The sequence below is a fragment of the Stomoxys calcitrans genome, chromosome 3 (assembly GCF_963082655.1).
Source record: "Stomoxys calcitrans chromosome 3, idStoCalc2.1, whole genome shotgun sequence".
NCBI classification, from domain to species: Eukaryota; Metazoa; Arthropoda; class Insecta; order Diptera; family Muscidae; genus Stomoxys; species Stomoxys calcitrans.
Window position 1 is genome coordinate 140,337,710 of NC_081554.1, and position 70,095 is coordinate 140,407,804.

The following is a 70,095-nucleotide window of genomic DNA, read 5'->3' on the forward strand; positions in this document are numbered from 1 at the left end:
TCATTGCTCGTCACCCGTGCTGGGGAGATGTACTGGTGAGTAGACGTGGTAAGCCTTTATTTGATTTCCTCCTCGCCTGCCCGGAAATGATTGCGTGCGGACCTGTATGATTTTTCAAGGATGAATGTTGATTGGTTCAGATCCAAGCAACGTAATGGTCTTCGAGAGTATAATTTACCGGTGGACAGGAATGTGGGTGTTCCGGAGATTGACAGAAGTGTGGACGGCCTGAGCGGTGTTTTCCGACAGGCCATTGAATCCTCAACGCCGAGGCTTCGTGTTGGAAATGGAGTTTTAGGGGACCTACCCTTTTGGATCCTAGGTTTCATGGCAAAAAGGAAGCGGGAATGCCGGAGGCTCTACAGATGCCGCGACCCCACGAGGATTTCACTGTTGAAGGCCATTATCAGGAACATTGACGTTATAATCCGGAATGCTGTGGTGACACATGAAAGAAGGCGGATGAGGAACTATCTTGCTGGAGTAGGGTTAACTGCAAGACATATGGTAAGGTGAAGAGGATGGCCGGAATTGATCGGAGGAACGTGATCGGAGTTTTGGTACGCGAGAATGGGGCCATAGTCTCAAATGAGGCGGAGAAGGCTGGGCTGTTTGCGGAACATCTGAGGTTGGCGAGTGCGGCGGATAACAGCATAGATGACTCCTTTCGCTCTGTGGTTACAAGAGTGATTGGATTCGCTGCAGCCAAAGGTCCGATTCGTCTTTCAGAGCGGATGGGAGAAGGACGGACGATACGAAGCCTTGGGAATGACTCAGGTTTTTTGAGGAAAGCCTGCATAGCTGTGCACTAAAGAGCAGGCCGGCGAAAAGGTCCATTCCTGTTGATGGGGTTCCCGACGTGGCCCCAAGAGAGCGGGTGAGGAGACCCATGAGTTCTTGGCGATATCATACAACCATTGCATGAATCTTGGTTACTTCCCTTCTGAGTGGAAGAAGGCCATTGTTTTAGCCATTGTTAAACGTGGTTCCGAACCTGCTGGGCTGGAGAATTATAGGCCAATTTCCCTGCTTTCCCCATTTGGAAAGCTCCTTGGATTTTTCTTGCTGGAGAGAGTGAGAGAGTTCGCAGAGGAGCGAGATCTGTTCAAGGAATGTCAATTTGGGTTCCAGAGAGGACTCTCGACGGAGCATGCCCTAGTCGCGGTTACGGAATATACTGCGAAAGCCATAAGGAGTAGAGATGGAGTGGTTGCTGTAGGGCTCGACTTCGCAAAGGCCTTTGACTCTGTATGGTAGGATGGAGTCGTATGTAAGTTCTGGAACTTTGGTTTCGATCTGAACACGGTTAGGATGATAGACAGCTTCCTGAGAGGTAGATACTTCAGTGTGAAGGTTGGAGTGAGCAGCTTGGAGTGGTAGGCGATCAGGTCTGGCGTGCCACAGGGGTCCCTCTTGGGTCCGGTGCAGTTCAATTTGTACATGAACGATATTCCGGACCGTCCCCCGGATGGTCTGTTGTTGATGTATGCGGACGATGTGCTGGTAGCCCAGGCTGCTCCCAGGATCAGAACCCTGGAGTTGACCGTGAACACATATCTGGAGGGGCTGAATGTCTTTTTTAGGACCTGGGGCCTTAGACTGAACATTAGGAAATGCTCCGCTACTGTTTTCACTAGAGGGCAGGAGCACACGAGGCGCAATTTCTCGACCTACACACCGGTGGTCAAGGAGGACGGAGGATGGAGGCTTTAGGAGACCCTCGAATAGGCAGATTTATCGAAGGGCCGCGATCGAGAGGATGGATGTGCACCTTATGGACAAGACCTTTGCCTTCCTGGAGCGAAGCCGTATGCTATCCAATAGGAAAGTGTCGGATTCGCTGCGCGGTGGGCTGCGGCTTGACCAGATTGATGGCAGTAGCGTTTTATCCCCCTCTGTTATTCCCCTCCTTGACGGGAATGATTTGATTTACAATGACGGAAGACTTGTGTTTTACAACAGCAGATATAATTTCTTGGATGTAACGAATACCGTATATGATATAACGCAGTGAGGTGGTTTTTCCTCCTTGCCTTTTTATTTTCTTGTATATAGTTGTACATATGTAAATCGACAGTACTTTTAGGTTTTACTTTTAGTTTTTCTTGGTTTTTAGTATTGGTATTTTTAGTTTTGAAGTAGACCCCCTTTTTGGATTCCGGATTTTTCAGGGCTTTAAATGAATTGATAGTATATTTTATTTTTTGTTTTGAGAGATTCTTTGGCATTGTTGATTTGCGGCGACTTAAATTGTTTTCTAATTTTGGTAAATTTTTTATTCGAATTAAAAAATATGTTTATTTATAGAATAAGTTTTAAGAGTAAGCACCCTCTTTAATATAAGAATTAATTGTACGGAGAATAGAAAAAACGGCAAATAAATGAAAAAATTAAAATGAATTTAATTTAAAAAAGTGAAAAAAAATTACTGGTGGCAAAGGCTTTGGAAAAGATGGCGCTAAACGTCATCGTAAAGTGTTGCGTGATAATATCCAAGGTATCACCAAGCCTGCAATCAGACATTTAGCTCGTCGTGGCGGTGTAAAGCGTATCTCTGGATTGATTTACGAAGAAACCCGTGGTGTCCTAAAAGTATTTTTGGAAAACGTTATTCGTGATGCTGTCAACTACACTGAACACGCTAAGCGTAAAACCATCACCGCTATGGATGTCGTCTACGCTTTGAAGAGACAAGGCCGAACATTATCTTGACGCTATTTTAGAGAAAATTTTAAAAACTCTAAAACTAAAAAATCGGTTCTTTCCAGGACCACAAATCATATTTAAAAAGAGATATTTCTTGTAACCAATTCCTAATAAAAAAAAATATATTAAATTTACTTGAAAATAAATATTACCATTTTTCAATTTGCCGCCGGCAAAATGTAGCTTCTATAATATACATACATTAGTATTGTAGCCGTTGAGTGAAGCGGATTCGTTTTTATTTCGCTCCTCAAAGAAAAAATAAATATATGTTTGTATCTCGGAATAGGTACTACCTATTACGACAAAATTTTAAAGCCTTTTAGAGTAGGCTAACTCCAAAGACTAACATCTGCGGTGGTGTCGTCAGACCACAGCATGTTGTCCTCCTAGTCTAGAGTAATGCTTCAAGCGCACAACTAGTCGTCAGACTAATAAATGGGGAGGAGACGGATAAACCAGAGGGATGCACAGTTCGTCCCGAGCCTTTAAGTAAAGGTGGAGTTTCTTACTCGGATTCAGACAGCGACTGTGCCAATGAAACAGTCATCGCAGCCGAATCGAGATGACAGTAGAAGTTAGCGATGACTTTCCTAAGCTCACAAGCAGACCGAGAAAGCGATTCGGTGCACGACGAAGGAGACAGCAACGTAATCGGGCAAAAGTGCAGGATGCTGGAAGGAAGCTGGAAAAAGAATCAGATCTCCCGAAGAGCATAACACTGCTAAAACACTGAAAAAGAGCTCCCCGCTTTTAAGTACTCTGGGAAAACCAAGCCAGCCATCCCGCAATGGAGACTCCAGACTGTGACCTGCGGAGGTGGACAAAGTCGGAACAGGAACGAAGGAAGCGCGCACGGCCCGTGAGTCTTCATGGAGGACTGTAATTTCCAAAAGGCCGTAGCCATCACGGAAGGGGAAGATGGTCGCTGAGAATGATTAGGAGTCGCCCTCTTACGCCAGAGTGGCAAGGAAGCCCAACAGAGATAAGCTGACTTATGCAGTCATCAATATCGGCTGTGCATCCGGTAGGATTCCACCAGATCATCGGTCCCAAGTGGAAGATCTGGGTAACGATCGGATTTTTGAACATGTGTGGAACTCTGTAGAGGTTCCACCTCTACAAATGATGAGCTGCGAGTTTAGAGGGGACATCTTTACGCTGCGTTTTACGTCGGCGGAACATATTGATACCGTCAAACAGCTCGTCAGCTCTGGGAGGGCGCAAAGCTCGACCTTGTGAGAAAGGTGGATATCCCTCCCGCACAAAGGCTACGGTGCGATGATTAAATCCCTTCATAGCTCTATCCACAAGTATCATTAGGGCGTGCGTTGTGGAGGTAGCCCTCCTGAATCCAAATTGGAATTTCCTCAACTTCCTCCTCCTCAATATGTTCGTTTATCTCCTGTAGAATGAATACCTCGAAGAGCTTAGAAATCACCGACAGCAGTGAAATCGGCCTATAGCTCATGGGCATCGTCGGGTCCTTACCCGGTTTCAGAATGGGAATAACCTTCGCCGTTTTCCAAACATTTGGAAAATATTTTATGCTAAGGCAGTGTTTGAATACGACATCAAGGAACTGCCACATCCTTGCATCAACCCTGCGAAGCACGCAATTAGGTATTCCATCCTCACCTGAGCTCTTCTTGCTATTCATTCTACGAAGAATTGCAATGATCTCGACAGGCCTTATTACACATCACGCTCCTGTAGATCCAGTGGAATATCCTAGGATTCAGGCCCCATTTCGAGCCTTTGGCCCGTCTACATAGTGCCCAACATCTGTGAGCCTTCTCAGTACGCTCCTGAATGTGACACTTCCAATTCAGTTTCCTGCCCAAGATCACACCTAAGTATTTTTTTTTTTTTTTTGGTCTCGTCTATTTGTATTTGTATTTATTTTTATTGTGATAATACCCATACAAAAGACTAGGTCTTATATAAAGTATGGGTCAGGTAATCGTACAGTTTTGATTTGCAACTTAGTTATAAAGTAAAAATTAAGTAATATATTTTAATTTAAATTTTGAAGGCAGCAATTTGACCTTGTCAGATCTGATTGAGGAAACGTGGTGCGTTAAATTGGCCCACCTTCGTCTTCCTCGTGAACAGGCATATTCCAGTCTTCTCTGGGTAAACATTGAGACCATATGCAATACCCTTTCGGCCCTTCCGCATAGCTCGTTCGGATCCTTACCTCTTAGAAGTATTATAACATCGTCTGCGTTGCAATCAGCATCCGTAATAGGTCATTTATGGTGGTCACCCATAGGAGTGGCCATAAAATGCCTCCTTGTGGCGTGCCCTGTGCCACTTTCTCCCTTACATTTATGCCATTGGACACACAATTTATCCACCTATTTCTTAGCATGTGGTTTATCCAGTCTCTAAGGATACGGACCCCCCAGCACTGGTCTAAGGATTGGATCAGTGTGTCGGTCTACACATTGGTAAAAGCACCCTCGATGTCAATGCATACCGCCAGTGTGTACGTTTTGACATCGAAGAATTCTTCTATTTTATGCACAATCTCGTGCAGAGCAGTCTCCACCGACCTTCCCTTGACATAAGCATGCTATCTGCATTTGAGCAGTTCGCTGGATGTCCTACTCTTTATCATGGTGTCTACAATACGTTCCATGGTTTTGAGTAGAAAGGACGTAAGGCTTATGGGTCTGTAGGCCTTTGGTGTAGCATAACTTGCCTTGCCAGGCTTGGGTATAAACACCACCCTTGCCTCCTGCGAGGCTTTCGGAGTATATGAAAGTCCTAGACACGCTGTGAAAATTTTGGCCAGACGAGGCGCCAGATAGTCTGTCTCTTTCTGTAGTAACGCCGGAAATGTCCCATAAGGTCATGGTGACTTAAATGGTTTGAAGCTCCTCAAGGATTTCTTCACCATAAATTCCATTGTTATTAACCTTCGATCATCGTCATTATTCCAAGATTCCGGTATCTCCGTGAGTCCCGTCGTATCCTGTGGAAAATGGGGTTTCATCAAAAGCCTCAACGTTTTCTCTGCTCTCACTTCCATATCGTCTACTAAAGTTTCAGTTTGGACATGGGTTTTTGAGAGAAACTTTTTTATCTTGGCGGCGTCATTAACGCTATCGACCTGTTCGCAGAAAAGCTTCCAGGAGGCACGTTTTGCCGCTCTGGTAATCTTATTGTAGTCCTTGAGCCGTGTGTAATACACATCCCAATAAACTTCCGCTTTTTTACGACGTGCTCTGTTAAAAAGTCTGCGGACCTCTTTCCCAATATTGCGAATCTCCCCGGTCATCCAGGGTTTTCTTAGGCTGATTTTCTTTCCCGAAAAGGACAACTATCTTCGAAAGACCACACCAGTGCAGTTGTAATCCTGTTGACATTGTCGTCAATGTCTTCTATGCTTGGACAATCTTAATTATCTTGCCCAAGTCTACTTCTGAATAGCCTTCCGAATTTTGTTCAGTTGGTTTTCAACTTATTCTGGAAGCTTATCGGATTCGGCGCTCGCCGTGCTATTCGAAACTTAATGTAGCGATGGTCAGAGAAAGAGTGTTCCATGGCGACCATCCAATTCTAAACCTCATCGATTAGATTTTCCGAACATATCTTCACATCTAATACCTCCTTCCTAATCCTATTAACTAAGCTAGCCGTGTTACCAATATTAAGTGTTATTAGGTCGTTAATATTGAAGAACTCTGCCAGGGCTTTGCCCCGCTTATTAGTGTTGGTACTACTCCACGAAATGTGGTAAGAGTTCGCATCGCACCCTATTAGTAGCTGGTTTCCTGTCTGTTTTGCTTTCCTCACCAGGCGGTGTCGGAGAGTCGAAATGCAGATAAAGTGATGCCAAGTATGCTCCACCGTCTCCCTATCTCACCACTATTGCATCCGACGTTGACAACTCTGGGGAAAATATATAATTCAAATTTCTATGACAAATAACGCAGGTCCTCGGCCGAGTACCAGTGATAGCATAGAATAATTGGTACATACATAGTTGATATGGTTCTGTCTAGAAACTTTGTTGCGGGTCGTCCATGGTTCCTGAATTAAGGCAATATGAATCTTTCCCTTGCTGATTTTCTCCATCAGAGCGTGTGTAGCAGTCTCGCTCCGGTGGAGGTTTATCTGGATTACCTCAATCATTGGACCTCCAGTAAATGGGCATCTTGGGAGTAGGTGATGATCTCATCGTCTGCTCCCTGTTCTTTAGACTGCGTTGAATTTCCTGTCACTGCACTGCCTGATGTCATCGTTATAGGTTCTTTGCCCAGTCTAGTCTTCCGACTCTTTATAAAGTCGGTAATGGTTCCATCGTCAGGTCCCTGTTCGTTAAGCTGTATTGGGTTTGTATGGGTGGACCCCCTACAGAGTTCCACACTTGTTCGAAAATCCGATCGTTAACCACATCCTCCAGTTGAGACCGATGATCTGGTGGAATCCTACCGTATGCTCAGCCGGTATTGATGAATGCCTAAGTCAGGTCATCTCTGTTGTGCTTCCTCGCCGCTCTGGCGCAAGAAGGCGGCTCCTTACCATTCTCAGCGACCATCTTCCATTTCCGTGATGGCAGTGGCCTTTTGGAAGTCACAGTCCTTCATGATGACTCAGGGGGCATACGCGCTTTCTGCGTTCCTGTTCCGACTTTGTCCCCCTCCGCACGATACTGTATGGAGTCGCCAATGCGGGATGGCTGGCTTGGTTTTCCCAGAGTGCTTGAAAGCAGGAAGCTCTTTTCCTTCTTCAGCATTTTAGCAGTGTTATGATCTTCGGGAGATCTGATTCTTTTCCCAGCCTCCGTAAAAGTGCTTGGAATGTCAGTTATATCCCTTCCAGCATCCCGCACTTTCGCCCCGATTGCGTTGCCAGTACATACTCCTCTGTCTCCTCGTCGTGCACCGCATCGCTGCTGCTTGTGAGCTTAGGAAAGCCATCGCTAACTTCTGCCGTCATCCCGATGCCCTCATCTCTAGATTGGGCAGCGATGACTGTTTCATTGACACCGTCGCTGTCTGAATCCGAGTCAGAAACACCACACTTATACAAAGGCTGGGTACGAACTGTGCATCCCTCTGGTTTATCAGTCTCTTTCTCATTAATTAGTCTGCCGACCAGTTGTGCGCTTGATGCATTACTCTCGACTACAGGTGCCAAGGCACCCACATATATAGGAGGGGAGGACAACACGCTACGGTCTGACGCCACCACTGCAGATGTTGAGTCTTTGGAGTCCTTTTCTAGCCTACTCCAAAAGGTTTTAAAATTTTGTCGTAGTAGGTAGTACCTATTCCGGGGTACGGATATATTTTTCTTTGAAGAACGAAATAAAAACACGTCCGCTCCACTCAACGGCTACATCTTTTTTAAGATCGGGATTACATTCCCTTAGTCAGTCAGGATCTGAGGGAATCCTTGGTATCCAAACATGCGCCATTGGTCCAGAAGGAATTCCTTCCGAAGGCAATTAGTCTGTATCGGCCTCGATACCAGCCTGCATCGTCACAAACTGGAGGAGACCCAGGAAAATCCGAAAGGAGTATACTGATGACAGTCCATTGACTATCTCACCTCAATTATTCCTAGGTATGCAGCCCTGTTCTTCTCCCTTGTCGACAACTGCCATCACCAAACGGTGCCTAGCGACATTAGCAAAGGTTCTTAGTTCGCCCTAGTTCTTTAAGGCATGGAATGCCCTCCAGGTGACCGCAGGCTTTTGGCTGACTGCGGTGCAGTTTCCGAATCTAGAAGTGTAGTCTTTGGGGTAGCCAAAGAGTCTCTCTCCCTATTAGTGAGAGTCTTATAATCATTCGCCCCAAGCCTCACAATAAACACGAGAACGATGCGTCTTCTATTATTCAAACCTCTATAAGAACGTCTTGGTTTGCCGGGGAAGGCCGATGACGTAGGCTAATTACAGGCATGTGACGAAAGAATAGGTTCGGCCTTGTTCTTGAGACTTGAACCAGGTGTCTTCGTCAAAGGTCCCTGCTGACCGTCTGTCGGCTAGTGGAGCCTGGAGCTGCCGCTCCACCAATCGAGGTTTCAGTAGCAGACAACTTGCTACAGCCTGATACCACCACCGCAGCTGTTGGGTCTTTGGAGTCCATTCTAAGCCTACTCCCGGGCTCTAGAACTGCTGCTCCGCTAGAAACAGACTCAGATCATTAACCGCCTAATGGAAACCTCTATCGCAGCTATCCTTGAGTGGCTTAAATTTTTCTTCCAAAAATAATGACCTATTACGAGTAACAGGAAAATTCTTGAGGAGTGAAATAACAATAGGACCGTAACCGTTACTCAACGCAAAAAAAAATATGAAGCCGGCGATAAGTCTGGCATTAAAATCAGCAATGCGTATTGTATTGAAATCATATAGGGTATCCGGAACAATCGTCTCCAGCGCCTCCGCCTCCATCTTAACCTCGATCATCACAGCCAAATGATCTGAATCAAAATCCAGAATTCGGAGACCACCCTCATCTCTCTCCGCCTCTGTCTTTCTCGGCCCTTTCGTAGTAAGGAAGAAGTCGGTAAAACTGGCCGAGTCGATCATAATCCTTGAAGGTGCCGTCTCGCTTTCAAGTCCGCCCCTATTATGGACTCCTCAACAACAATAACCGACGTCAAAGCCTCAATGTCTGCACATCTCAACACATCGTGTGGCCTCAGATACAAGGATGCAATAAAAACTCTTTGCCTCTCATCGAACGTCATGACTCTTACCACAGTGCTCTCAATCATTCCTTAATTCACCGAGACCCTCCCTCCCTTCAAATCCCACTTCAAAAATATAGCAGTGCCCCCTCTGCGCTCTCCTCTCCCATCCTGTATGAATAACGTATAACCTTCTAAATCTACCCTTTGTCTACTTAAAAGTTTGTGCTCCGCAATCAGGAGCGCATCAGGTCCGTGTCTCTCCACTAACAGCCGCAAATAGTGCTTCTTAAACCTGGACACCAACAAGTTCGCATTTATGAAAATACATCTGAGGCCCATTATCTACCCACCGTCAGGGTGGCCAACAGCCCTACGATAGCGCGTGTCCTCTCGAGGTAATCGCCAACTTTCTTGAAGGGCGTCAGAAAATTTCCCAATAGTCTCTCACATTCCCCATCAAAGAATCTCATCGTCTGTTTCATAGACTCAGTCACTGTCGCTCCACCGGAAGTAGTCGTGTTAGCGGCCCTCCCAGGAGTTCTCATCACGCCTGCATAGGAGGCGGTGATCCTTAAAGACCTAACATAAATCCCCGGACGATGCGCTGCTTCACTTGCCGGTGGAATATCCACCACCTCTCTCTTCCTCCCACGTGGCCCTCCTTGTTGCAATTGACGCACCTAACGGGGTGCTCCACCATTCTCACTACCTGCCCAATTGCCGGATCCGTTCTCATAACCTCCTTTTCCTGGTCTTTTCCCGGCACCGAGCATTTCCCCATGGCATGATCGCCGGCACACTCCATGCATCGATATGGCATCCTACAATTCATCGACGTATGGCCAAACCTTTGGCAGTTCCTGCACTTTGCGATGACCCTCTTCCTATACCTTCCAATTGAAATTTTACTGTTCAACAGGTACCTTCTTGATTGCCAGCCTTGATTATACCGACCACCTTCAAGTCAAGTTGTCTACTATCAATGAATTCACGGAGGTAACCCACATCATACGTGTCGGACAGACCTCTTACGACCAATGAATATGGTCTTAAACTCCTCGGTTTAAAAGTAAACAAGTAAAAGCGTGCTAAGTTCGGCTGGGCCGAATCTTATATACCCTCCACCATGGATCGCATTTGTCGAGTTCTTTTCCCGGCATCTCTACTTAGGCAAAAAAGGATATAAGAAAAGATTTGCTCTGCTATTAGAACGATATCAAGATATGATCCGGTTTGGACCACAATTAAATTATGTGTTGGAGACCTGTGTAAAATGTCAGCCAATTCGAATAAGAATTGCGCCCTTTGCGGGCTCAAGAAGTAAAATAGAGAGATCGATTTATATAGGAGCTGTATCAGGCTATAGACCGATTCAGACCATAATAAACACGTATGTTGATGGTCATGAGAGGATCCGTCGTACAAAATTTCAGGCAAATCGGATAATAATTGCGACCTCTAGAGTCTCAAGAAGTCAAGATCCCAGATCGGTTTATATAGCAGCTATATCAGGTTATGAACCGATTTAAACCTTATTTGACACAGTTGTTGAAAGTAAGGATAAAATACGTCATGCAAAATTTCAGCCAAATCGGATAGGAATTGCGCCCTCTAGAGGCTCAAGAAGTCAAGTCCCCAGATCTGTTTATATGACAGCTATATCAGGTTATGAACCGATTTGAACCATACTTAGCACAGTTGTTGGATATCATTACAAAATTCTTCGTGCAAATTCTTTCAAATCCGATAAGAATTGCGCATTTAGAGGGTCAAGATGTCAAGTCCCAAGATCGGTTTATATGGCAGCTATATCAGGTTATTTATCGATTTAAACCATACTTGGCAAAGTTGTTGGATATCATAACAAAACAAGTAGTGCAAAATTTCATTTCCAATCGGATAAGAATTGCGCCCTCTAGTGGCTAAAGAAGTCAAGACCTAAGATCGGTTTATATGGCAGCTATATCAAAACATGGACCGATATGGCCCATTTACAATACCAACCGACCTACACTAATAAGAAGTATTTGTGAAAAATTTCAAGCGGCTAGCTTTACTCTTTCGGAAGTTAGCGTGCTCATTCTTGCGGACCATGTTCGAGTCATGAGGTCCCAAAGGGTCGTGTTGAATTTAGGGTATTTTCCTTCAGCCTGGAGTAGTTGTTACGATACCGAAACCGGGGTCTGATTGGCGGGATCGTTCTGGTTATAGACCTATTTCTACTCTGTCGGGGTTTGCGAAAATTTTCGAGTCATTAATTTTGAGGAGGATTGCCAGGGTCGTTGAGGACAGAGAGATTCTGCCGGATGGTCAGTTTAGGTTCGGGCCGGGCTATTCCACTACACATGCTTTGGGCGTTTTCTCGGGCTTTGTGGCTAAGGGATTCGATAGGAAGTACGGGAAGATTGCGGTGAGCTTTGACATTTTCAAGGCCTTCGATTCCGTTTGGCACGACGGCCTGCTTTTTAAGCTTAGTGACCTTGGATTTGGCAGGCAGGTGTGCAGGTTGATCGAAAGTTTTCTGCATGGTCGGAATTATTGTGTAATGTTCGGTGAGCATTCTTCTGCAGGGCGGCCAGTTCGATCAGGCGTCCCCCAAGGCTCCATCCTCGGGCCGATGCTATATAATTTGTTTGTCCATGACATTCCAACCCCTCCTTCAGGTGGCATGCTACTGGTGTATGCAGATGACGTCATGTTGGCCTTCTCTGACCCAGGGCATCTATTGTTAACATGAGTGTGAACATGTTTTTGGATGAGTTGTATGGTTACTTTGCTAGATGGAGGCTTAGGCAGAATCCGCCGAAATGCTGGCACCACTTACCCTAATTTTTGACAGCATGTTCCCGTGATCCGCATCGGGGTTAGTGACGTGTCGGTTGCTGGTACATTTAAGTATCTGGGGGTCTAGAGTCAAAACTCTAGACTGGAGTTCCATGAACACGTCGATTACGCTCTGGACAGGGCGATGAGGGTTTATCACCGCCTGTTTCGGATGAGGAGGGGTCTATCGTCCAGAATAGTTATGCACCTCATTAGGACAGATGGAGAAGGTCAGGGCTTGGGATATGTAATTATTTAGAATGACTCAAATATTAAGATTATACTTATTCTCTTTGTATATAATTATTTAACATTAGAATTTAGATTTAAGTACTACACCTCTATTTTTGGATCTATGGAATATTTCTTTTGATTTTTTTACTCGATGTTAATTTTGATTTTTGACCGTCAAGAGAGCCGGCTACCGCATTGTAATGATTTGAAGGGATTAGTAAAATAACAATTGCGCAACACTTGCGACTACTATCAATTCCTAAAAATGGTATTTAGGAAAATTTAAAAGTCACTTGAAACGAGATTAAATTTGTTTTCAAACACTTATTCATTTCTAGAAAAAGTTTGGCGGGCTACAGCTTTGAAAATGGGTGTTTGCTGCGTATATGCTTCAACATTTGTATTTGTATACACGAAGTGTATACGAATAAGCCGAAGATAGACCGTAGCGTATGTGTATGTAGAAAATTTGTAGCGGATTTTGTATAAAAAGGGGTATCGCTTCATGGTAAGTATTAGTTCTTGTAAAGCGAATTTAATTTAAAAAAGTGAAAAAATGACTGGTCGTGGTAAAGGTGGCAAAGGCTTGGGAAATGGTGGCGTTAAACCATACGCCGGTTTAACATTATCTTGACGGTATTTTGGAGAATATTTTATAAACTAAAAAAATCGGTCCTTTTCAGGACCACAAAATATATTTAAAAGAGATATTTCTTGTTACAAATTCTTATTTTTAAAAAAATATATAAAATTTACTTGAAAAAAATATTACCATTTTTCAATTTGCCGTCGGCAAAAATGTAACTTCCATTATATAAAAACATACATAACGAAACAAAAACCGATGCCATTAGAACAACACGGTGAAACGATAGTATACAACACTTAAAAGCATACATACTCACAGATACTAAAACGCCGCAACAAAATGCATATACTACCATTCAACGAGCAATGATAACAATGTGATGTAAAATAAATAGTTTTAACATTACCCTAATGGTAACATTGATGTTATTAAATGCCGATAATCTTGAGTGGGGTCGATAAAACTAAATTCTTGTTACGTTAGTGTATGCAAAAGCAAACTGATAATTATGAAATGTAATAAAAGACCTGCAACAGTATGGTCAATATGATGAAATACCATATTTGAGAATGCGAAATGGTTTAATAATAAACTGTAATGCTGTTTAACCTATAAAATACAGATGAAGGTTTTTTGTATTTACGCCTAAAACACGATCGTTATTTGCATATTTCGATAAACTAAATTGCCAGCAAATTACCAACCAATTACCAAATCCACTGGAAAAAAAATATCGACCAAAAAAGGTTTTGCAAATTTTTTAAGTTTAACTACGGTTTATTTCAGTAAACACTTATATCTAATATAATTAGGGAAAGTCTTAAGGACATGTTTCTCTATATAATAAATTAAGCGTATCTCTAGAGAACAGGTCCTGTTGCTCCAAATCCGCAGGGGCACACCAGCGGCCGATCATCCTATCGCGCACACCGGACACCGCAATCCCGGGCGATGTCAAGCAGATATTCATGTAGGAGGTAGACCCCCTACCGAATTTGGTTGGCCCGTCCGTCGGAACAACGTCCAGATCTGGACGCTTGACTATTAACTCGCGTACCAATCCCCCTCTGCCGCAAGTAGCGCGGACGCTGCACTCGACGTGCCTGGGTCAGCGCCGACCAGCACCTCACATCCACCAGCCAATGACTCCAACGCATCCAAAGAAGATACATCAAAGTCACTGGCCGATGCTCAGTTGAAGGAAACAACACAGAGTCCCCTCAAGAACCCCGAAGTCCAACTGGACCCTATCACCCCTAATGTTATTTTTGCCCAATACAGCCCCTCCACCTCAAAGCGATGCCCATCTTTCAGCTTATGCTCGGCCACAAGCATGACGTCAGGGCAGTGTCTATCCATGAATAGTCTAAGGTAATATCTCTTCAGCCGAGAAAAGACTGAATTGGCATTAAAAAATATTACTCTCAGATCTTTAGACATCGCAGAGAGAGTCAACTACCCACATCATGGGACCACAGATGTCGCCTATGTTATCTAAATCTACAAAGTGTTAAAGCAAGTCCATCTCGATACTGGTATCTCCTCAAAGGCCATGAGCATCATGAACAGTTTCGATATCTTTGAACGTATCGCCGTCGAAGTCTCCCGTTTAGCTCACTACAACAAGCATTCCACCATCATCAATCGGGAAATCGAAACTGCCGTCCGTCTACTATTTCCCAGTGAGTTGGCTAAGCACGCTGTCAGTGAAGGTACCACTTCGGCGATTGATGGCGCTATACAGAGGATAGATAGGGCCTTCAAAGTATTCGCAAGATAATGCTCCGTACGGGAACAGGAAGCTGTTACCCTCGAAGCGATCATAAGAAATTTAGGTAATATAATCGCCCAAAAGATTGCCAGATGTGAGGAAGAGGGCTTTTTAAAGATGCTGGACGACATAAGAACCGATACAGATATGTTCAGGAGGCTAAAGAACACTAGCGGCTCTCGCAGGTGCAATGTAATAGGGGATATTCACAATTCCCAGGGGTGCTGTATAGACACCGACCGGGGCAAGGAGGCAATAGCTGATGAGTTGTCAAGATTACAGGAAACCCCTCCAACTCCCAGCGCTGCTGCCATTGTTCTTGGATTTGTTGACACTGAGTATAGGCCAAGGGCATTTTTCCATGAGGGGTGCATAGCTGATGGATTCACTGGTGTGACTGGTCCATCCCGGGTAATAAGTCCTACGGAGATCAGTGCAATTCTTCGTAGAATGAATAGCAAGAGGAACGCAGGCGAGGATGGGATACCTAATTGCGTTCTTCGCAGGATTGATGCAACGATGTTGCAGTTCCTTGCTGTCTTATTCAATCACTGCCTTAACATAGGATTTTTTCCGAAGGCTTGGAAAACAACGAAGATTATTCCCATCCTGAAACCGGGCAAGGACCCGACGATGCCCACAAACTATTGGTCAATGCTGCCGGTGATTTCTAAGCTCTTCGAGGTATTCATTCTACAGGAGATAAACGAACATATTGAGGAGGAGGAAGTTGAGGAAATTCCAATTTGGATTCAGGAGGGCTACCTCCACAACGCACGCCCTGATGAAACTGGTGGATAGAGTTATGAAGGGTTTTAACAATCGCAGCACAACGACAGCTGTATGGCATGAGGGGTTGCTGTATAAAATGAGGACCATCTTTGGATTTGAGGGCGGCGTCTGCAAGATTACAGAGGACAATCTCAGGGACAGATCCTTTAGTGTGTTGGTCGGTGATTCCAGATCAGTGGAAAGAAGAATCACGGCCGGAATTCCACAGTTCTGTCCTTGGGCCAGTCCTCGTTAACAAGAGAGCTACCGCTGTTGTATGCAGACGATATCCTGGTTGCATCAACAAACCCCAGGACGAAGAGGGCCGTCCGAAATCTGTATGAATAACTCGACACTCTCCTCGGGTATCCGAAGAATTGGAAACTGCGGCTCAATGTACAGAAGTGCAGATCCATAGTACTCAGAGGATGGAAAAGCGCTCAGATCACAAATTATGGGTCCCTTACATATCTGGGCGTAACTTTTCAAAAGGATTGGGCTTTCACAAGGCATGTGGACTGTCTAATGCATAAGGGGAAGGCTGCTTTCCACGCCTACACAGGATTACTGAAGAAGAGAAACGGGTTGAACAAGACGGTTAAGCTCGCCAAGCTAATAAGCAGATTGTCAGACCTACTATGACCTATGCGTTCTCTGTCTGGTGCTCCATCAAGCGTATAAGGATGTTTGAGAGGAGGATGTTGAGGTATTCCTTGGGCCTTAGGATAGTATTTACCTCGCAGGTACAGTACAGGGTTCCGGCGAACAGAAGGGTGTATATTGAGGCAGTTGTGCCGAGGATTGACTGTTTCATGTTTGGGGTAGGTGTGAGGCACCTCTAAAAGTACGAGCCTCATTCGAACGAGATGGTTCGAGAGGCTTATCCGACACGTATGGAGTTTGATGGCCTAAGGAATTCTAATGGGGTCCTCCCGCCGACGTGCCTACTATGGTCGAGAGTGGCATGCTATTCGATGATGATGGTAGGTTGATGTACTACCACAGGGGATATAGGGATCAAGGTTTCGAAGATCATGTCTACAGCGTTGACCAGTGGCTTATCGGGTCATAGATATTTGTAAATAGTGTAAATATGTTATGTTTGGATTGATTTTGGTTTTCTTTAAGTTTGCCTTGTTTCATTGCCTTATCTTCTTCTGTTTCATTATTTATTTTGGTTTTTATTTGTTTTGGCATAAATAGTTGTGGATTTCCTTGTCTTGTTGTTTTTGGTTTTTATTTTATTTGCATTAAGTTATTGTTAGTTTTAGTATGACTTATAGATATCCGTTTTCCCCGTTTATCCAAGAGATTGATATTTGAAGATGGATTACTACTAGTTTGATAGTTAAGTGTGTGGGCTGGACTTAGGTTCAGACTTCAATTTTAAATGAATTAATTATTTAAGTCTCTAGGAAATAAGAAATAGTTAAAGGAAATAGTAATAAGTTAATTATAAGTGAACCTTAAATGAAAAGAATATGGGAAATAAAAAAATTAAATGAAAAAAATGTCTTTGCGCAGCACCTAAGATGTCTAAAAGTCACTTCCACTGAGACAGGGTCGCTGAATGGTTTGTGGATTACTCCCACAAATACGTAGGGTTACTGTTAATGGGATAGGCTTGACCAGATCAATTTAAGTATAAAATAAATATATCTCTAGAAAATATACAATAGTCTATAATTAGAGTATAAACATGAAAATAATTATAAGATGGTATCTTGTAAAAGTATTCAATAAGTTAATATGGAAAATAAAACAAACTTGAACTTTAACTTCCACTGAAATTAAAATCTTTTATCAAACTTTAACTGTGATTTGTTATCGCTGTTGGCTCACGATGTTTGCACTTCAAGTCACAGTTTAACCTATAAACAATAGATGACAGTTTTTTTTTGTATTCACGCCTAAAACAGGATCGTTATTAGCAAATTTCGAAAAACTAAATTGCCAGCCAATTTCCAAATCCACTGAAAAAATATATCCACTAAAAAAAGTTTTGCATTTTTTTTACTTAACTACAATTAATATTTTATTTATTATTCAAACTTATTTTTTAGCTAATTTTCTTGATAAAATAAAGTTTGATATAGTTTTTTCTCTTTTTAAAAATTTGTTGCCGCCCTGAAAAGGATTGTTGTTGATTTACACGTAGGTAATTTAAGCCTTTTTTCCGTCTTCTTGGGCAAGAGAACAGCTTGGATACATGGAAATACACCACATTGGGCAATGGTGACACCGGACAGCAATTTGTTCAATTCTTCGTCATTGTGGATAGCCAAGACCAGCACGGTTGGAACGGGACTTTGTCTTTTCCTTAACTCTGCCACCTTTACCACGACCAGACATTTTTAGTCATTTTTTTATTTCACTTCATTTAGGACTGAAACACAAATGATATTGGACCTAAAATTTTGATGTGATTTTGCCAAAGGTTTTTTTATTCATTAAACTCCTTATATACAAATTTATAGAACAATCTTAATAAAATAAACAATCTAGAATATTTAACACTCAGCATAAATTTTCAGGGCCTTCCAAATCAGATTCGAATGGGAGTAGCAACAATTGTCACACTCATCATTTAGAAGTTAACATACAAAAAAAAAAATTCAGGTCAGTTTACCCCAAAAATTAATAGAAGCAAAAACGGCAATTCTCTACAAACTTAAAGCTTAATAAAATAAAAATAAGAAAAGAAAAGGCACTATCCAACTTAAACTAATATGTAAATAATAAATCTAAATAATATTTACAAGGACTTAGGCTAAATGATATATACAAGGAATAGAGAACAACTAAAACAATATGAAAGCATCACTCCTACGGTGATAAAATACGAGGACATCATCTACGAACATCAGACGTGATCGTTGAATAATGGTATTTTTCGCCCTCATTAGCTTATAGATGGTGCTTGGCTGATTATGCTTCTTTCCAGGTAGTTTGAGGTTTTCAGGTATATTCTCCATCATCTGGTGTATCTCATCCTGGAGCTGAATTGGCGTGAGCAATGAAGGATTTAATTTGCCATGAAAAATATCTATCAACAATTCGATTATCCTCGCTTGGACCCTCTGGTTCTCACTTATGATTATGTGCAATTCTTTCGTCACCATGAAAAACTTGATGGACTCGCTGTACACTAAATATACTTCCTTCATCGCTTCCGTCATATAGTTCACCCGTTCTGTTATACTTTGGAAGTTGCTGTTTACCTCTTCCGTCGTTTTGCAAATGACATTCACTGACGATTCCAGAATAGATGTCTGATTTTGCACAAGGAATTTCAGGTCATGCTGATTTTCCAATAGTTTCCTCATGTTTTCTTCTACAACTTTTCTGTCCTCAGCGTCCATCGTGCCAAAGAGGATGTGCTGTAACGAGCCAATAAACTCTTAGGATGCTCTCTTGGACCTACCCACATCGTTATGAAATAAATATCGATTAGTGTATATCATCTCCTTCACTATCTACTCCATCTCGTCCAGTAAATGACCACATTGGTCTTCAAAGGTCATCAATCTTCCACATGTCTTTCTCATATCCACCAGCAATCGTTCGGATTTGCTAATTACCTCAAGCTTGAAATAAATTAGCAGATTCCATGTAGACGCTACTACATCTACTGTTCCCAAGTGGTCCAGGTAAATCGCAGTAGAATTGCTTATCTCAGAGATTGGACCTCCAGTTGTAGCCCCTGCTCCAATCTGACTTGTGGCAGCAAATAACAGCATTACCAATATACTAAAAACATGCTTGTTTGCCGACTGCGTATTCGTCAATCCTGATTTTGCTGCCTGAGGCGACACTTCTTCCACCTCTTCATCCGAAGCCCTTATTAATAAACAGAGTTTCTGGACAGGGCGTTTTAATATGCAATCTTGCAACTTCAAGGACACAACTCGAACTTTCCCATCCTTGCCCGGATGAGTCTCAATGATTCGTCCCATAGGCCATTTCGTTTTTAATGATGACCATATCTTCATTCGCCAAATTTACCTCTGGCCGGTTTATAAAGTACAAGAATAACTTAAAGTAGCTCTTTTCTCTTTCAATCTTAAGCTGAATAATCGGAATACCCCACGAAGCATAACCAAATATTCTACAACAGCAGACCCATCAGCCAAAGCCACGATCCTAAACAAACATTATATAGCGTCAGCCTAGCCATAATCCAAAACAAACATTAGATAACATTATCATGGTCTTCAAACGAGTGGAAAATTCCATTCCACAGTTTTTACTTCCTTATCACAACTCAATTTTAATTACCCTGATAATCTGTGTCTGCTCGATGCATCAATGTCTGCTATCACAAATCATAAAATACCATTGACTCTCATACATATGTAGATTTATTTTACGTTACTTTTTTAGAGAATAAACAAAAGCATGTTCCATGAACACTCAGGCTGAATCCGGCGAAATGCTCCGCTATGGTCCTCATTTTCGACAGCACGTTCCCGTTATCCGCATCGGGGTTGGGGACGTGAAGGTTGCTGGTACATTTAAGTATCTGGGGGTCGTTTTTGACTCTAGACTGGAGTTTCGTGAAAACGTCGATTACGCGCTGGACAGGGTTTATTTCGGCTATCACCGCCTATTTCGGATGAGGAAGGGTCCATCGTCGGCCGTGAAGCTCTTGACGTATCGTCAGGTGATTAGGCCTGTGGTTTCATATGCTTTTCTAGTATGGTTCGGTATCTCTTTAGCGCAGATGGAGTGGGTCAGGGCTTGGGATAGACGGGTCTTGCACTCGTGCTTTGGCCTACACACGGTAGTGAATTCCTAGGACGTGGGCAATGGACTGCTGTCTGACTTTCTTTCCTCCGATATTGACAGGAATGTACTTTTGAGCAGAACGTACCTTTCACCTGCTGCACTGACTAGATTGGATGAGGAGAAACTTTATATGATGGTGAGGTCCTTCTATTTTACCACAGAAGGCATAATAGTTTTGATATTCATGACACTGTGTACGACACAACTCAGTGATCCCTACCTTGTACACATTGTATGTACATAGTTATTTAGAATTAACATAGTACTGAGATTATATTTATTCTCTATATACAGCCACCTAAGCAGCCACCAACCCATAAGCCATACGCATCATAGAACACCCTCAATATTTCCCCTCCACCAAGCGGACACACCCCAAGCCGAGGCAGCGGAGCAGAATACCCCTTACCCACAACCTAAGTCTCTCCATCTGTGATGAGGCGATGTGATACCAGGCAGGTAAGGTATGTGAAAGAATCGGCCTATTAACCTGCCGATAAATCAAAAGCCAAACCTTGAACAACATAAGTCCTGGCAGGGACCCCGGGGGGACACCTGCTAGCACCTGTCTCCCCCAAGACCCTAAGGGTCCGGCCCCTCAGGAAATCTGCCACCATCCTACGAGACTGAAGGTCAAGACCGATCAAACCGAGCTTTAGAGCAAACCGTCGTGCCATACGCAATCAAATGAGTTAGCGAAATCAAGCCCTCCTGCTTTGGCACCTCGACCCCGACACAGACCCCTCACCACAAAGTCGCCGAAAACAGCAAGAGCATGAGTGGAAGGTTGTCCGGTCCTGAAACCGAACTGTGAATCTGCCAATATCCTTCTATCCTCTACAAATTCCGATATCCGCGACAGAATGAAGGACTCCAACAATTTACCGAACGTCGACAACATCGATATCGGTCTGTAGCTTCCACAATTGAAAGATCAGAGCCCGGCTTCAGGACCTGTACCACCATCGCCCTCTTCCAGCCAGAAGGGAAGTAACCTATATTAAGACACAGGTTAAACAGCACAGCCAGAAAATAAAACATCACATCACCCGCCCTCCGCAGAGCAATGCCAGGGACCCCGTCAAGCCCACAGGACTTTCTAGCAGGTCTTCCAGCAACAGTCACAGCAACATCGCCACCATCAACAAACCCGCCTTCGCTCCAGAGAGCCCTGTCGCAGATCATCGAACCATCAGCCGTGAAGGAAGTGGAAAACTCAACAACGGGCGCTCTATCGGCGATCCTCTCCACCTCCCCATTAACGACGCTGTGGAAAGGGTCCCCAAGTGAGTCTCCTGCGGGTTGATAAGAAGGCCCTATATGGTCAGCCAACAACTCGGCATTGTCAGCTTCATCCAGAGCAGCAACAAGTCCTAATTGGGCACCTGGCAACCAGCCCGCTTCACACGACCATATGAACTAGAATCGACCTTTATGCTCGCGCGGTGGAGACATCAGCTCTGAGTACAGCAGCACGTTCCTGATCAGGGCATCTGCAAAGGACGTTCCGAAATATTTTCCGATCCCGGATGAAGCTCAGAATATTAGGTGAGAGTTCGCCCGTTACTCTGCGCCTCGCCCTCACCCTCGCCTCGCCCTCACCTGCGCCTCGCCCTCACTTGCATCACGAAATGCCAAGTACAGCCCAAGAACACAGCAATCAATGTCTTCAACTGTTACACACCTATCAACCTGCAATGAACAATCCGCCAAACCATCCCTTAAAACCCTCCTAAATCTACGAACAATGGTCTCGTCAAAATTAAAAAAGAATGGGCCCTCAATCATCGCAACCCCATCAACAATAATCTGAACGACTATTGCCGTATGGTCCGACTCAAAGTCGATCGTCCGCCAACACCATCAGCCAAGCAAATCCCCGGTGATCTGAGAAAAAAATCAATTTAGGAACCATTGGGCCTAGACGGAATATAGGAGGACACAACAGCAATATCGGACATATCAGCAAGAAAATCAGCAATCGCTGTACCCGTACCATTCTGAGCAGAACCTCCCCAAAACGCATGACGGCAGTTGAGATCACACCCAACAACCAGTTCCCCCTGCTGCGCCAGACTAAAAATAGGATATAACTGCGACATTCCCAAGAGATCATTCGGCTTAAGATGCAGTGAAACAAATTAAATGAAGGTCCCGTCACCCCTCCAAACCCTCACGCCACAACCCTCCACATCCCCAAGATCAAGAGGAATTTAAGTAGTGCAGAAAGTATCCCGCACTAAGAAAGCAACACCGACACCCATCCCCATCGACCTATCTCGCCTTACCTTCACGTAACCCTCAAAATCTACCCTTGACGATCATTAAGCTTGTGTTATGTCAAGAGCAGAACATCAGGCCTATGATCCCTGATAAACATTTTCAAGTAATCTCTCTTGTCCAGTGAGACAAGAGAGTTCACGTTCATCATGCGCCCTCAATCTACGGTATGTCGGGCAATACTCATTCAAGAATTTAAAGATCCCGAGAAAATCGTCGCCTACAGTCAGCCAACAAACCTCCATCGGCCGGGCCGGCCTCCATGGGAGCTGCAGCATAAGAGGCCCCAACACGAATGTCCGCAATCCGAGTAGAATGAACCTGAGATCTTGCCCGAGCCTCATCCTTCCGTCTGTCCAAACGAGCCAGAAATTCAGTCCGTTTAGGACATTGGGTACTGCCGGCCGTGTGGCCGACAGCATTACAGTTTACGCAAGAAACCTTCTTTGAAGCTTTCCGCAAAACTTTACCCCTCAAAGGATCCAAAACATCCTCAGCCTTCGAAAGAATAGTGCACTCCGAATAATAGTTGGCCAGACCACACTTAACGCACCGGAGGGGCATACCACAATTGAAAGAGACGTCTCCAAAGCGCTGACACCGGAAACACTGGGTAACGATTATCAATTTATCCTTCCGAATGTTAACTCGGCACTGCAGTATACGCTTTATAGCGTAGACAGTACCTATGTCGCAAACACTTTTCAATGCGGATAACCCACTTATCACCCGCAACACAAATACCGCCAAGAACCCTTTCACCCAACTCCACCTGGTCCGCAATAAACTGAGAAAACTCCACCTGTGAACATCCAGAAGACAACCCCTCAATAACGAGAGTATGTGGAACAAGAGCCTTTGGGGTATGCGTATGAAACTTATAACCCCTTTCGGCAAGCATCGCCTTAAATCTCTGAAACCCTACCAGGACCCTAACTCGTACGGACAAAACCAACTTTCGTATCATACTAACTAAGAATTCACCAAGTCTAAATATAGAGTGTAGGAGAACACTTACCCCTTTAACCCCAGCGTCATAGATGGCTACTGCGGGCATGGAGCTGTCTCTCATCTTCTTACCATCTAATTTATTGTTATTAGGTATATAATCTACATGCGTCTTCTGTGTTCCTGAACCAGCAACCTCTTCAGCGGTAGTAGTAGCAGCAGCGGGTTGAGCCGTAGCCTTGTCAATGCCTTGCACAATCTTAACCGATACCTTACGCTTCTCCTTCGCTTTCTTGGTCTTGTTGGCGTTAGCAGCAATCAAGGCTTGAGCCGCAGCAGATGTGCTAGCTACTGGCTCAGTGTCATGCTTCACAGGGTTACGACGGCAATTGGAAACCGCTAGTGGCGCCGGCATTGTCTGCTCTTTCTTCAACTCCGCGGGCATAGGCAATTTGCTACCGAGCAGAGCCACCGGCGGCGTGGACACTATATTAATCTCAATGGAATGGGGTTCCTACCCACCCAATCCAATGTTGTAATCTTTCAACAATTTCTTCGAGTTCAAATCAAATTCAAATCCTTTAAGCAACTCTATGTCTCGTTGCAGATCTTCAATAACACGGGTGAAGCTAGCTTCCTTTTTTTGCAGCTCTCGGATTGGGTGACCAAATTCATTTAGAAACTCAATCTTCTGTCGCAAGAGATTGTCATTGCGCTGACGTTCAACCTGTAATAAAACGACCAAATCATGATGGTCGCCATCTTCTTCTTAGGCAGTCCTTAGTTGTGGCTTCTTCATCAGGCTCGCCCTCAGTACAATACACAGCCTTTGCAGCAAGGCTCCCAAAATGCAGCCTCCTATGCGCTTCTAAAAGTTAGAAGCCACCACACAGTCTTTCACCATCAAAATGCCGTCGGCAGAAAACACTCCACTCCACTTTTATGTCATAACTCACCAAAATGCCGTCGGCAATACAACAGCAACCGGTTATTTTATAATTATGAATTTATACTCTAACTATATAAAACTATGTTTCTACTAGAGCCCAAATCCACTTGATTTGAGATAATCTCCAAGACCCGTTTCCACTACGGTTTATGCGGTTTTTATTTGTCAACAGTGACAGCATTTTTATTCTGATTAACATTTTAAGTGTTCAGCATATACATTGCGGTCAGCAATTAAGTTTGTGAAACGATTTTATTAAATTACTACTAAATTTTAAAATTTCAATATGAAATTGTCAGATGTTGAAAAAAAGTGCTGCCCAAAATTCCCAATAATAGCTTGTATTCAATGCAAACGCTGTGTTGCATTTGAATTTGGAAGGAGATTTGTTGCAAATCTCCTAAATAAGTAGATTTGGTCACATTGAAAATGTATGAGAAACCTCGTTGCAAAACACGAGATTTCCGAAATCTTGTATCAAAACTAGATTTGATACAAGTGGAAACATGGTTCAACTATATTTCCTAGAGATATACATTAATACATTATAAAATTATGCCCTGAGGCTAAGCCCATTTAATTAAACTATACCTCCAGTATCCCGGAATAAAAGGGTAAAAATCGGGATTCATCATTGTAAAATTAAGACAAATTCCTACTAACTACTCCTAATTAGAACTTATAAACAATACAGTACAAAACAAGTAATCCAAAGCAAAAACTATTTACAAAGAAAAGAAAGAAAACAAGATATCCAACTCTCCTGGGTCAAATGCCAAATGGGCCGCTATTGGTCAGTATTATATACAGGTTCTTCGAAGTCCTATCTTCTACATTAGCTCACCACTATCATTAAATAGCATATTGCTGTCGGCCATATGTTCAAGGCACATAGGGGGGGAGGACCTTCCCGGCGTCCCTGAGGATGTCGAATTCCTGATGAGTGAGACATGCGTCGCGAACGATTCCGTTTGGGTGTGTAGTGTATCCCTAGTCTATCCTGGGCAGTCCCCGCTCTATTTGCGGGGCTTCTGTACTGACCCTGTTCGGTCACAATCGTTCTTAGGTCAAGAGAGTACCTAAGCATTCCCTTTTCGAATAAACTGTTCCTTTCCATCTCGAAGTTAGAGAACTCCATACAGGAAAAGAATATGTCATCGTGGGCCTGACGATCTGTTTATAAATTGTCAGTTTGACTCTATTACTTAGTCGACCATTCCTTCTCAACAATGCCGCATAAGTGTTTAATGCGGCCTTTGCCTTGTTCAAGAGGCAATCGACATATCTGGTAAATGTCATGTCTTCTTGAAATGTCACCCCTAGATATTTTTCGACCCGTAGTTTGTCTGGCCGCCGAATTTGATGCAGGGTACGTAGGACCTGGCATTCTTGTAGAGGCCCTGTTTCCTGTCCCTAAAGAACATTGTTCTGCATTTCGGAATATTCAGGCGAAGTTTCCGTCTCTCAAAGTACTCGTTGAGAGTGTCGAGGTATGCCTCAAGGTTCCTGGTGGCTCTCTTCTCTCTTGAGTGCGACAAAAAGACAAGAATATCGTGCGCACATATGAGGAGTCGGCTCCGGAAACATTGTAGAGGACTGGCCCAAGGACAGAACCCTGTGGACTCCAGCCCTAACTCTCTGTATTACAGACCGCGACTCGGCCATCACCACGCTAAATGATCTCTCAATGAGATAGTCCTCTACAATATCAACAAGGAAGCCCTCGAAGCCGAACATCCTCATCTAGCCGCTATTGTGACACTCCTATCGATAAAACCTTATACCACCCAATTAGTTAGGGCCACCAGAGCGTGTGTCGTCGAGGTAGATGCCCTGAAACCAAATTGGGATTCTCTCAGTAAAGCTTGGAGATCGATGACAATAAAGCTTGGAGAGCGATGACAGCGGATCCTTGCTCGGTGCCGTCTTCAACGCCTTGGGAAAATATCCGAGATTTAGGCAGTGATTAAAGACTATCGCCAAAAGACACCACGTCCTCATATCCGACCTGCGGAGTACATAGTTCGGTATGCCATCATCACCCGAATTTTTCTTATAGTTCATCCTGCGGAGAGTCAATCCGATCCCTGATGGCTTTATAGGTCGAAATGGGCCTTCTACTGTCGTGGAGGCGTCCGCAATATTCCCTTCATGGAAATTGGTCTTCGGGATGTATGCATCTTCTTTGGGAGCAGAGATATCACCCGTCAAATTAGGGGTACAAATATCCATCTGGATCTTCGCCAGTTCATTTGTGATAACATTCACCTTCCCTTCATCGGATGTCACGCACCATCCCTTCCGATCAACAAGGTCGCCAAATCTGTTTCGTCGTCCGGCGGCGCTTATGCGTTTGAGCCTTCCAAATTTCGTTATTCGGTCTTATGCTGTCCGTAGGTAGCTCTCCTCCTCGAAACGTGTGATGCGTTGGGCTATTATGTTGCCCAGGTTTCTAATAACCGCTCCAAGAGTTGAAGATTCTTGCTGGTCGATTACCCATTATGTCACCTGGCAATATGTCAATGTATGAACCCATCTGTCCTCAGCAGCGATAATGTCAGTGTCATCCTCAACCAAGCGTGAGGAATGCGACCATACCCAATCTATATGCCCTGCTTTGAGCTCACAGCCAATTATCGCTTTAGTAGAGCCAGTAAAATCCGCAAGTCTATCATGTGCCTGCATATCAAGAACATCCTGTCGTCTATTGTACAAGGAAGCAAATAGGACATATCCATCCGATGTAAAAGTCCTGCCCAAAGTCGCTCTATACCGCCAAGATCGCAAGAGCATCTCTCAGCCTTTATGCCGGTTTTGATAAATATCGCAGTACCACCACCTCTCCTGGAGGCCACCGTAGCGCAGAGGTTAGCATATCCGCCTATGACGCTAAAGGCCTGGGTTCGAATCCTGGCAAGACCATCAGAAAAAATGTTCAGTGATGGCTTTCCCCTTCTATTGCTGGTAACAATTTTCAGGTAATATGCCATGTAAAACTCCTCTCCAAAGAGGTGTCGCACTCGGCTATAAAAAGTAGGCACCCTATCATTGAGCTTAAACTTGAATCGCAAATATGTGTCTTCCCGTAAGTCCGTGTACGGCCACCACCGTACGAGGTAAGTGGGCTTCACTTACCTCGTATAATCCGCGATGTCGTATGCGTCTCAGTTGATTCGCCATTTCCCGTCAGGGATGTTGCACTCTTGCCATCCGCCTGTTTCAGTTCTGCTATTTGGAGGGGGCTGTTGTCTCCTTTATTGCGCCTTTACTGGTGTCTATTAGTGTTACGTTTGAAGTTGCCTTCACCCAGATTTCTCTCTTCTGTACAGTGGTATCATTGGTATACCTCTTCGCAGTGCCCAAGTCCTCAGCTACTTTAGCCGACATTTCAAAATTTTTGCTCGAGGGGATCTCAACAACGACATCCATGCTATTTTCGTCATTGTTGCCTCGGCATGCAGGATTCCCATTGCCACTGGTTACACCAGAGCTACTATTTCGTACAGTTTGCACCTCAGGAATTTTGCTTTGTATTTGCGAGCGCAGTTCCGCCAATTCGAAGGCCAATTGTTTATTTTCATTTCGCAATCTTTCGATTGTTTCCATATATTGTGGGTTAATAAATCAATTCTAAATCCTCATAGCATGATTCACTGCCGCTACCACTTTTCTGGTTCTTTTTACGTTTACGCCTTTGGTCGTCATCTATACGCATACTGCCGTCTGTATCGTTCTCCTTCCTGGCGCTTCCAGTTCCTGAAGCACCCATAGTTTTTCGGTCTGGAGCATTATTTTGAGAAGGCTCACTCAAAAGGTTTGAATAGTTTGTATCGGCCATTTGATTGCAATTTTGTTTTCCAGCATTGCCAACAAAGGTGCTAGTTCCCAATGGATGTTGCTTTGTAATTTGATTTTTTCCTCCATTGGTCAGCTTAATATAGGGAGTGTAGAAATATCGCCTCCTATGCAATTCTCACTTTTCCAAGCAATGTGGCAAAAATTTTTTGCCTACTATTGCTTCTCACTTTTTAGACTAAGGTATGGCAAATTCAATGCCTACTATCCGTGTGAAGCCGCTGATCTATAAACAGATCATCAGACCTATGCCTTTCCGGTATGGTTCGACTTCACGTCCTACCAGATGGAAAGGTTAAGGATATGGGAGAGGAGGATCCTCGTCTCTTGCCTGGGCCTCAGACCTGCTATGGGCCCCGATGGGGTAATGCGACGGCCATCCTGTGAGACGGTCTTCTCCATGGCAGGTCTTGAGCGGATCGATATGTTCCTTGTCAGGTGCGCGTTGGGTTTCTTGGGGAAGGCGTCCATTGTGGACAATGGTTTGGTGAGGGGATGCCTTCAGGGCGGCATAAGTCCTGGGCGTTTGTTGGAGGTGCCACACCGGCCGCCGGTGTGCCTTGCGGATTTAGAGGAACAGGGCCTGCTTTCTAGGGATGGCAGACTCCTGTTCTATAATAGGAGGTTGGGATCCACCGGAATTGAGGACCTGGTCTACAACACTGCCCAGTAGACAGTCTTCTGCGGGGGCATTGGGCTCCTTTTGTGAATGTGTATATAGTCTCTAGTTTGTAAGTATCATTATTTTATTTTAGTTTATAAGTATTATCAGATATTAATTTTCCTTCCAGGTACTATGGTTTAAAAAATAAAGTAATAGTTAGGTGCTACGGCGCAGCCTAGATAAGTAATAATATTTTACGCTAAATTTATACGTGTATAGACAACATAAAAAAAAACCATGTCTACTATCACTTCTCATATTTCGAAGTAAAAAATGTCCAACTGCGCTTCACAAGCTTTAAAATAAGTGCCAGTTTGCAAAGTCACTTGAGATTTAAATTTGTTATCAAACTTCCGCTTTTCGAGACTTATGTCTTAACACAATGAGCTCACAACACAGAATAGTTGTTTCAAAATTTTTCAATTTCAAAATACCTTTATTCTTTATTTCTGATAACATTCGTTACAGATACATTCGTTACATTCGTTATACAGATACGCTTACTGCTAATATCTTACAGGCTACTGTTCCAATGTCTTACAATTGTGGATACTCTTAAACATATAGTATATGACTGCGCTACAAGGCAACAGCCGCAAATCTTTCAAAAAACAGCATCAGCACAGAGGGTAGGTACAAAAAAATACTGTTTCAAAAAATACCAATTCATTATTTTATAAACTAAATAAAAATTGATTATGACTTAAACTATGGAAATAAAGAGGAAATTAAAAGAAAATAAAAAGTACTATTTACACTTTTCATCACCAAGTTACTGGCTGGTGTCGTACACCATATAATTCAGATCAAATTAGCCATTCAACCTATGATAGAATAGGAGTTGCTCGTCTATAAACACATGTCCAGCGGCAGTAAGCGCTGGAAGAGCGACAAATGGGAAGTGTCTCCTATCCATGGCAGGTTCGAGGTAAACTTCTCTGCCTAAGAGATCAAGGGCACCCCTCATCAAAAACATATTGAGCCTCTCAGAATCATATTTGTTATAAAGCTCCCTGCAGGTTGAAGATCTAAAGGTCCCATCCTCTCGGGAAAAAGGCCACATGCCCAAGCATGAGCGAAGAATACCCCGCTCCCAGACCCTAAGCCTCTCCATATGTTGTGAGAAAATGTCGGACCAGGCAGGAAAGGCATGAGAAACGACAGGTCTAATAACCTGTTTATAAATGAGCAGCCTAACCAGCGCAGGAGAAATACAAACGCTTAGCCTTATCTAGCAAGTGGCCAACGTGCCTCGAGAAATCAAATCTAGTATCAAAGACAACCACTAGGTACCTCAATACAGTGGAGACCTCAATCCTGCCACCCCCGACGAACAAATCGGGAATGTAGCCCCTAAAGTTGGGAAAGACGACTCCTGGCCTACCACGGACCACCAAAGTGAAACACTTCCCCACATTCAAATCCAGTTTCCACCAGGAGTAGAATTCATAAAGCTCATCCAGAAATAAGTTTAACTCCCTCTCTACAGCAGACGCCCTAGCTCCAGAAAATACAACCAACACATAATCAGCATAGGCAAGTAACAAACCCCCCGAGGGCGGACTAGGGACATCATGAACGAATATGTTAAATAACAAAGGCCCTGGCAGTGAGCCCTGAGGCACATCTGCTAAACAGCTGTCTCCCAGAAGAGAGACATTCGCTCACTCTAACCCTATAAATCCTTTCCCTCAGGAAATTCGCTACCATCCTAAAAGTCTGACGGGCAAGGCCTAACGACCGGAGCTTAAACAACAAGCCCTCATGCCAGACGAAATCGACCGCCCTGGCGAAATCCAAACTGACTACAATTGCACCTCGTCCCCGGCCAAGTCCCTCCACTACATAGTCCCTAAAGACCGCGTAGTGGAGTGCCCTGACCTAAAGTCAAACTGAAAAACAGCCAGAATTCGCCTATCCTCAACAAAAGCAGAAACCCTCTACAGAACAAAAGACTCCAAGATTGACGAAGTCAATGAAGCAGCATCCAATACCATTGGGCCTAGTTGGCCTATCAGCAGCCACAGCGTTCAAAGAAGTACCACGAGCCAAGAAATTGAAGAGAGAACGTCCACTAGCATCAATGACAGAGTACCCCAGTGCGGATGCCTCGCATTGAGGTCACAGCCCACAACAAGCTCTTCGTCAAGCGCCAAACGAAACACAGGGCCAAAGCAGAAATCGCAAAGCCAATACCAGGGCGAAGATATAGCGACACAAATGAAATCATCGACCCATCACTCCACAGACCCCATTTCAAGAGGAATCAACTCGGAGCGAAAATCCTCCCTGACAAATACACCAAGTAAAAGACGTATCCCTCGAACTCAACCCTGTGTTGGTCAATCAGCTTGTGTTCTGCCAGAAGCAGAACATTAGGCCTGTGATCCCTGATAAACAACTTCAAGAAGTGTCTCTTGTCCAGGGAGACAATAGAATTAACATTCAAGAAGATGCATATCAGGGACCTAACCATCACAGAGTCGATTCAAGAGGGCCGCAACAGCAGCGTCCCTACCCTCCTCCAATTTCAACCTGCGGTAGGTTGGGCCAAACTCCTTATGCACCCGGAAAACCCCAAGGGAATCATCCCCCAGAATCTGCCGCCAAGCCCTCATCAAGAGAGCCCATTACAGGGCGAGGGGCCGACGGGAAAGCAGCAGCACTAACAGGACGTCCGCTAAGTGCGACAGCATATGACACCCCAGCACGAATATCCGCCAACCTAGGGGAACGAGCGCAAGTCGTGTCCCTAGTCTCCTCCTCCTGCGCGTTCCAATGGGCCACTAGCATCAACGACAGAGTTACCCCAGAGCGGATGCCTCGCAGCGGCACATGCATGACCAGGCTTGTTAACGTAGCCTGGTATTGGTCATTATTACGCTTGAGATTCTCAACATCAAGCATTAGGCCTTCAATAACCCGTTGAAAACTGGCTTCACGTTTCTGGAGCTCTCAGATTTATTGGCAGAAAGCTTCCAGTAGCTCCTCCTTCTTGCTTAACAGCTAGTTCTTGCGCTCCATCTCCTCACGAGCAATGACAACAAAATATTGGTTGGTTGTCATCTTCTTTTCGGGGCACTCCCTTTGAGGGACCCCTTCACCTTGATCGTCGTGCGATCTCACCGGCATCTTTATCCCAAGCTGTGCAACGAATTAACTCAGGTTACACAGCTAAGAAGAAAGCCCTTTGCAGGGACAATCGCAGAAAGACCAAGTTCGTGTCTTAGTCTTTCGACACGCAAATGCCGCCGGCAAATGCACAGGTTCGTGTCTTAAGTTGTTGCGTGGGCGGTGGGTGATACCCTAATGGGCGTATCAACTGGGAAACGGAGGACAGCGTTTGAGCCTCGTGGCCCTGCGAACAGATGATTCCGGCGGTTGGCAGTTGTAGGCCGGGCTATATTGCTCTATATGCGGCACGGGCTGGACCGGATTGATGGGCGATAAGGTGGAAAGTCGGGCGGCAGGGCATTGGGAGACATGGGGGCCTAATGGGGGTGATGCTTATTGAGAAGTCGTCGAATGTGCGGAGACCTATACAGACCGTGTAGGTCTGTGACTGACGATGGCATTCCTGGCCCTGCGGCCATTGGACACACACACACGCATAAGGGGACTGCGTGCTTTCTTAAGCATGTATTGCGGAGGCGTGCTAGCTGGCGACTTTTTGCCGTTGTTTTTTTTTTGGCCACAGTTTCCATGCGACCCTTTGCTAGGAACTTGGCCGTCATCCCCTCTCCAGCCTATCCTTGTGGGCTGGCGTCTGATTTTTCGAGGAAGGGGGCCTGACCCAGTTTTGATGGGGTATTAAGATCTGTGCCTGGGATTATACCCAATGACAGATTGATTGCTGTGTTTCTTGTTTTTGTACACACAATTGCCATATTAGTGCCAGAGGAACATTTTGATATTATTTTTTGATATGTAGTTTCTCGGCTGGGCAATTGTGTGTATTCTTTTTCGATGGCAATTGGCGGAAATGAAGTGTGGTCTGTGACAGCTGTGCGTGTGGCTTGCCACCCAATTCGAGACAGATGTTTTTAGTACAGCGGAGATGCCACCTAGTTAGGGTTACCATGACCTACTAGATTTTCCACCGCTGCGTTTTTGGACAGAATGGCGGCGATAGTTGTTGCTGTAATGATTTGCGAATAAATGGGAGAAATGGGAATTTATGGATGGAGGGAGAGATTGCAAAGGATGGGGAAGAGTGAGAGCGTCACTCGCAATGGGTTATAAAGGCTGCGACCGCAGCAGTGACCAACATTTTTGCTGAAGTGTTGAGTGTGCGCGAATCAGATCCAGGAAGGCAGACAGTCGAAGTTATTTTTTTTTAAAGAAAAGCGTTACCGTGTTAAACGTGTTACGGACAAAGACATTTTTTTAACGAGAATAAAGACCCCATTGAAGTAAGGAGAAATAAATCAGTGTTCGGTCTATATTTATTATTTTGGGGAATTACCCTTTAATGTGAGTTATAAGTGTAAATATGTGAGTGATTGTTTTATCGGTACTGATGTTTCTTTTTTTTTGTCTCTCCATTCTGCTTGTGTGTAGTGTCCCAACAAAACCTATACTGGTTATTCCTGGTCTCCAACAGGCTCAGACGAGCGGAGGCCAGGGTGTTTTTTTTTGTTTCTCCCCGGATCCGATTCTTGGTCAAATCTGGATAAGTCCACCTTAAGAAGTAACCTATTTGTGAGAGAATCCAAATTAATGAGGCTGCCTGTGAGGTAATAAGATATAAGTGTAACTTACTGTCCAGGCTGGTGATCATAAGCTCTTTGCTGGAGCATAACCGCCTAAGATCGGGTTGCCAGAAGTACCCTCAGGCTCCACTGGGTACGTTATCGCGCCAACACTATAAGAAAAAGAAAAATAATTTTAATTATAATTGAGAAAACAGAAGTTCATAAAGATAACTAGGTTAAGTTTTTTTTGTGTATGTTGTTTTGTGCCATCAACGTGTCTTGTATACGAGGTTTCTTTTTTGGGTTAATATATATATATTGTAAGGGTTATTAATACCAGGTCTTTTATTAATTTTTTTTTTTTGTGAGTGTAGGATTTGGGTGTAGTTTTGCTAAATATCCTAGATTCAGAAGTAAAATTTTTGGTTCTGTTTGGATCGGAAAAACGTACGATTCCCACGACTGTTAAGAGAGCTCTTTTAGGTAGTCTATTAGAAACCATTTGCGAGCCATTAAAGGGCTGGATAATCGATCTAGGTTATTGTGTGCAGAAAAGCAGCAAATCTGAGTCAGTGGCTCACATCTAATTATTACCCCTCATCTGGTGTTAGTGACTTAGTTTTTGCGTCTTGTCCAGATATTTTTAGAGAAAATTAGACGAAAATTTGTAGGTTAAGGATTATATATGTAACTCGTTTATTTTTATCTTTTCTTCTATTATAATAAATGTGAATATGTTTATATAATTGTTTTTAAAACCAAAAATGATGTGCTAATACTTTTTCGTGAGTGGGGAAACTGAATGCGATAGGTATGTGAAGTGATTATGTGGATTTTGGGGTCCTTATAACATTACTGTCACAGGAATTTAAGGACCATGGTAGGGAGGGCGAAGTGTGGGAGCGGAACACCAAGCTCCTGCCGTAGAAGAGTGTGTGAAGTGTGTTTATGATCGTTTTTTTTTGTTTTATATGTCGAGATCAGAAAACATTATTGTTCGTCCCTTGGACTAGAGTTGGCGGGTTGGAATCCTCCCCGAGAGTGAACCGAGAGCTGCGGGCGGCCACTTTAGTGCCGAACAAACAGGGCCGTAACAGTATGGCGCCCAAACTTAAATGAACGCCCAAACCATTGAGAATGGAAGGATAAAATGCCGCGAGCAATGGCGTCAGTAAATGGCGCACTTTAGTGACGTGTTCACTTCAATGGCGGCTGGTCAATGGCATAGGCGGCGATATAATGAAGTGTAGTAACAACGAGACACTTGACAATAGCCTATAGGGTTCAATAGATACAAGAGGGTTATCGCATTTTCAATTATCTTGCTGATATTGCTGCCACAATTTGGATTTGAATTGGGATTGAGTGCAATATTAGGTATAGGTAGGTTGTAAATTAGGATAATTCTCTCCAGATTACCTAGGGTCAGTGCAATAGCTTGTTTCGTCTATTTTGTAACAAAGATTTGTATTGTGTATGACCTGTGTAGTATGTCCATAGTTTTGTTTTGCAGTGTCCATAGTGACGGAATGTTAAGTGTAGGGAAAAGTGCAATAGCTGACGTAATTCTGATACGAGATATGTTGTGGATTGCGAGTTACCTACAATCGCGAGATCTTTTGGCTTAATAAGATATTGAGCAAGACTGCCGCGGTAACAGTTCCAATAGTTTGTATTTGAATTTTAGTGATTAACGTCCAATCTATCAACACACTCTTTTAGGCCCAATCTGGGGCACTTAAGGAACATAGAGAGAGAGAGAAGACCATTCCACCACACAACCTTGAAAATATGCATTCAGTAAACCTCCTCGAATATTTTATATTAATCAAAAAAAAAAAAAAAAAAAAAAGTTTTAGTTATTTGCTGGTTTTATTTTTCTATTTTAGTGTTTTACTTATATTAACCATCACATTTTATATATATATATATATCTTTATTTTTTTTATTTTTTTTTGTTTTTTGTATTTATTAATTTATTATTTTTTTTACAGACTTTTTTTTAATTTATTTTTTTTATATTTATTTTTTTTTATATTTATATTTGTACTAACACCGTTCTTTATCATTGATATTAATAATATTTTTTTTATTTTAGTATAAGACAACTAGTAAATATTTCATTTTTTGTGTTTTCATTATATTTATGTTTAGAGAATAATTGAGTGATTTTTTTTTTTTTTCTCAATTTTTTTTACTTGACCGATTCTTTTATAGAGCAATACTTTCGTTCCCAAAAGCTGTATTTCCTGCTGATGAGTGAATACACAGAGGGGAAAAGAATAAGCAAAAGAAATCGACTTTTGGCATTCGATAGGAGTAGGGTATCACTTCAGAAAGAACCCAAATACGTGAAAGGTATTGACGGCGGGAGGATGCCTGGCCCACAGGACGTAGACCCGTCAATAATAGATATGTCGCATAGTATTAATATTCCATTTCAACCCGCAGGCAGGTCAGCAGGTGTTGTTCCTATGGACGTTGCTGGAAATCCTCAGGGAGCGGCAGCTATGGGGGGCCATTCGGAGGATATAGCTCAGATGATTCGCGGGATGGTGATTGAAACTGTGAAAGACTCACAGCACGATTTGAGAGGCCTGGTACAAGAGGGCATAAGTAGAGAGATGGAAAAGGTTAATGCGGCTATAGGCAAACTTGGGGATGCGGTCAACAATTTGACCACTGTAAGAGCAAACATAGGGCTTCATGAGGCTAATGGGAGGGATGCATCGGGAAAGTGCCCGGGTCGTCAACTGCCTTCGCCCCCGAACTATCAAAGTGATAGCGCGCCTGGTAGTGCACAAAATCATGTGGTACCGAACATCTGTCAAACGGGGCCTAACAGGGGCATCAAGGTGGAGCGTTTTGGCTTGAACTTTACAGGCAACCCTAATGGAATGTCAGTGGACGATTTTATCTACAGACTAGAGTATTTCCAAAAGCATTACAAGCTGGCATGGGAGGAAATTATGGATGAGGTGCATATTCTCTTATCAGGACCAGCTCTAGACTGGTTCTGGTTACAGCAGCGGAACAATGCAGTTACCGACTGGCCATCATTGAGGCACGCCCTAACTGAAAGGTACAGAACTAGGCGTTCTTGCTTCGAGGAAATGCGAGATATTTTAGAGAGAAAACAAATGCCAGGGGAGAGTATAGACGCATTTTTCCATGATATAAACCTGATGCGATCTAAACTGGAACGACCCGTATCGGAATATGAGATGATTGGACTGGCAAAAAGGAATTTAAGGAAATCTCTTTCTAGCATCGTATATTCGATGCCGGTGTCTTCTTTAGAACAGCTTCGAATAGAGTGCTTAGAAATTGAGAAGACCTTCTTTAAAAAGGACCATGGTTTTGTCCCTCAGCCAATAAATAGACAAGTGCGAGTTAGCGAGGTTTTGGAAGTTAACGACCACTACGAGGAGCAAAATCCACAGGAGATGATCGAGGAAGTCGCAGCCGTAGGCTCTGCAATAGTCTGCTGGAACTGTCAAACCCCAGGCCACACGTTTAGGGATTGCCCGGCAACACAACGCAACCTCTTCTGCTTTAGATGCGGTAAACCGAACACCATAAGTCCAAAATGCGCGAATTGCCGGGCGGGAAACGCGAAGAAGAACCTGGTTGCAGCGGGGAACCAACGTTCCGTGGAACAGCCCGCAATACCCCAAGCGAAATAGAGTGCGGCGCACCCGGATATCAGTCGGCCCGCCACTATCTACCACTAGAAGTAAGACGACGCAACTACGAAGTCGTGAGAAACAGGATTTTTGGAAATGAGACTTGGGAAAGCCCCATGTCGATAGTAAAAGAAAATGATGAAATTGTAGAAAATCGGAAGAAATTAAGTAAGAGAATCATAAAACTAAGAGAACGCAAAAAGGAAAATAAAAAGGTTAAAAGATCGATCTGTGAGGCCCTATCCAGATTCGTTAGTAAATCGGACCCAAGACCCTACGCCATTGTGGCCATAGGAAATAGAGAGATAAGGGGGCTACTAGATTCTGGAGCCTCAGTAAGCCTATTAGGTTATGGATGCCGGGAGTTAGTCCAAGACTTAGGAATGAAATTAACGAGTTATTACTCAAACATAAGAACGGCGTCTGGACAACCCCACCGGATTCTGGGGAAAGTTTTCGTTAATATGAAATACAAAGGAGACGAGAGAGAAATCTGTCTATACTTGTGTCCAGATCTAGAACAGCCATTGTACCTGGGGGTAGATTTCTGGAGAGCTTTTGAATTAGCTCCAGAAATTTTTGGCCTAGAGGAAATCAGTATAGAACTGCAGAGCAAGATTCGTGGGCAGTCGAGCCAAGAGAACACAGATATGCATGAGCTGTCCTCAGAGCAGCAGAAAAAACTAGAAGAGGTCGTGCGAAAGTTTCCGACCTTCGAGGAGAACGGACTGGGGTGTACCACACTGGAAAAACATGCAATCAAATTGATAGAAGGTGCAACTCCAGTTAAGGACAAGCATTATCCTTTGTCGCCGGCGGTCCAGGAAATTGTCTACAAAGAGATAGACAACATGCTTGCGTTGAAAGTAATAGAGGAAAGCGACGGGCCGTGGAGCAATAGAACGACTGTAGTCCGGAAACCCGGGAAAAACAGGTTCTGTCTGGACGCCCGTAAGCTTAACGCACTCACGATCAAGGACGCATATCCTTTGCAGAACATTGACGGCATTCTAAGCAGGATAGATCAAACCTATTTTATAAGTAGCGTCGACCTGAAGTACGCATTTTGGCAAATTGAGTTAGAAGAAGAGGCCAAGCCATATACTGCCTTCACCGTACCAGGTCGACCACTTTATCAATTTAGGGTAATGCCGTTCGGATTATGCAACGCGGCTCAACGCCTTTGCCGATTAATGGACCAAGTCATACCCGCTCGTCTCAAGTCCAACGTTTTTATATACCTCGATGACTTATTGATTATAGCCGATGATTTCAACACTCATATACGCATACTGGGGGACGTGGCAGATTGTCTACAAAAAGCTAATCTCACCATAGGGCTAAAGAAATCTCGATTTTGCTTTCGAGAGTTAAAGTATCTAGGATTCATAATAGGTGGGGGAATGTTGAAGACAGACCCGGAAAAGGTCAAAGCTATACAAGATATACGCCTACCCAGATCGCCCAGAGAAGTGCGCAGTTTTCTGGGTACAGCCGGCTGGTATAGACGATTCATCAAAGATTTCGCATCTATATCAGCCGCGCTGACGGATACGCTGAAGAAGGGTCAGAAATTCTCATTGACTCCAAGATCGGTAGAGGCATTCGAAACACTGAAACGGGCGTTGATCTCGGCTCCCGTGCTGAAACATCCCGATTTTGGGAAGGAATTTTTCATTCAATGCGATGCCTCTGACAGCGGCATCGGAGCAGTATTGTTTCAAAGGAATGAGAACGGAGAAGAAAATCCGATCGCCTTCTATTCACAAAAGCTTAATTCCTGTCAAAAGAATTATTCAGTGACAGAAAAAGAGTGTCTCGCGGCAGTTTTAGCGGTTAAAAGATTCCGTCCCTATGTTGAGTTAATGAAATTCACTGTCATCACCGACCACGCCAGCCTGAAGTGGCTAATGTCACTTAAAGATTTAAGTGGGAGATTGGCTAGGTGGTCCTTGCAGCTGCAAGCCTATGATTTTTCAATCGAGCATCGAAAGGGCGCGGACAATGTAGTTGCCGACACTCTTTCAAGGATGCCAATAAACGGCAAGTTGGAAATAGAAGAGGTATAACAAAAAGGCACGAGTCGTGAAGTTTACTCCAGGGCAAGAGGTATATCGCCGCAACCATGCCTTGTCCGATTTCAGGAATAACATAAATGCGAAATTTTCCAAGAAATTTCTTAGATGCCGAATAAGGAAGCCAGTGGGCAATAATATGTATGAGCTAGAGACCCTACAGGGCAGACCTTTGGGTTGCCATCACGCCAAAGACATAAAGATTTAAGATAAGTGCAATAAGACTGTGATAACGATCCCGAAGTGCAATAGAGGTTAGTGGAAGTTTTCGTCCTATATGTGTGAAAGTGATTGTTATTAAATGTCTTGTGAGGATACGACGTTTGCCAATGCGGAGATAGGTTCAGACATTGCGAGAAAGTTACCATATTTTGTGAGATATTTGTGATATTCGATAATGGGCTTCTATATTACATTAACGGAGATGAGATGGAAGTAAACTCACTGGATTCAGACTGCTTGTGGCCGTAGAGTTGGACGCGACTGCACATGGAGTCTTGAGACATTACCAGCATCGGTGGTGCAACCCGGACCCGTAAATGGTGCTTTGACCTACGGAGGTTACTTTAGGCCACAGGGTACTGTTCAGATGTCAACCGATTAGCGAAGCAAACTGAATCAGTGAATTACCGAATAGACTTGAGCCCGGCTTGCGAGATCTCAGGGTGTGGGAATTCCCCACGTTGAGAGAGCATAACACGCAAGCAGTAATGATAGAGGAGGACAGGAGGGGAAACGACTATGGCCGCAGCGGGCAAACGGGACAAGGAAAAAGGTTAATTATAGTGTTAGTGAGGCCATTGCGAATAGATTGGGGGTTATGATATTACGTTTGTCTTACCCTTATATATTACCATTTGGATTGGGTGTTTTTGATCACTATCTTCTGGGTGTTTGTTTTTGTGTTGATAGTGTTTCTGGGTATGAATTCAGCCCACTTATGTCGGGAATTGCTTGGCAAGAGTTCGCAGAAAGTCTGTGTAGGTGTAGGTGTCATTTGCCATCCCAATGAATGGTGGAGTGCACATGAGGGATATGGGTCGACTATGGATGGCCACCGAACTTCGGTTGCGTTGCCAACGGCCGAATGTGTTATAGAGATTTTCATTTCTATATTGTATGGAATACTTTTTTACAGTTTTTAGTAGTGGAAATACTTTGATTGAATGAGATTATCAAAAATTACCGACTTTTTGCTTCACTTTTATACCGTCTGGCAAGCAGCCATAGGAGTTGCAGTTTGCCCATTGTTTTGCACAACGAATTTAACCGACGAGTGTAGTTGTCCCATTTATCAGTTGGGTTCAAGGTAGAAGATTAAGGTTGAGCAGTCAATTATTTTTGCATGTGCCATGACCGGTGTGGCAACAGAGAGCGCTGACTTAGTACACTCCAGGTTTTTTTTTTACTGGAAAGGTATGCGACAGACCTGAAGTTTTATGGCAAGTGGTGGCTTGATGGCTCATGTATTCTATCTTGGTATTTTCTTTTAAGGATGCTTCATTCTGACTAAGATCTCGTTTTGTGATTGTTATATATGTATATTTACCAGTTACCGGGAATTACATGACTGTAAATACTAGCATTTATCCCGGCCCACTTCGCTACCCCTTCTTTAGTAGTACTTTCGTTTTAGTGTTAGACTTTCGAAAGACCATGTGGTCACCCTATTTATAAAATTATGAAGTCTTGTCGTATTTTGAGCATGAGATTTCAGAAATCTATCCACTTCCGTAAGGAACTTACCAAATAGTACTAAGAACAAGGATATTTTCATTAACCACTTTGGTATTACTTTCCAGGATGTTTTGACAGCTTTTTTTTTCGGTCGGGGAAGGAAATGAAGATGTGAATATAGCCCAGGTTTGGGTGGCTCTAGGTCGATCAGTAAAAAAGGAAGAAAAAAAAAAGAAAGGAATGTACCAGTTGTAAGAGAGTCCTTTAGGCATCAAACACATATTTCCTGGTTGTGCCTACATGTCAAATTTCAGGACTTGCTCAATCCGCTGGAAGGTACGAGAGGGGGGTAAACTTTCTCCAGTTTCCGATAATATTTTTCATATTTTTTCTATCTACCACCTGTATTTCACGACAACGATCATTTGAGCCAAATTTCGGAGTTCTAGCCCTAACCGATCGCACTATGCAGAGCTCACATGATTCTTACCCTTTTGGTACTTTTCAGTACCCCATTTACTCTTTCAATTGATGCTGCTAGGGTGTGCCTAGGTATCGAAATTCAAAGCTCTGGCTCATTTGACGAAGAAGGGGCAAGAGTACAAGCTGCGGTGGTTGACGTTCTATTCCTCCCGCTTCCGGTACGATTTTTTTTGATCGGATGCTATGTTTTTTTTTAAGACGTCTTTAATTTTAGCCCGGAACCATGATTCTGGCCAAGACATACTTACTCAGGTAGTGTGACGCGGACAGTTGAGTACGATTTTTTCTCGTTGAGTACACTATCTATCAACGAGCTTTCATGTCGGTTGGCTGTGTGTGTGTGGTATAGTGATGGGCCATGACACACGGGCTGGACTACGCCCTGTTGGGGGACTGGGCCTTGGTAGGGATATCGAGGGAGGACTTACCTGTGAATGGGTACTGTTGACCGGGATGGGAGATCATATATGCGGGGGGGCGATGGATAGGATGGCTAGTGAGATTCCCATGTTCTGCTGGAAGGGAATGAATCCAGATTAGGGGGAGTTTTGACAGATGAATGAGACCAGACTCACCTAGGTTGACTCACGGGTGGCTTTGGCCCGCATACGTTTATCCTGTCTAGCCGTGTATTGCACTAACCCGCACATCGCCGTTTCCATCATACAATATGAGGAAGCGTCGAAGTTTTGTTGCGTGGGCGGTGGGTGATACCCTAATGGGCGTATCAACTGGGAAACGGAGGACAGCGTTTGAGCCTCGTGGCCCTGCGAACAGATGATTCCGGCGGTTGGCAGTTGTAGGCCGGGCTATATTGCTCTATATGCGGCACGGGCTGGACCGGATTGATGGGCGATAAGGTGGAAAGTCGGGCGGCAGGGCATTGGGAGACATGGGGGCCTAATGGGGGTGATGCTTATTGAGAAGTCGTCGAATGTGCGGAGACCTATACAGACCGTGTAGGTCTGTGACTGACGATGGCATTCCTGGCCCTGCGGCCATTGGACACACACACACGCATAAGGGGACTGCGTGCTTTCTTAAGCATGTATTGCGGAGGCGTGCTAGCTGGCGACTTTTTGCCGTTGTTTTTTTTTTGGCCACAGTTTCCATGCGACCCTTTGCTAGGAACTTGGCCGTCATCCCCTCTCCAGCCTATCCTTGTGGGCTGGCGTCTGATTTTTCGAGGAAGGGGGCCTGACCCAGTTTTGATGGGGTATTAAGATCTGTGCCTGGGATTATACCCAATGACAGATTGATTGCTGTGTTTCTTGTTTTTGTACACACAATTGCCATATTAGTGCCAGAGGAACATTTTGATATTATTTTTTGATATGTAGTTTCTCGGCTGGGCAATTGTGTGTATTCTTTTTCGATGGCAATTGGCGGAAATGAAGTGTGGTCTGTGACAGCTGTGCGTGTGGCTTGCCACCCAATTCGAGACAGATGTTTTTAGTACAGCGGAGATGCCACCTAGTTAGGGTTACCATGACCTACTAGATTTTCCACCGCTGCGTTTTTGGACAGAATGGCGGCGATAGTTGTTGCTGTAATGATTTGCGAATAAATGGGAGAAATGGGAATTTATGGATGGAGGGAGAGATTGCAAAGGATGGGGAAGAGTGAGAGCGTCACTCGCAATGGGTTATAAAGGCTGCGACCGCAGCAGTGACCAACATTTTTGCTGAAGTGTTGAGTGTGCGCGAATCAGATCCAGGAAGGCAGACAGTCGAAGTTATTTTTTTTTAAAGAAAAGCGTTACCGTGTTAAACGTGTTACGGACAAAGACATTTTTTTAACGAGAATAAAGACCCCATTGAAGTAAGGAGAAATAAATCAGTGTTCGGTCTATATTTATTATTTTGGGGAATTACCCTTTAATGTGAGTTATAAGTGTAAATATGTGAGTGATTGTTTTATCGGTACTGATGTTTCTTTTTTTTTGTCTCTCCATTCTGCTTGTGTGTAGTGTCCCAACAAAACCTATACTGGTTATTCCTGGTCTCCAACAGGCTCAGACGAGCGGAGGCCAGGGTGTTTTTTTTTGTTTCTCCCCGGATCCGATTCTTGGTCAAATCTGGATAAGTCCACCTTAAGAAGTAACCTATTTGTGAGAGAATCCAAATTAATGAGGCTGCCTGTGAGGTAATAAGATATAAGTGTAACTTACTGTCCAGGCTGGTGATCATAAGCTCTTTGCTGGAGCATAACCGCCTAAGATCGGGTTGCCAGAAGTACCCTCAGGCTCCACTGGGTACGTTATCGCGCCAACACTATAAGAAAAAGAAAAATAATTTTAATTATAATTGAGAAAACAGAAGTTCATAAAGATAACTAGGTTAAGTTTTTTTTGTGTATGTTGTTTTGTGCCATCAACGTGTCTTGTATACGAGGTTTCTTTTTTGGGTTAATATATATATATTGTAAGGGTTATTAATACCAGGTCTTTTATTAATTTTTTTTTTTGTGAGTGTAGGATTTGGGTGTAGTTTTGCTAAATATCCTAGATTCAGAAGTAAAATTTTTGGTTCTGTTTGGATCGGAAAAACGTACGATTCCCACGACTGTTAAGAGAGCTCTTTTAGGTAGTCTATTAGAAACCATTTGCGAGCCATTAAAGGGCTGGATAATCGATCTAGGTTATTGTGTGCAGAAAAGCAGCAAATCTGAGTCAGTGGCTCACATCTAATTATTACCCCTCATCTGGTGTTAGTGACTTAGTTTTTGCGTCTTGTCCAGATATTTTTAGAGAAAATTAGACGAAAATTTGTAGGTTAAGGATTATATATGTAACTCGTTTATTTTTATCTTTTCTTCTATTATAATAAATGTGAATATGTTTACATAATTGTTTTTAAAACCAAAAATGATGTGCTAATACTTTTTCGTGAGTGGGGAAACTGAATGCGATAGGTATGTGAAGTGATTATGTGGATTTTGGGGTCCTTATAACATTACTGTCACAGGAATTTAAGGACCATGGTAGGGAGGGCGAAGTGTGGGAGCGGAACACCAAGCTCCTGCCGTAGAAGAGTGTGTGAAGTGTGTTTATGATCGTTTTTTTTTGTTTTATATGTCGAGATCAGAAAACATTATTGTTCGTCCCTTGGACTAGAGTTGGCGGGTTGGAATCCTCCCCGAGAGTGAACCGAGAGCTGCGGGCGGCCACTTTAGTGCCGAACAAACAGGGCCGTAACAAAGTCACTGGATGCAGAAATGCCGTCGGCAAAACGACAGGCCAATGAATAGCTGGCAAACAGCAACATACAACAGAGAGCAATGGAATAAAGTCTTTTAGCTCTATAAGTCAATTCCAAAAGTACTATGTGGCCAATTGACACAGTTAAGCAAACACGTGAATAAAAGAGTCTTTTTCACAATAAATCTTTACAAAATTACTTAAGCTTTTTCGCCACCAGTAGATTTACAGGCAGACTGCTTACTACGAGCCATTTCACTTTTTAATTTTTCACTTCACGATATGTACACAAACACTGTTAACACTGTAATAGTTGCCTTACGTTTTCGTTTCATTTCAATTTGCCATATATTTATTCCATTCTTACGACTAGTGCAGATAAATAAGCTTAACTCTAAGACACTAATAATATATACGGTACTCCTATTCCCGCATCTACAAAATAAAGTAATCAACGACCCAGTACACAACCGTCAGTCACAAAGCCAGAAAATGAAAATAAAAATCACAAAAGTAGGTCAAAAAAAACCAGGATATCAAAAAAGACCACATTAACTTAAGTATATCAAACTAAATAACTTAAAGGCTAAAAGGACTTAAAGCCAAATGTTAAAGATAATATATACACTATTTACAATATTCACAATATCTATGATACTGTGCCATCCTATATACAGTGTTGTACAAATCGTACGTGTAGTATTGCCTATGATAAAAACAGAGGACCTCACCGTCAAATAGGAGACTTTCATCACTCAGCCTCAGCCGCCGCCGGTGGCAGGTGCCTTCTTCCCGTAAGGCAATTAACATCCTCCTCAAATTCGAGTGAGGAAGCAACCATCTCATTACCAAGCTATGCGCTCTCTCAACAAATTTCAAGCCCAAACCCTTCATGTTGACGTCAATCCTACTAAAGCCAGGCCTGTCATAAACCACCTTGCACGACACGTGCCTAATGGACCCGTCGTCCATAACCCTAGGTCGAATACCCAAGCATGCCCTAAGGACCCCACGCTCCCACACCCTAAGCCTCTCCATCTGGGCTGACGAAATGCCATACCATATGGGAAAGGCGTAGGATATGACCGGTCGGATCACCTGGGGATATATGAGTAGCCGAACCGTAGGGGAAAGACCTCCTCTCATAACCAAAAGCCCATGATAAGCAAAATACAACCTCTTGGCCTTGGACAGAACGTAGTCAACATGCCTCACAAAGCTGAACCTACCATCGAAGATGATGCCAAGATATTTGATAGATTCAGAGAGAGTTATCACCTCCCCACCAATACGCACAACGGGATAATACCCTTTAAAATTAGGGTAAACTGCGCGTGCACGACCCCTAAACACCATAGCCGAACACTTGGACACATTCAAAACAAGCCTCCATTTAGAGAAACAAAAGAACAGCTCGTCCAGGTACGAATTCAATCGAGCCGTTATGGTACTCGTCCTAGGGCCAGTAAAGGCATAAGCAAGCATAAGTCCCCCAGGCGGCGGAACAGGAATGTCGCTAGTGAACAATTCCCGATATTTATAGAAAAAATTTGGCGGGCTACAGTTTTAAATTAGGGTATGTGCTGCGTATATGCTTCAATATTTGTATCTGTACACACGAAGTGTATACGAACAACCCTGAAGATAGATCGTAGCGTATGCGTATGCAGAAAACTTTTAACGGATTTTGTATAAAAAGGGGAATCGCTTCATGGTAAGTATTAGTTCTTCTGAAGCGAATTTAATTTAAAAAAGTGAAAAAATTACTGGTCGTGGTAAAGGTGGCAAAGGCTTGGGAAAAAATGGCGTTAAACGTCATCGTAAGTGTTGCGTGATAACATCCAATGTATCACCAAACCTGCCGTCAGACGTTTGACTCGTCGTGGTGGTGTAAAGCGTATTTCTGGATTGATTTACGAAGAAACCCGTGGTGTCCTAAAAGTGTTTTTGGAAAACGTTATTCGTGATGCTGCGACCAGCACTGAACACTCTAAGCGTAAAACCGTCAACGCTATGGAGAATATTTTAAAAACTTTAAAACTAAAACAATCGGTCCTTTTAGGACCACAAAAGAGATATTTCTTCTTACAAATTCTTTTTAAAAAATATATATAAATTTTGCTTGAAAACAAAATATTACCATTTTTCAATTTGCTGTCGACAAAAATGTAGCTTCTATAATATACATACATACATACATTACGAAACAAAAACCGATGCCTTTAGAACAACACGGCGACACGATAGTATTCAACAATAAAAAGCATACGTATACATATATATACATACATATACTAAAACGCCGCAAAAAATGCATATACTACCTTTAATTGAAACCGCTAACTTTGTCGTAGATCGTAGATACTTCGTTTCGAAGTTTTGTTATTAGAACATGCCAATTTTTGTCGGCATCAGAAATGAGCAATGATAACCATGTGATATTAAAATGTCAAATAAATAGTTTTAACAGTACCTTAATGGTAACATTGATCCTATAAAATGCCGATAATCTTGAGTAGGGTCGATAAAACTAAATTCTTATGTTATTGTATGCAAAAGCAAACTGTTGATGCATGGTAATTGATAACGGATAATTATGAAATGTATTAAAAAACCTGCAACAGTACGGTCGATATGATAAAATATCATATTTGAAAATGCGAAATGGTTTAATAATGAACTGTAATGCTGTTTAATCTATAAAAAACAGATGACAGTTTTTTTGTATTTAAGCCTAAGACAGAATGGTGTTACTTCGAAGCACTATATTGCCAGCAATTACCAATCAATTACCAAATCCACAGGAAGAAATATATAGACCAAAAAATGTTTTCCAATATATTTTTAAATTTAACTACAACTACAATTTATTTCAGTAAACACTTATATCTAATAAAATGAGGGTATGTTCATCTATATACATATAAATTTAGCGTAAAAAAATCATTACTTCTCAAAATAAATTCATTTATTAACTATTTTTTTCTTAAACTAGAGTACCGGAAAGAATTATTAATACCTTATAATACTTAGCAACTAAAATGATGACACTTACAAACTAAAGACTATGTACATATTTGCAAAAGGATCCCAATGCCCCCGCAGAAGACTGCCTATTGAGCAGTGTTGTAAACCAGGTCCTCAATGCTGGTGGATCTTAACCTCATATTATCCATTCCTAGAGAGGAGGCCCTGTTCCTCCAAATCAGCAAGGCATACCGGCGGCCGGTGCGGCCCCTCGCCCCGCAGACACTCTCTTTCCAAACCATTGTCCATAGTGGACGCTCTCCCTAAAAACCCCAACGCACACCTGACAAGGAACACATCGAGGTTCAGGCTCAGGTAGGAGAAGAATACCCCTTTGTCGAGCAGATAATCAATGTGTCTGACAAAGGTGAACCTCTCCTGGAATACAATGCCGAGATACTTAATACTGTCGCGGGTAGCGATGGCCTGTTCTTCAATGATAGTGGTTCAGTCTGGCACCGACAAACGTCTGGTCCCGATCCGCAATGAAAATGTCGTCGGCGTAAGCAAGGAGCAGATCGCCAGCGGGTGGTTTCGGAATTTCAGACACAAAGATGTTGTACAAAATCAAGCTCAGGAGAGACCCCTTGGGGACTCCGGCTCGTATGTTTCTACTGCTCGACAAAGTCTCGCCTATTCAGATCCTGAAGGTTCTGCCACAAAGGAAATCTCTGACTAACCCTCAGAGATTTGTGGCAACCAAGGACCCTCATCTTGTAGATTATAGCGTCATGTCAGACGCTATCAAATGCCCTGGAAAAATCAAGGCTCACGGCAATTGTGACGTGTCGCCGGTTGAGCACCCATCAACGTGGTCCTGAATACAGCCAGTGATTGGGAGGTGGAGAGATCCCGCCTAAAACCGAACTGGCAGTCAGGCAGGATCACCTTGTCATCTAGAGTTTCCCGGATGCCCTCGAGCATGAAAAACTCAAAAAGCTTGCCCAATGAAGAGAGAAAGCTGATCGGTCTATAACCATCGCCCCTAGTTGGGTCCTTCACCGGCTTTAGGATGGGGACCGTAATGGCCCTTTTAAGGACGATGTCAGAAACCCCGTCCAAAGCGCAGGACCTGCGATTATACCTAGCCCGAAGGGAATATTCCACCGCATCGGCCGAAATAAATTGGCCTCTGCGCCAGTCAACCATCAGCCGCAGAAAATTTTACAAGAGGGACTCTGCCGACCAGCGACGAAACCTCGCCTCCAACTAACCCGTCTGTAGGGAGTCCCCACTCGGCCACCTATGACACGTCATCCTGGACATGATCCACTAGCATGTCCGCCTTAAGACTGTCATCCGAGATGACAGACCCGTGCACCCGGACAAGGGTCGAAACCCTTCTCGTAATGCAGGCAGCGGCCTTCACCTTAGAGTAGACTCTATTGTCCACTCTTATCCCAGCCAGTTAGTGAGCATGGCATTCCTCATCATACCGTCATATCTCCCTACGCAAATTCCGGTTTAAATCCCTGACCTCCATCCTATACAAATCGTATCGGAAAGCATTTCCCAGGGCCATGATCGTCACCACATTTGACACACCGGAATGGCATTCCGCAGTTGCTGGCAATATGGCAGATCCTCTGGCAGTTGAAACACTGCGGGATCCTGCCCTTCACGTCCTTCCTAAACAAAACCCTACAGCTGAGGAACCTCCTAACCTTGTAGAGTCCGCCTACGTCGGGTATTGTGGCCAAGTGGATAAGCTACTTATCCCCACCTTACCTGACAACCTGTTTAATGTACAGGCTTAGTGGCAAACCATGTAGCCCAACCCGAACATCTTCCTCATCATAACTAGATGACAGATCCTCTAACACGACGGAGCGAGGGGTCTGTCCCTTCGGAGAATAGGCGAAAGAAGAGATCAACTTGTCTCTAATCACCATCCACCATCACCGTCCATGGACAAGACCCGAAGGCTCACACAATTCCTGTCCGCCAGTGACAAGGTGTTCCTATCGTGGCCCAGCAAGGCCCTAACGAAATCAAGTCCTACCGCTATGGCACCTCGACCCCGACACAAACCTTCCACCACAAAGTCGCCGAAAACAGCAAGAGCATGAGTGGCCGAATGTCCGGTCCTGAAACCGAACTGTGAATCTGCCAATATTCTTATATCTTGTACAAATTCCGATATCCACGACAGAATGAAGGACTCCAACAATTTACCGAACGTCGACAACATCGATATCGGTCTGTAGCTTCCACAATTGAAAGATCAGAGCCCGGCTTCAGGACCGGTACCACCATCGCCCTCTTCCAGGCCGAAGGGAAGCGGCCTAAATTAAGACATTGGTTAAACAGCACAGTCGGAAAACAAAATATTACATCACCCGCCTTCCGCAGAGCAATGCCAGGAACCCCGTCAAGCATGTTTTCTAGCAACATCGCCACCATCAACAAACCCACCTTCTCTCTAAAGAGCCCTGTTGCAGATCATCGAACCATCAGCCGTGAAGGAAAACGAACTCAACAACAGGCGCTCTATCGGCGACCCTCTCCACCTCCCCATTAACGAGGCTGTGAAAAGGGTCACCAAGTGAGTCTCCTGTGATAAGAAGCCCCCACATGATCAGCCAACAGCTCGGCATTGTCAACCTCATCCAAAGCATCAACTCCATCCAAATCAACCAGAGCCCCAACTGGGCACCTGGCAACCAGCCCAGCAGCCCGCTTCACACGAACATACGTCCTAGAATCCACCTTTATGCTCGCGCGTCCGATCCTCCTCAAATACTCGAATCAGATCCTGTAGAATGGCACCTGGGTTGCGGACATCAGCCCTGAGTACGGCAGCACGTCCCTGATCAGGGCATCTGCGAAGGACGTTGCGAAGTCTTTTCCGATCCCGGATGAAGCGCAGAATATTAGGTGGGAGTTCACACATTACTCTGCGCCTTGCCCGGATCTTAGGAACAGACTGCTCACATTGGTCCTGTCGAAATTAAGAAAGGACAATCTGAATAACTGCTGCCCTATGGTCCGACTCAAAGTCGATCGCCCTTCAAACGCCAACACCATCAGCCAAGCAAATCCCCGGTGATCTGAGGAAAAAATCAATATAGGATCCAGACGCACCATTGGACCTAGACGGAATATCGGAGGACACAACACCAACATCAGACACATCAGCTAGAAAATCAGCAATTGCTGTACCTCCACCATTTTGAACAGAATCTCTCCAATACGCATGGCAGGAATTGAGATCACAGCTCACAACCAGTTCACCCTCTAAACCCTCACGCCACAACCCTCCACATCCCCCAGATCAAAAGGAATTTCAGTAGTACGGCAGTACACTACCATCGTCCTATCTCGCCCAAAACATCACGTTCCCCCCAAAATCCACCCTGTGGTGGTCATTAAGTTTGTGTTCCAAGAGCAGAACATCAGGCCTAAGATCCCTGATAAAAATCTTCAAGTAATGTCTCCTGTCCAGTGAGACAGAAGAATTAACGTACAAGAAGATACAAATTAGGGATCTAACCATTACATAATCGATCTAGAAGGGCCGCAAAGGCAGCGACTCTACCATGCTGCGCCCTCAATCAACTGTAGGTCTGGCCAAACTCCTTAAAAATTTAAAGACACAGAGAAAATCGTCGCCTAGAGATACAGTCAGCTTCCACGGGACGTACCGAACGGGAAACCAGAAGGGCACAGCAACATTAATCGGGCGACCGCCCATATCAACAGCATAAGAGGCCCTAGCACGAATGTCCGCAATCCGAGTAGAACGAGCCTTAGACTTTGCCCGAGCCTCATCCTTCTGTCGAGCCAGAAATTCAGTCCGTTTTGGACATTGGGTACTGCCGGCCGTGTGACCGACAGCATTACAGTTTACGCAAGACACCTGCTGTGAAGCTATTCGCAAAACTTTACCCCTCAAAGGATCCAAAACATCCTCAGCCTTCGAAAGAATAGTGCACTCTGAAGAAGGGTTTGCCAGACCACACTTAACGCACCGGAGGGGCATACAACAATTGAAAGAGACGTCTCCAAAACGCTGACACCGGAAACACTGGGTGACCCTCATCAATTTATCGTTCCGAATGTTAACTCGGCACTGCAGTATACGCTTTATAGCGTAGACAGTACCTATGTCGCAAACACTTTTCAATGCGGATAACCCACTTATCACCCGCAACACAAATACCGCCAAGAACCCTTTCACCCAACTTCACCTGGTCCGCAATAAACTGAGAAAACTCCACCTGTGAACATTCAGAAGACAACCCCTCAATAACGAGAGTATGTGGAACAAGAGCCTTTGGGGTATGCGTATGAAACTTATAACCCCTTTCGGCAAGCACCGCCTTAAATCTCTGAAACCCTACCAGGACCCTAACTCGTACGGACAAAACCAACTTTCGTATCATACTAACTAAGAATTCACCAAGTCTAAATATAGAGTGTAGGAGAACACTTACCCCTTTAACCCCAGCGTCATAGATGGCTACTGCGGGCATGGAGCTGTCTCTCATCTTCTTACCATCTAATTTATTGTTATTAGGTATATAATCTACATGCGTCTTCTGTGTTCCTGAACCAGCAACCTCTTCAGCGGTAGTAGTAGCAGCAGCGGGTTGAGCCGTAGCCTTGTCAATGCCTTGCACAATCTTAACCGATACCTTACGCTTCTCCCTCGCTTTCTTGGTCTTGTTGGCGTTAGCAGCAATCAAGGCTTGAGCCGCAGCAGATGTGCTAGCTACTGGCTCAGTGTCATGCTTCACAGGGTTACGACGGCAATTGGAAACCGCTAGTGGCGCCGGCATTGTCTGCTCTTTCTTCAACTCCGCGGGCATAGGCAGTTTGCTACCGAGCAGAGCCACCGGCGGTGTGGACACTATATCAATCTCAATGGAATGGGTTTCCTACCCACCCAATCCAATGTTGTAATCTTTCAACAATTTCTTCGAGTTCAAATCAAATTCAAATCCTTTAAGCAACTCTATGTCTCGTTGCAGATCTTCAATAACACGGATGAAGCTAGCTTCCTTTTTTTGCAGCTCTCGGATTTGGTGACCAAATTCATTTAGAAACTCAATCTTCTGTCGCAAGAGATTGTCATTGCGCTGACGTTCAACATGTAATAAAACGACCAAATCATGATGGTCGCCATCTTCTTCTTAGGCAGTCCTTAGTTGTGGCTTCTTCATCAGGCTCGCCCTCAGTACAATACACAGCCTTTGCAGCAAGGCTCCCAAAGTGCAGCCTCCTATGCGCTTCTAAAAGTTAGAAGCCACCACACAGCCTTTCACCACCAAAATGCCGTCGGCAGAAAACACTCCACTCCACTTTTATGTCATAACTCACCAAAATGCCGTCGGCAATACAACAAGCCAATGAGCAACCGGCAAACAGTAACACACCAACAGAGAAATTAGACTTCTAGCTCTATAAATCTCCTCCAAAAGTAGTATTTCGCCAATTGAGACAGTAAAGCACAGCAGCACACACGTGAATAAAAGAGTTTTGTGTCAATAAATCTTATCAAAGTCACTCAAGCTTTTTTGCCACCGGTAGATTTACGGGCAGTTTGCTAAGTACGAGCACACAAACACTGTAATAGTTGCTTACGTTTACGTTTCTGCTTTATTTTCCCATTTTTCTTATCATATACGTTTACAAGAGGTTATCTTATAATTATGAATTTATACTCTAACTATATAAAACTATGTTTCTACTAGAGCCCAAATCCACTTAATTTGAGATAATCTCCAAGACCCGTTTCCACTACGGTTTATGCGGTTTTTATTTGTCAACAGTGACAGCATTTTTATTGTGATTAACATTTTAAGTGTTCAGCATATACATTGCGGTCAGCAATTAAGTTTGTGAAACGATTTTATTAAATTACTACTAAATTTTAAAATTTCAATATGAAATTGTCAGATGTTGAAAAAAGTGCTGCCCAAAATTCCCAATAATAACTATTGGGTATTCAATGCAAACGCTGTGTTGCATTTGAATTTGGAAGGAGATTTGTTGCAAATCTCCTAAATAAGTAGATTTGGTCACATTGCAAATGTATGAGAAACCTCGTTGCAAAACACGAGATTTCCGAAATCTTGTATCAAAACTAGATTTGATACAAGTGGAAACATGGTTCAACTATATTTCCTAGAGATATACATTAATACATTATAAAATTATGCCCTGAGGCTAAGCCCATTTAATTAAACTATACCTCTAGTATCCCGGAATAAAAGGGTAAAAATCGGGATTCATCATTGTAAACTAAGACAAATTCCTACTAACTACTCCTAATTAGAACTTATAAACAATACAATACAAAACATGTAATCCAAAGCAAAAACTATTTACAAAGAAAAGAAAGAAAACAAGAGATCCAACTCTCCTGGGTCAAATGCCAAATGGGCCGCTGTTGGTCAGTATTATATACAGGTTCTTCGAAGTCCTGTCTTCTACATTAGCTCACCACTATCATTAAATAGCATATTGCTGTCGGCCATATGTTCAAGGCACATAGGGGGGAGGACCTTTCCGGCGTCCCTGAGGATGTCGAATTCCTGATGAGGGAGACATGCGTCGCGAACGATTCCGTTTGGGTGTGTAGTATTGACCCTGTTCGGTCACAATCGTTCTTAGGTCAAGAGAGTACCTAAGCATTCCCTTTTCGAATAAACTGTTCCTTTCCATCTCGAAGTTAGAAAACTCCATACAGGAAAAGAATATGTCATCGTGGGCCTGACGATCTGTTTATAAATTGTCAGTTTGACTCTATTACTTAGTCGACCATTCCTTCTCAACAATGCCGCATAAGTGTTTAATGCGGCCTTTGCCTTGTTCAAGAGGCAATCGACATATCTGGTAAATGTCATGTCTTCTTGAAATGTCACCCCTAGATATTTTTCGACCCGTAGTTTGTCTGGCCGCCGAATTTGATGCAGGGTACGTAGGACCTGGCATTCTTGTAGAGGCCCTGTTTCCTGTCCCTAAAGAACATTGTTCTGCATTTCGGAATATTCAGGCGAAGTTTCCGTCTCTCAAAGTACTCGTTGAGAGTGTCGAGATATGCCTCAAGGTTCCTGGTGGCTCTCTTCTCTCTTGAGTGCGACAAAAAGACAAGAATATCGTGCGCACATATGAGGAGTCGGCTCCGGAAACATTGTAGAGGACTGGCCCAAGGACAGAACCCTGTGGACTCCAGCCCTGACTCTCTGTATTACAGACCGCGACTCGGCCATCACCACGCCAAATGATCTCTCAATGAGATAGTCCTCTACAATATCAACAAGGAAGCCCTCGAAGCCGAACATCCTCATCTAGCCGCTATTGTGACACTTCTATCGATAAAACCTTATACCACCCAATTAGTTAGGGCCACCAGAGCGTGTGTCGTCGAGGTAGATGCCCTGAAACCAAATTGGGATTCTCTCAGTAAAGCTTGGAGATCGATGACAATAAAGCTTGGAGAGCGATGACAGCGGATCCTTGCTCGGTGCCGTCTTCAACGCCTTGGGAAAATATCCGAGATTTAGGCAGTGATTAAAGACTATCGCCAAAAGACACCACGTCCTCATATCCGACCTGCAGAGTACATAGTTCGGTATGCCATCATCACCCGAATTTTTCTTATAGTTCATCCTGCGGAGAGTCAATCCGATCCCTGATGGCTTTATAGGTCGAAATGGGCCTTCTACTGTCGTGGAGGCGTCCGCCATATTCCCTTCATAGAAATTGGTCTTCGGGATGTATGCATCTTCTCTGGGAGCAGGTCAGCAAATTTCTCAAGCAGGTCAGCAGATTTCCACCAAGGAGGCGTTTGCACTCTCCATCGAAGTGCCCCAGTGTCCTGTTCATATCCCCGGAGAGGCCCGTGTGAACTGGCTCCGATTGACCCATATCTCGCGTCCTTCGAGCAACAATTGCAATGATCCGTTCCTGCCATTAATGGGAGGTGAAGAGACAGATGCTCGAAATTGCACCTGTCTCGGCTCCGTTTTTTCTGCGTTTTCGTGCGAAGAATCTAAATGCGCCTTGGTCAGTCTTTGGAACTCACCAAATGTCCACTTTCCTTACAGTTTAAGCAGCGAACTGGAACTCCAACAGTCCAGACTATCCGTCTTGTTGACGGCTCGGTGACAATATTTTCTGCGTATTCTGGTCCTTCTCAGGGATGGTGCAACTGTCCGGTCCATGGGAGCCTCCGCATTTAACACATCTGTATGTCATTCTACAGTTCGTAGACGCCTGTCCGAAACGTTGGCAATTCGTGCACTGTGTCAGTCCACAATTCAGCATATATGCAGGCGTTTAATTCAATATCTTCAGAATGTCCATCAATATCTTCAGAATGTCCAGTTCAAGCCCGCAATCCCCCAAGTATTGCCGCAAATCCTCCACGTCATACGTGCTAAACAGGCCGCGAATTATGAGGGAGAAGGGTTTAATTTCTTTGGACGTGTATGTAAAGAAATTCAGCCCCAGTTCAGTTTTACAATCTCTGGATTTCTGATGGTCCTCGACCTTACATAGATTCAACCCAATCAGATTCCTATTTATGATTCTCGTGCAAAATAACCCATGACCCAGATGCCTAGCCAATTTGTCTGTCAGTTCTTTAGGATTACACGCATACACACTAATTACTGGTGGGCTGGACTTATCTCGTGTAATCCGCGATGTCGTATTCGTCTCAGTTGATTCGCCATTTCTCGTCAGGGATGTTGCACTCTTGCCATTCGCCTGTTTCAGTTCTGCTATTTGGAGGGGACTGTTGTCTTCCTTATTGTCCATTTACTGGTGTCTATTGGTGCTGCCATATTTGAAGTTGTCTTCACCCAGATTTCTCTCTTCTGTACAGTTGTATCTTTGGTATACGTCTTCGCTGTGCCAAAGTCTTCAGCTACTTTCGCCGACATTTCAAAAATTTTGCTCGATCTCGATCTCGACAACGACATCAATGCTATTTTCGTCATTGTTGCTTGCAGGATTCCCATTGCCACTAGTTACAGCAGAGCTTCTATTTCGTACAGTTTGTGCCTCAGGAACTTTGCTTTGTATTTACGAGCGCGGTTCCTCCATTTCGAACGCCAGTTGTTTATTTTCATTTCGTAATCTTTCGATTGTATCGAGACTTTTGTCTTAACACAACGAGCTCACACCACAGAATCAAATGCTTAAGGGTTAATTTGGTTTTATTTTTCAAGAAAATTCATATACAGTAGTAAGTCTCTTACTTCTAATCACTTAATTCTAATTCTTTGCAACTCATATTTTTTCTAAGAACATATCTCTTATAATTATTATAATTTGGCATGCCAGCCCAGCCTATCTATATATTCCGTAACTATTCGCAACTTGCGCTATCTCAAAATAATCTCTCGCCTGGCAAAATGAAAAAATTCAGGATCTATTCCTTAAACTAATGACAACAAAACAACTACAACATAAGATGTTTACAAAAGAAAAAGAATAAAATAGGCAATTCAAGCAACTAAGGAATAATGTATATACTATACGTAAAAAAAAAAAAAAAAAAAAAAAAGCAACCACTACATATATACAATGCCTATTCCCTATCCAGGGCTATTGCGCGGTGTTATACACAGGGGCACTGGAGCCATGCGGTCTGTATCTTCTGTGGTAGTATACCAGTTTATCCTCTTCATCATAAAGTAAACCACAGTCTGTTTTAGATAGCGGTCAATTCGTGCCACTCCACTTTCATCATAAAGTATCCTACAAGAGGGGCTAGTGCACCGTCCGTCCTCAGTCCTTTCCGTCCTAAGATCCAGGCTGTACTTGATCATTCTCCTTTCAAATTTCCAGAGTCTCTCCATTTGATGGGATGAGATCCCATACAATACTGGAAAGCCATAAGTCACTGTCGGCCGTACTACCTTTTTGTATAGAGTCATCTTGAGCCTGCTTCCCAAGCCTCTTCTCGGCTTCATTGCTCGGGCAAAGGCATGATATGCCACCCTTCCTTTCTCGATCGCATGGTCCATATGCCTGATAAATCTGAAATGATGTTCTCCCCAAAGATCAATCCTGGGTACTTCATGGTACCCTTGTTCCTTATTGGCTCTTCCAATGTGAATTGGTGCTTAGCATGGTTAATTTAGTTTTATTTTCCATGTTAATTCATTTACAGTAGTAAGTCTCTTACTTCTAATCACCTAATTCCAATTCTTTGCAACTAATAGTTTGTTACGAGGCCCGTATTTGCGGCCAAAAATGACTCGCGCACCGGCTAGCCTTCGTCGCCTTTTTAGGGGAGGTCCCATGCCATCATCTTTCGCCCTGGGGTCGTATCAATAAAAAAAATAATCTAACAAACAAGACAACACTAACACACAAGCACAGATTTCTTTTTAAGTGGGAGGTAGATGGAATCCTCCAGTCGCCCTGCCCTACCTTGGTCATGTAGATATCCTATCCTTCCAAACAAGACCCCTGAAACCCGCTCAAACCACCCTACTTACCTCACGTAATCACACCCCTTTTTCCGCAATTTAGCACAACATTATTTTTCTTAAACAAGTCATAACATAATAAATTTTATTTAATATATAAAGGCCTAACACTAACACAAAATTCGTTTTATTATTTCTGTCTTTACTCAAAACAACTAACAATCAACTGAGTCTACATGTGCTTGTAACAAAATTATAATATTAAAACAATTTTCTTAATCTCCTGATCTTTCATTTTTTGTTACATGAAACTACACACTAGAACTTGCAAAGATAATCAAATCAAATACAACAACAAAAACGGTTAAACCTGGCCTACCTAAGGGAGCTCTCTTAAAAGGGACACACTATTGGGAATAAATACCCTACAAACGCGTATACATGAATTCTTTGCAAATCCTATTACATAAAATTAAATGAAAAATGTAAACGAAAGCATACTTAAAAAAAGGTAAAATGATAAAAGTTTTATAATAAATAAAAATAAAGGTACAAGAATAATTAATAATAAGTAAAAAAAATATAATAATAATTCTACATGGATAAAAAAATAAGGCAAAGGTTTACGTTATCAGTTGGATTATTTCTCAAGGTAAAGGTGAGTATGTGTGCGTGGCTTCTTTTTTTCAAAGACTTTACATTTAAAATTGTTGAAGGTATTCAAGTGGTGGTGTCTTTGCTATCACCAAAGCAAAATGTATTGCCGTATTCAGGCGTAGCTTCCGCTTTCCAAAACCAATTGGGAGAGTTCCCCTAATTAGGGCAACCTAGTGGCAACAATTGCCCAACTCTAGAATAGCATAGACCAACGATTTTTCATCCAACCAAACTGCTCGGTCTGGATGCAATGGGACTAGATTTTCTGTCCCGTCTCTTTATGGGCACAATAAAATAAAAAGCGGCCTACCTTTTAAAAGCCAGATGAAAATGGTGGCGTTTGCGGGAATCACCGTTCAACATGGGTTTCCAAAAAGGGGAAATCACACTTGGGCTTAACTCAGCCACTTACACCAAAATAAGCGTTGCCTCCTGTCGTCCAGGAGTCTTTATCTGTAAATAACAGGGCTTAAAACACCCATTGGCTATCGAAAGATGACCTAAAAACTTACTTTATATTTTTCAGTATCTTTACTTATTTTCCACAGTGTTGATTAAACAGCAACATTACTTCCTTCAATACACCAAAACACCCACGGGAATAATTTTCTTCAATAACTGTGGTTCAAGACTTTATTAAAATAACCACCACTAACCTCTTTTTTATATATAACTTAGAATTTAAAATTTATTTTTTCACGCACATTACTTCTCCACTAACGCCAAAATGCCTGATTAACCCTCTTTTATTACCTCGTTCTCACTTAATCATAAAAATTACCCCATATTGAGTCAATAGCCGTATTGATTTTATTGCATAAGCTCTGGTTTTAGTACATTCGTAACCTTTAGATAACATTTCGAATCTCTTAAATTATTTGTATTTGGAGCGGTTAGTTTATAGGAATGAAAACCGCTTTATCGTCGTACAGCCGCCCAACAACAATCTCAACCAGTGTAGTAATGCGCCATACGCAATGGCAAATAACATACACACTGACAACTCTATGCGTCAGCTGGGAAAAAAACATTTGTTTACATCGTGGCTCCTGGCATAAGGTAATCGTTCCTGTATTTCTTTTAATAATTTATTAACATTTATTCTTTTCCCTTTCTCTAGGTACCGGGAACCCTGCATACAAAAAAACATTGTCGTTAATTTCATTCCAATCGGATAAGAATTGCGCACTATAGAGGCTCAAGAAGTCAAGACCCAAGATCGGTTTATATGACAGCTATATCAGGTTATTAACCGATATGAACCATACTTGGGACAGTTGTTGGATATTATAACAAAACACGCCGTGCAAAATTTCATTCCAAACGGATAAGAATTGCGCACTCTAGAGGCTCAAGAAGTCAAGACCCAAGATCGGTTTATATGGCAGCTATATCAAAACGTGGACCGATATGGCCCATTTACAATACCAACCGACCTACACTAATAAGAAGTATTTGTGCAAAATTTGAAGCGGCTAGCCTTACTCCTTCGCAAATTAGCGTGCTTTCGACAGACAGACGGACGGACGGACGGACATGGCTAGATCGACAAAAAATGTCACGACGATCAAGAATATATATACTTTATAGGGTCTCAGACGAATATTTCGAGCAGTTACAAGCAGAATGACGAAATTCGTTTACCCCCATCCTATGTTGTAGGGTATAAAAATATTAGTGAAGCTATACTTGTCAATGGCTTTTCGTTATTCACGTGCCGACGCAGGTAAAATCGATTGATTTTTGGCCTGTCGTAGCCTGGATGCAGCAGTGCAACACAGTCAAGGCATCAACCCTTTGCCACGACTACAACAACAACAGCAAGCCGCGGTAACAACATCGTTACTACGTTTTACCGTGGGCTTTTCCAACGATTAGCGGATTGGTTACCTGCGATCAGTTTGGCAGCCGTCAACAACAACAGGCCGACAGCAGCTCAACTGGCGGATATTGTGGCTGAGTGCACAAAGCCTTTGGTGGCTCAGTCGCAGACATGTCAGTGTGAAGAAAATTGAGTTCCGATGACTATTCCGACGGACCGTCGAAGAGCGCACCAGATAAGAAAGCAACGACTATGCTAGACGTCGTCACCATCAACCGAACCGAATACCAGCCCCTGGTTGATTTGGTGGAAAGTCAGCGCCAAGAACACCAACGTCTATTGGCGCTTATTAAAGACCTTGGCAACCAAGTACAAGAAGAAGCCGGTCAAAACATTAAAGAACGAAGCACCCCAGCTGTGGCAGCACCATCAACAGCAGCAGCTCCATCGACGTCATAAACTGCGGCATCAACGTTAAAAACAACAGTAGCAGATGATCTGCCGTCCACATCATCAGCAGCAGCGGAGGCCGCAACTGCTGAGGCAAAGAAGATTTCTACCCAACCGGGTGGCAAAACACCCCTCGCTCCGTCGTGCTAGAGGGTCCGTCATCGACTTATGATGAGGAAGATGTCCGGGCTGGGCTACGTGGTCTGCCACTATGCCTGAACATCAAGCGGGTTGTCAGATTAGGGGGGATAAGTGGCTTATCCACTTGGACAGGGGACCCGACGTGGACGGACTCTAAAGGGTTACGAAGTTCCTCAGCTGTAGGTTTTTGTTTAGGAAGGACGTGAAGGTCGGGATCTCGCAGTGTTTCAACTGCCAGAGGTTCGGCCATGTTGCCAGCAACTTCGGCATGCCATTCCGGTGTGTTAAATGTGGTGGCGATCATGGCCCTCACAACCCCGTTCGATAAATGTGCAGGACCCTTACACTTGAGTGCGTCCCGAATTCACGTTGAGGTGCGTCAATTGTGGTGTTGATGGTCACGCTGCGAGCGCGAAGGGCTGCTCTAAGAGGCAGGCTCTTCTGGCCCGGCGGGCACTGATGAAGTCTAGCGCTTCAACTGCGCCTGCCGGTAGTTGACTCTTTCTGCGATGTCTGAAGATCTGAGATCTGAAAGTAGTATTTGTTAATGCCAATTCAGTCGTTTCTACGCTGAAGAGACATTACCTTAGACTATTCTTGGATAGACACAGCGCTGATGTCATGCTTGTGGCCGAGCATAAGCTGAACGCGGACCAGATCCTTGTCTCCGGTGTTCCCCCGGACGCGAGGGAGCCTACTTTGGTCTATGACTACGCTAGGATAGACCGACGCAGGTTCAACAGGGTTCTTGCCAACAATTGGGTGAATGTTCTCTGCCGGTAGACCGAAATGTCACATGCGAGGAGATCGATGCGTGCAAAGATTCTCTGAGTGGGGAACTTCGCTATGCCATTGTGTCCTCCATACCAAGGGTACGCCCTAAGCGCGAAGGCTTCCCCCGGAGGTTGTGGAACTGTTTCGTACGAAGAAGAGGCTTAGGCGCGCTCTTCATAGGGCCACGGATCCTTTCCGGTACGACTTGCATAGGATGGAGATCCAGGATTTAGGCCGGATCGTGCGTGAGGAGATTCGACGATACGATGAGGAGCACCATGCTCGTTATCTGGCAGGTACAAGGGTGGACGCCAGCATGTCCGCCTTAAGACAGTCATCCGAAACGACCGTCTTAAGGCGGACATGCTGGCGGATCATTTCCGGCATCTTGGAAGGAGGCCATTGCGGTCCCCATCCATAAGCCGGGAAGGACCCATCTAGGGGCGATGGTTACAGACCGATCAGCTTGCTCTCTTCATTAGGCAAGCTTTTTGAGTTTTTCACGCTTGAGGGCATCAGGGAAACTCTCGATGACAGGGCGATCCTGCCTGACTGCCAGTTCGCTTTTAGGCGGGGTCTCTCCACCTCTCATGTCCTGACTGTATTCGGGGACCACGTTTCTAGGGGGCTCAACCGGCGACACGTCACGATTGCCGTGAGCCTTGATTTCTCCAGGGCGTTTGATAGCGTCTGGCATGCTGCTATCATATACAGGATGAGGATCCTGGGTTTTGACACAAATCTCTGCGGGTTAGTCAGGGATTTCCTCAGTGGCAGAACCTTCAGGATCCGAGTAGGCCAGACTTTGTCGAGCAGTCGAGACGTGCGAACCGGGGTCCCCCAATAGTCTCTCCTGGGCCCGATTTTGTACAACATCTTTGAGTCTGACATTCCGGAACCACCCGCTGGCGACCTGCTCCTTGCTTATGCCGATAACATTCTCTCTGCTGCATCGGGACCGGACGCTGCGGTTGTGGATGCCAGAGTGAACCACTACCTGGTGGAGCTCTCTGTCTATTTTGACAGATGGAGGCTGAAGCTTAATGCTGACAAATCCGAAGGCATGATCTTCAAGGGCAAGAGGCGGAACTTATACCCCGTTCTCGGGCGTACGAACCCGCTCTTGCCATTGGAGGTCAGGCCATCGCTACCCGCGACAACATTAACTATCTCGGCATTGTCTTCCAGGAAAGGTTTATCTTTATCAGACACATTGTCAATGGTCAAAGGGGTCTCCTTCTCCTACCTGAGGGTCTTTAGAACCTCAGGGAGTCTCAGTAGGCGGGTGAAGCTGCTGATATATAAACAGATCATCAGTCCTATCACCGCCTACGCCTTTCCGGTATGGTTCGACATCACGTCTCACCAGATGGAAAGGTTCAGGATCTGGGAGAGGTCTTTGTTAATGATAACCCAATTCGCATTGAACACATCAATATGCTGGATACTCTTTTTCGCTCTGCTGAAACTAGCAGAGAACAACATAACGCAGATACTTGCTATAACAATAATGATGAGAATCTTTTTAATTAAAATTTTTATGAAATTAAACCTTTTTAAACTATATTTTATTAATTTTTATTTATCTTTCAAACAAAATAACGTTGCTTTTTCATACATAAATTTAAAATCAAAGATTTGTACTGACTACAATTACATCTATGTTTCTCAATATGTTTTCCCTCGTAATGAAAGGGAAAATTCTAGAGACAATCTACACCTGATGGTCAGGGTTCTAGCGCGACAGAAGCCAGGACTGAAAATTGTGCATATAAATGGCCAGAGCCTTAAGAACAAAATTGATGAGTTTCGCTATATATTTGAGAAATCCGGTGTTGACGTTATTGCGGTATCTGAGACATGGTTTTAACCACATTATGGGAATAGACTGGTATCCGTAGATGGTTACAGGTTTTTAAGATGCGATCGGGATGGCAGAGGTCGTGGAGTTGCTATCTATATAAGACATGACATAGATTTCAGACCCATTGCTTCGTCTAGTTCAACAGACAAAGTTGAATATATTTTTGCCGAACTTCACTGTTTCCGTCCGAACAAAAGAGTGCAATATGATGACTTGGTGAAGAGACTTGAGGATATAAACTGTCATTATAATGATATTATATTCACTGGTGACTTTAATATTGAGTTGCCCAAAAAGTAATTGCGGATTTTTCATATAGTCGGCGTTGACAATTTTTTTCACAGCTTGTGACTCTGTAATTGCATTCTTTCTTCTGTCAGTTATCAGCTGTAACTTTTAGCTTGCTTTAGAAAAAAAGTGTAAAAAAAGTATATTTGATTAAAGTTCATTCTAAGTTTTATTAAAAATGCATTTACTTTCTTTTAAAAAATCCGCAATTACTTTTTGGGCAACCCAATAGTAATGTGCTTGAAGAGACACATTTGACGGGGAGCATGCAATCAATAGGGTTGCATGTTGTTAATTCCAATACTGCCACACACTATACAATGACAACAGAGACTCTTATTGACTTGTTATACGTAAGTTCCAAGACTGATGTTAAGTTATATGATCAGTTATCGGCACCCCCATTTTCAAAACATGATTTATGTTTTTTGACTTATGGCGTTCCAATGAAATATACAAGTATAACATATAGGTACAGAGACTATAGAAACATTGATTATAACTCACTACTTTGTAAAATTGGCACCGTTGAGTGGCAGGAACTTTATGGCATGGTCTTGCGTAGATGAACAGATTGCATTTCTTCAACGTAATGTGAGTCAGATTTTCGACAAATGTGTTCCGATGAAGACCCGAACTGTTTTTTCGAATGGGAATCAGTGGTTTGATAATGATATTAAAGTATTGATACGTAAAAGAGATTGTGCGTACTCTCGATGGAAGCGTTTTAGAACACCTGAACTCTTTAATGATTACAAGCGTGCGAGGAATCAGACCACTTCTTGTATAAAGACGAAGAAAATAGCTTATTTTAGTCGTAAATTTCAAGAGGCATTGAACACGAAAGATACTTGGAGACATATAAAGTCAATTGGAATAGGAAGTGATAATGCATCAATTGATAGACATGTTGATTTAGATGAGATTAATAGGAGTTTCTTGAACATATCTTTTCCTGAGCCAAACGTACATTTCTACGACAGTGAATTTAGTAACGTAAACCATAGTAGTAACAACACCTCACCAGACCTACGTTTTGATCTTGAGCGTTTTGAACAAAGCGATATCGTTAGCGCTGTAGAATCAATTAAGTCTAATGCCATTGGTTCTGATGGTATTGACCCAAGATTTTTTAGGATAATTCTACCCTTTATTCTTCCGTATATGTGCCATCTTTTTAACAATATTATTTTAAGGAGTTGCTATCCACAGTCTTGGAAACGGGCAAGGATAGTCCCAATACCAAAGAATAACCAGGAATTTAGGCCAATAGCAATACTTCCATACGTCTCTAAGATATTTGAGACTCTAGTCAACCGGAAAATATCAGATTTTCTAACAGATTTTCAATCTGATTTCCGGCCAAAGCACAGTTGCACTACTGCACTTTTGAAAGTAGTTGAAGATGTAAGGAGTGATATTGACAGCGATAAAGCTACCTTTTTTGTTCTTTTAGATCATTCGAAAGCATTTGATTCCGTTGATCCCAATATACTTTGCCTTAAACTGAAACATTTATTTAAATTTTCTGAAAGAACAACGGATCTTATATATTCCTATCTTTCGAATAGAAGCCAATCGGTATGTGTTGATAGCCGCTGTTCTAGTTATCTTCCAGTCTCAAGAGGTGTTCCACGGGGATCTGTATTGGGCCCACTCCTTTTTTCCTTATATACAATAGCAATGACCTTCCTGGACAGTTGCGCAACTGTGATATTCATATGTATGCCGACGACGTACAGCTGTATATGAGCTCCTCGCTGGGGAGGCTGATCGATGGCGTACTTCGACTAAATAATGACTTGGATAGGATAAACACATGGGCAAACGCCAACGGACTACTTTTAAATCCAACAAAATCAAAGTGCCTTGTAATTGGTAGGAATCGGGTGACAATGCCGTCCAATCTTGATGTGGCAATTGCTGGAGCCCCAATTGAGATTGTTTCATCTGCAAGAAACCTTGGTTTGGAGTTTGATGATAGACTTTCATGGAAGAATCATGTCAGTATGACAGTGGGCAGGACCTACGGCGTTTTACGAAACTTATATATGTGTCGACAGTATACCCCTTTGTCAATAAGAATGCTTTTGGCTAGGACATTTATTCTGCCGAAACTATTATACTCTTGCGAGGTTTTTTACGGCTGTGATGTAACTATAGGAATAAATTGCACGTGGCCTTTAACGATGACATTAGATACATTTTTGGTTTGCTTAGAATACACCGGGTATCTGACTTTGCCAGACAAGTATATGGTGTCTCTTTTAACTCGCTCCTTAAGATACGCTCGTTGCAAATGATCCACAAGATAATTTATACCAATGAACCGTCATATCTGGCTTCTGTATTGCGTTTTGCCAACTCTACAAGAGGTAAACAAGTAATACAAATACGTCATCAATATCGTGTATCTGGACAACAGTACTTTGTTAATGCTATACGTCTCTGGAATAATCTTCCCAATAGTACTCAAATTATAAGTAATGAACGACAGTTTAAATCTTTGATTTATAATCATTTTAATTAATTATTTGTTTTGTTTTTTTATAACTATTTATTTAATTATTTTATTACAATAGTAACTTTGATTAAATTGTTAAATTTTCTTTAAAGTTTCTTCTACTTTTTTATTTTGTTTTAACCTGTTTTTTACTTAAATATTGTATCAGTAACTTTGCTTAAATTGTTAAATATTTTGTACCAATTATTGTTCTATTTAAATGAAAACCTGTTGGACTCATTGTATTTATCAATTTACTAACCCATCCTTTATATAAGACACTGTCTTTTGTATGGGTTTTATCATAATAAAAAACAAATACAAATACAATCTCTTGCCTCTGCCTCACACCTGCTATGGGCCTCGATGGGATACTGCGCCGGCGGTCCTGTGAGACGGTCTACTCCATGGCGGGGCTTGAGAGCGTCGATGTGTTCCTTGTCGGTTGCGCGTTGGGTTTCTTTGGGAAGGCGTCCACTGTGGACAATGGTTTGGTAAGGGGATGTCTGCAGGGCGGTATAAGTCCTGGGCGTTTGTTGGAGGTGCCGCACCGGCCGCCGGCGTGCCTTAGGGATTTGGAGGAACAGGGCCTGCTCTCTAGGGATGTTAAACTCCTGTTCTATAATAGGAGGTTGGGATCCACCGGTATTGAGAAAAATACAATACACTTGGCACTTCACAAGGTGTTAACACCAACAAATTTTTGCCGTTTAAGTGTCTAGTTTGATATTTAATCGTAGGCATCAGTGCTGGCAAAAGTCATCATTTTTTGTCAGGTCACTCATAATTTTTTAGAAGTAAGAGAAGGCGCCAGTGCTGCGTAGGAAAGTTTTTCTAAAGGCGAGCTTATCTACGATTTTGAGAATGGCATAGTAAGCAGTGATATTGAATTTGAATTGGCGAATGATTTAAGAAGTTTTTGGATTCAGCGGACGTGAGGAAGCTGTTCCAAACACTTTAAGAGGTGAATCACATAATGTGAATGTGGACAAGTTTGGCGATGAATTGATCATCGGCGAATCAGGTCAATCCGATATAATGATGAGAATGGATGCTCATCTAAAGGATGTGCTACAAATGGATGAAAAACAGAAGAATGCTACTTCGGACGCAAGCTCATACATCCGAGGCGCTGCATGCCGAGAAGAAGCTGAAGAGAAAGAAGAAGAACAGTTTGAGTTCGGATGATAAGCAGTCCCCGCATGACAGTTTTTGTTTCCGCCTTTGCCGAGAGCTGTTCTCGATGCGGCGCGTATGCCTGAGGGTCGCGATGTTGATATGTTTGACGATTGCCAACATGTATTTGGGGCGAATTTTGTCGAAGCGTTTGCTACGATGAGACGTTTTACTACCAACTATGGTAGAATGTTTGGGGAGGTGGGTGAGACGGGGGCCCTGACGGCACTATTACGTTCGTTATGCGATGTCTAGGTCTTTGCCTATTATCTTTGCGAATGTAAACTTTATTGAATTGCGGTCGATGTAGCACGGTTGCTATTGGCGAGGTGAGGTATGGGGAACCTCGCACTTTCCTGGACTTTGGGCGGATTAATGCTCGTAGGTATAGATCGTTGTTAGATCATGGTTTGGGTGACTGTTCTCTTCCCATTGACCGGAACGTTTCGATAGGTGAGATTGATGAGTATTGAAGGACGTTATCGAGGAGAAAGTCATTATAGGAGATTTTCAATTTGGCTTCAGGGGGGGCACTCCACCACCCATGCTCTGGCTGTGTTCTCTGGCCATGTTATAGGTGGTTGTGATAAGAATCATGGGACTGTGGCGGTCGGGCTCGATTTTTCCAAGGTATTTGATTCTGTTTGGCACGACGGTATTCTTTTTAAACTTGGCTCATTTGGTTTTGGTAGGCAGGTCTGTAGGCTGGTCTCTAAAATCCTAGAAGGGCGTTCCTTTGTAGTGAGGGTTGGCGAGAAGTTTTCTTCGCGGCGCCCTGCTTTGGCAGGGATTCCCCAGTGGTCTCTTCTTGGCCCCATATTATATAGTGTGTTCACTAGCGACATTCCTGTTCCGCCGCCTGGGGGACTTATGCTTGCTTATGCTGATCACCTGATGATGGCCTTTACTGGCCCTAGGGGGAGTACCGTGATGGCTCGATTGAATTCGTACCTGGACGAATTGTTCTCTTATTTCTCTAAATGGAGGCTTGTTTTGAATGTGTCCAAGTGCTCGGCTGTGGTGTTTAGGGGTCGTGTACGCGCAGTTTACCCTAATTTTAAAGGGTATTATCCAGCTATGCATATTGGTGGGGAGGTGATAGCTCTCTCTGAATCTATCAAATATCTTGGCATCATCTTCGATGGTAGGATCAGTTTTGTGAGGCATGTTGACTACGTTCTGTCCAAGGCCAAGAGGTCGTATTTTGCTTATCATGGGCTTTTGGTTATGAGAGGAGGTCTTTCCCCTATGGTAATGAGATGGTGGCTTCCTCTCTCGTATTTGAGGAGGATGTTAATTGCCTTACGGACAGAAGGCACCATCCACCATCGGCGGTTTTGAGGCTGAGGGATGAAAGTCTCCTATTTGACGGTGAGGTCCTCTGTTTTTATCATAGGCTATATGACAGTACGATTTGTATAACACTGTATATAGGATGACACAGTAGCATGGATATTGTAAATATGTAAATAGTGTAAATATTATCTTTAACATTTAGCTCTAAGTCCTTTTAGCTTTTAAGTTATTTTGTTTGATACACATAATTTAATGTGGTCTTTTTTGATAACTTGAATTTTTTACCTAATTTTGTGATTTTTATTTTCATTTTCTGGCTTTGTGACTACGGTTGAGTACTGGGTCATTGATTACTTTATTTTGTAGATGCGGGAATAGGAGTACCGTATATATTATTAGTGTCTTAGAGTTAAGCCTTCTTCTCTGTACTAGTCGTAAGAATGGAATAAATAAATGGCAAATTGAAATGAAATGAAAACGTAAGGCAACTATTACAGTGTTAACAGTGTTTATGTACATATCGTGAAGTGAAAAATTAAAAAGTGAAATGGCTCGTACTAAGCAAACTGTCCGTAAATCTACTGGTGGCGAAAAAGCTTAAGTGATTTTGTAAAGATTTATTGAGAAAAAGACTCTTTTATTCACGTGTGTGCTTAACTGTGTCAATTGGCCACATAGTATTTTTGGAATTGACTTATAGGTGGGTGAGACGGGGGCCCTGACGGCACTCTTACGTTCGATATGCGATGTCTAAGTCGTTGTCTATTATCTTTGCGAATGTAAACTCATGCGTGTCATTGGTGGAGGCATTACCTGAGTGCTTTTGTAAGGGAGCGAGATCCGGATGTTCTGCTTTTGGC

At 43.3% G+C, this 70,095-nt stretch overlaps 1 protein-coding gene and 1 long non-coding RNA gene across 2 annotated transcripts; one reads left to right on the forward strand and one right to left on the reverse strand.

Moving 5' to 3' along the window:
• Positions 1-2,427: 2,427 nt before the first annotated feature.
• On the forward strand, positions 2,428-2,712 carry LOC106083873 (histone H4-like; the record flags this gene model as incomplete). Its single annotated transcript, XM_013247153.2, has 1 exon — positions 2,428-2,712. A coding segment is annotated over one exon (285 nt), but the record flags the coding sequence as incomplete, so codon positions are not given.
• A 40,771-nt stretch (positions 2,713-43,483) lies between these two features.
• Positions 43,484-43,929, reverse strand: LOC131995935 (uncharacterized). The gene is made up of 2 exons (XR_009397697.1): positions 43,818-43,929; positions 43,484-43,751 (listed from the first exon to the last, which is right to left on the reverse strand). It is a non-coding gene; the product is annotated as an uncharacterized LOC131995935 (long non-coding RNA).
• Between the last annotated feature and the right edge of the window lie 26,166 nt (positions 43,930-70,095).